Source organism: Sturnus vulgaris, chromosome 8 (genome assembly GCF_052056855.1).
Source record: "Sturnus vulgaris isolate bStuVul1 chromosome 8, bStuVul1.hap1, whole genome shotgun sequence".
NCBI classification, from domain to species: Eukaryota; Metazoa; Chordata; class Aves; order Passeriformes; family Sturnidae; genus Sturnus; species Sturnus vulgaris.
Window position 1 is genome coordinate 18,164,936 of NC_142250.1, and position 70,875 is coordinate 18,235,810.

A 70,875-nucleotide genomic window follows, 5' to 3' on the forward strand; every position below is an offset into this window, starting at 1 on the left:
TCTTGGGATCTGGAATATATCTCTCTCTCCTGTGAATCAATTTCCTTCTTAGTTTTCAAAAAAGTTCTTGTTGGGTAATTAGATGATTCTGGGACATTGTGCCAGTTTTTAAGATATGTCGCTGTTAGTCAGAGGAGACTGTTCTGATATCTGCCCTGCTGCACGAGACGGCTACAAAATTTCACATAATTATTTTTATGTCTGACTTCTTTCTGCCTGAAATTCAATAAACAGCACTTGTCTGCAGCAATGATATAGTTGCTACCTTGCAGCCCTCCATTGGGGGAAATGTCAGAAAAGTCTGTGTTTTAACAGAGCACCTTTTTGTTTAAACGGCTCTTGCATGCTGCTTCAGCAGGTATTGCTTTGAGATGGAGCAGAAGGAAATCAGGTATCATCTGCATCCCAAATGATCCCATTCCCCATGGTACAGAAGAAGATGGATTGGCTTGGTTATTCTGTGTGCTTCTCCTGCTGAACTGTTTCTTCATTATGAAAGCAGTTTCAGAAAGCAGTCCAGTGCTAGCATCTAGGTGATGGTTTGGAATATCCCATCAAAACAGGAATTTACAGAATCCTCTTTTTCTTTTTTAAAATTTTTTCTTTTCTTCCTCATCTCTCTTTTTCAATGTGTAGAATGGAGTAGCCACTTGGTGGCAAAGCTGAGGAAGTAAAACATGACTCTGTTCTTCAGATTTGTCTGGCACTTGTGAGAAACTCAGAGGATTATAAAGGCACACTGCCTTCTACCTGCAAGGTTGTATTTCTGTTTGTAGTTGTGTTCCTAAGTTCCTACAATCATAATGCTACTTGTGGTGCTGGTGGAAGATGTTTGATTCGTTGAACACAAGATGTATCAAATCATCAAAATAATCAAATCATCAAATGATCTTTGCCTTCACCATGAGGTAAATTGGGACAATGTGAATGTCCCTTCCAGGGTCGGTAGCAGATTTAGAGACAATACCAGATGAAAGTTTCAATGACAAGATCTCAGGGAGAGAGGCAACTATATATTTCTGCCTAATGAAGATTTTTATATTGTCCTAATGAGAACTGCACATGCTCAGCATTTAAATGAGGTAATATAGAATATGTCAGAAAAATAACAAAATGCCAAGGTAACTGCTAGCTAACTTCTTTTTCTACCTGTTGTTACCAATAAAAGTGATAAAATAATTATTTTTAATGTTTTTAGGATGTGTGATTTGTAGGGAGACATAATACCATTTTTCATATCAACCTGATCTATTGGTGGAGCAAACCCAGGAAGATTTCATCCATATGAGCCTTTTCTTCAGGTAATTCCTGAATATAACTAAAAGTATTTCAGCATGCAGGGCACTAGGTGTGCTGCCTAGAAGCTGATAATCTCCCCTTCTGGCACAGTATCAACAATATTATGCTGTGCTTTTTCCTCAATGAGCATTCTGACTGCATCAGCCCTTTTTACTTCTCACCCCAGGGAATATGGCTGCAGGCTCCTGGGAGAAGAGAACAATTCAAATAAGTAAGGCATCTCTCTTGCAACTGCACTTCAGTGGAGGTGAAGAGGAGATTCCTGACAACACTCAGCAAGGTCTCTCTTCCCTGTGTGTCTGGAAGTGTGTGGACAAATGAATTTCTTTATAATATGGTATTCTCTGCTGTTTTATGCTGTCAGAAATTCTAACTGCAGTTATTACTCGGCTCCTCTTGATTTTAAATATAAGACTGAATTCATTCCCCTTGCTCCTTGTTTCAGCAGATCTACTTTAAGTTAATGTTAAAATCAGTAGGAGTGACATTTACTTACTGCCCTTCCTGTCCTGTGCTCTCCCTGCATACTCTGAACTGACACACATCCTTGCTATTGAAGGAAATGAGCTTTTGTCCTGTTTAAAAACCAGGCCCTTTAAATTGATTGTACAATGATAGACATTTGCAGAACATGTGGTATAAAGTAGTAATTCCTGCTGCTGGAAAGCTTTGCAATTTAATCCAAAATAGTCATCCAGGATTTTTTCCACAATACTCTAATGTATCCCAGCTCTCTTTTTGTATGCATGCACATGTTTTACTTGTGGGCATGGAATTACTAGAATTCTATTTTTCCAAAATTTTGTAGTCTTGCAAGTGTGCTAATAAATACCCCAAGGAATTATAATGCTTATTCCCTTAAAATTTTCATTTGCTTCCTTGAATGTTTTTATGTGATGTTTCATTCAAAGTTTCTTGCTTGTACTCTCTTGGCTGTAAAATTAAAAAAGCAAGGTTAACCCAACCACTTGTGTAACTGTCAATTTCAATGTCTTTTTGCTTAAGCCAAAGAGCTTTTCATGCTCAGCATGGCAGATCCTCACCTCAGGTGTCATCCTTTTCCCTTGGACCTGAATGGGGCAAGAACTAAGACCTTGCTGGAAACCAGTACTTCAGAACGGCTTTTCTTTCTTGAATCCCTGGTTTATTGTATGGAATAGATTGCAGTTCAGTACACATAATGCATATGAGCTTAGTTGTTAGCTGGGATGCAAAGCAGCAACTCTTTTAGATAACTGTATTTAATCAAATGCAGTATATATGTATATGTTTAGGTGTTTGCTAGATCTGGCTGGTGTGTCAGCTAATATTTAAGTGATGCCAAATCTGAAGATTGTCAGTTGACTGATTGTTGTTTGGGTTTAGTTTGCTTTGTTGGTATGCTTTGTGGGTTTTGTTTGGTTTAAACACAGCTCATTTCTGTGATCTCAAGTACAATGCCAGTCCTACAGCCGGCCTCCACTGGTACAACTGAGACGACAATAAGTCAGAGGAGAGAGGGTGAGGTTAACAGTTGCTACAAAGAACAGGAACTACTTGGCTTTTTTCATCAGCCAAGTTACTTTAATATGGGTAGTCATAACGACCAGATTACCTTAGATGTAGGAGAGTTGTACCAGCCTTTTGGCCAAGGCTAAGTCCTGTCTTTAGCCCTGCATCTGGCTGGCCCTACTGCTCTGCACAACATCCGCATGGTTTATGTAGAACCTAAGGGCTGCGCTGTGCTGCCTTTGCCCACACCGGGCGGTGGCGCAGAGCCTGTGTCCCTCTGTGCTGCTTTGGGGGATGAGAGGGCAGCTCCTGCCGCCATACCCAGGGCCATACGTGCTCCTTGGTCCACTCTTGTTCAGCTCCAGGGGCAAGGCACACAGGCGTTTGGCTGAATTATCTGTTACTGGGAGCTTGCCCCAAGCTGTGTCCAGGTTCTCACTGAGGGGGAAACTTCTTTTTCCTCCTCCCTCTCCTGCCAGGTGAGGCGCTGGGCCCCTTCCTGCCGTTCGCTGCCCCTCGCTTTGCGCTGGTTCCCGGGGGGCAGTGCGGGCTTCGCCACCCCACGGCACCGCTCCCCCAGCTCCCCACGGAGCTCTCCATGGTGGCCGCCGGCCGTCGCCCGCGCGGGGTCGCTGGGGGCCGGGCCTTCCGCCGCACCGCCCCCTCAGCCCCAGCCCGGCGCCCGCCCGTCCCGGGGCGGGGGCGTTCCGGCCGTCTCGGCCGCCTCCCCCTGCTGTCCGGGCCGCGTCGGGAGGCGCCGGGCCGCATTCCCCGCCCCGCGCCGCCGCCCCGGGTCGGGCGAGAGTCTCGCCGTGGTCCCGGTCGGGGCCGGGAGCTCCGCGCGCTCCCGCGGTGCCCGGCGGGCGGCGGCGCGGTGCATGCCGGGCCCGGGGCGGACCGTCCCCGCGCTGCGCCAGGAGCCGCGAGCCGCGCCCGCCGCCATGTTCCGCCGGGCCGCCGCCGCCCGGCGCCTGTAGCCGCCCCCGCCCGCCCCGCCGCGCCCCGCCAGCCGCCGGCGGAGGGGCGGACGAAGGCGCTGCCGCGCCCAGCAGCCGCCGCCGGAGCCCGGCAGCGCCCAGCGATGTCCGCCAAGGAGGGGAGCAAGGTGCTGCTGCTGACGCCCCACGCCACCAGCGAACGCGCCGTCAAGGGTGAGCGTCCCGCTGTCCCGCAGAGGGAACATGGCTGCGCGGCGCGGCGGGGCCGCGACCCCCGCCCGAGTGCCGGGGCCCGCCTGGCCGCGGAGGGCGGCCCGGCCCTGGGGAGCGGTGCCCTCCATGTGCGGGCCGGGCTGCCCTGCCCGCAGGTGAGGACGGGAGGGCAGCTCGGCACCGTGCGGAGGCGTGGGATGCCCGCACGGGCGTGGGAGTAGCCGGGGTCGGCTCTGCTGGAGCGGGGAAACGGAGCCGGCGCGGGCGGGCCCGTGAGGGCGGCGGGGCCGCGGGTGGAAGCGGTGGCCGGGGCCTGCGGGCCTGGCGCGTCCCGCCCAGACGCGCTGCCCGGAGCGTGTGCGGGGCTGACCGGGGGCACCGCCGCCTCAGGAGCTCCGGCCCCTCCGCGGCCCGGCTCTGCGGGGCTTTTCCGCTGTCTGCGCAGGGAGAGCCCTGAAATTGCAGACGATGCCAGCGCCAGGAAGAGCGAGTGGGAAGGTGCTGCCGCCCGTTCTATTGGCTGCTGTTCTCAGGTTCCAGTTCTGATGGAGAAAATTCACCTTGATCTATTTCTTTGTGGCCTTCCTTGGTAATCTCATGGGGAAAAGTCAAACGTTATTCTTCTTAGGAGAAAAAGTGAAGCATTTTGTAGTAGCTACATCCATCTAAAACTAGGATGGTCTAGCAGCCAAAATGGTACAACATAGCTCTTTTCTTTGAACCACATGAAGTATATATTTTTAGTTTTTGTGAGGTGAATGATCCTTTGCAAGCAGAGCATCCTGAAATGTATATGTTAGACCTAAATTGATAGTTATGGGTAGAGCATAGGTGATGCTTCAAAGGATTCCTAGGTTGTGTTTACTCAAGTTGCATATCATTTTATTTTGATCCCAGTGGTTTTCATATGACACTGTGTTTGGTGCTGTCAGTGTAGACAATTGTTATGGCAGGCCTGGTGTATACAAGCAGTCTGCTTTTAAGATTGACATTCCTAGGAACAGAGGGTCTGACTGAGTTCAAAGGGATGCAGATCTGGTTGTTTAACTTTTTATGTAACGGGGAGCCTTGAGAAATGAAAAGGATGCATTTGTCCTCAGCAGGTATTAATTAAAACCTTGGAAACCCGTTGGCTGTTTTAGACATTGGCATGTTCTCTAGTAAACTGGAAAGCTTTACTTGCAGTAAGTTGTTACTCATTTTGAATTGCTTAACCTGTTGATTTGTTTGAAAAAAATTGCAAGGGTAAAAGTAGAAAATGTTAAAACCAGTCTATTGGAAACCTGTACTCCTTAGTGCTACTTTGATGTGTGGTGTTTAGACCTGCTGAGTTTTTGTACCTTTACTGCAATTTGTGGTAAGAAGTTCTTCAAACAATGTAGAAGAATTAATAGTAAGTGATCAGATACTTTAGAACGCAGTGGAAAACCTGCTGATTTCCAATCACTTCATGATCATTCAGCTTTAATTAAATGTTGAATGTGACCTACACATCTGGTTGTTTAATATTATAGTTAAGACTTGCTTCATCCTAAGCAGAGTTATTGCTTGAGTTTGCATTATTTCTTTGAATCTGGGTGCTAGGATGCAGAACTGTTATAAAGGTAATTGGTCTTGGATGGCTTCATCTGCCATAATTACAACCAGTTTATATAGCAGCATTTTTCTGTTGACCTGTCCTATCCATCCTTATCATGCTGAATCACTGGCTTCTGGAGGAAGCCTGGCCAGTTGTGCCAAGATGTCTGTGTTATTGATACAAAGGACAGGTTGGTTTGGTTTCTCCTCCCCCATTAGGTGCAGTGCAGTTGGAAATATTTTTTTAGACAGTGACCCCAGAAGTGCAAGATTGCAGGTTATGTCAGTCCTAAGTGGGAGTATCTCTGCAATTTGATGAAACCATGCTAAAATGTGACAACTGTGTCACATCCCTCTTCACAAACAGATGCATTGCCTCTCACATACCAAGAAACATTCACCATCCTCTTTCCTATTATACAATGAATAGGTCTTTTATAATATCTCAGATTCTTAAGAAAAGCCACAGAGAAAATGTAGTAATATTTTCTGGTGTATCTGTGCATTGGTTCATATTTCATGCTCTCTATGTACCTTTTCTTTTGGGGAGAAAATATGAATTCAGGATCTAAAGGTTGCTGTTATTTGCATTGTTTATCCTGATTTTATTTCAGTTTTATTTTCTTCCTCTGTATCACTGGAAGAGGGGGATAAAGAACAGAGTCCATTAAATTTCAGAGGCTGTGAGAAATTGAATTCTTTACCAGTTATAATATATGTTAGCGGAAATGGGCAAGAGATACTCACCCAAGAAGAAATGATTGAATTACTGTATCATCAGTAACTAATTTTTTCTAATAAACTGTCCCACTTCATATGTCCCCCTTCATATTTTGACCTGTATATTTAACAGTTGATGGGAAGTACAAATATGTAGAGAAATGTCTGAAAGGCTATCAGATGTATTGTGTCATATCAAATAGATATATATAAAATAAACATAATAATAGCTTTAAATATGTAGTCTAGCTGTGTTGTCTAGCATATCTTTCCAAGTATGAATTGTCTCATCAAAGGTCATTGATTACTTTTAAAGTGTATAAAAGGCTCACATTTTCTTTTACGTGGCTTAGTTAAATTGCCTATGTAATTTGTACTTACGGCGTTTTCTATAAATTAATGGTTAGCTATGGAACTGAAAAGCTGTCTAAAGTCAGCTTTTGGTTCCCAAAACTGTCTTGTGATGAAGCTTTTGTTACTGCTTTTCTTTTCCTTTTTTCCAAATAGGGATGAAAAAAATGTACCTGTTGTTCTGAGTCACTGTTTTCTGAGGCACCCTCTCCATCTTTGAAAGATACTTAGTGGTTTACTGTTTTGTGGAACAAAGCAGTTCCCTTTGTTATGTTCTGTCAAAATCTTTTTTTCTATAAACTGCTCTTGATACTGAAATCTTGTATCTGGTTCTTTGGGTTTGCCTTTCTTTTTTGGATGACAATTGACCGACTTCAGTCAGCTCACCTCACCTTTCAGCACATGTGACTTTCAAACTTTAAAATGATCAATGTATCTTTTCTCCTGAAACAACTGTTTCACCTCCTGCACTACTTTTCCCTGGTGGGGATGAAGAAGTGCTTGGAAGCTGACCGTGGCAGAGTGGTCCTGTGCATGGCAGAGATGAGCTTTCATTGCCTTTTCTTCAAGGACAGAGCATCGGGGCTTCTCTGACTCTCTTGTGGGTAATTCCACCCCGGAGTTGTACTTGGAAGTTCCTGTCCTCCAGCATTACACTTTATCCACTGGGGGTGTTGCTAGGCCTTGGGACGCAATCCACGGGACCTTGCCATGCTGACCTAATGCTAAATTTGGAGATGATGTCTGTTCTTCTGGAAATGGAAAGATTTCAGTATTCCTTTGTTTTGGATAAAAGTCATGGTACAATCTGATTGGCAGACATCATTTAGATATTAAATGGAAGCTTATTGAAACAACTCTTTAGAGAAATCTAAAGAAATGTACCTCATATCCTTGAACAAGCAGGCTCTTAAATTAAGGCTCTAAAAGCTACTTTTGAACAATTATACCCATGTAAGGAGAAAAGGAAGTAATTGCAGTATTTAAATTTATAATTCAGAGTCTAGTTTTAAAAAAAGGTAAAAGGTTAGAAGTTGACAGGCAGCATGAAGCCTATTTTTAAAATTTTGTAAGGCACTTATGCAGCTGGCCAGAAATTATTCTAAGATGATCCAGAAAAGCAGCAGTGTGAAGAGAGCATTAAAGGGTCATATTAAAAAAAAAAAAAAAAAAAAAAAAAAGAACTAAAAATCGCAATTTTGTTTTGTGGGAGAGACAATGGAATGAAACTGAATTCTGACAAGTAAGTGTTTGACTGGTCTCTTTTTGTTTCAGGGGATGTTTAGAGTGGATAAATCTTGAAATAACAACAATAAAATAAAAAAAAAACCCCACCAAAAAATGGAAACCTGCTTCAATTTTAGTAGGGCAAATTGGTAGTTGAGGGCTGGGAAGGTAAGGCCAGAGCAAAAAATGTGGCAGCTGCTCACGTGTGTGCTTATTGTTTGAGGAACTAAGGACTCTTTCACACATGAGGCACTTCTTATTGCTGAATGGATCAAAGAATTTTCTCATTGAAATGTAAGTGGTTTCAAAATATATCAACGAAAAAAATATTCCCAGAAAGTATCCCAGGATCAGAAGATATTTGTCTGATGGCTCTAAAGGAATTCTTTGGGGGTTTTGGGTACAAAATTGTGGGTTTATTTTCCATAGCCTGTGGCATAACTCATCTTCTGAATCTGAGAGATGAACCATGGCAGCATTTTTTTTTAAATTCTAGATTTAACTGGACAACTGTAGATCAATAAGTTTAATTTAAACAGATTCATAGCACTTGTAAGAAAGTGTGATCTGTATCCCCAGGAAATAAGAGTGTTAAAGAGGAGTTGGTACGGTTTTCATAGATGAAAATCAAGAGAAATTGTTAGAATATTTGGAAGAAGCCAGTGAGCTTGTTGATCCAGGCAAAACTATTCATCATGTTGCTTCACTGAAGTCTTTAAAGTAAGGAGAAGAAGAAATATCTTTTTCTGGATCAAAATTACTTAGGACAGAAAGGATAATAATAGGTGATGAACTCCCATGGTGGAGGGAGGTTAACATCTGTCACCTCTGCTCTTTAAATGTGTTGACAAGTTCTTTAGAAAACAGAGTGAATGGCAAATAGTAACACTTATACAGGACAGAAAACTTCCAGAGATGCTTCAGAAAGCTTGTAAAGAAGTTGTAGGAGATGCTCTTAAGAGAAAGATAGAGCAGACTCTACAAAGGACAGAACAATTCTTTCTTAAACTCAAGTTTCATTGATGTGCTATCCAAGCCAAGAGATGAGTGTGTGTGAGAGAGAACAGAGAACTTTCCTTAAACGTTGAAGGCAGTGATCTTGGGAAAGAACTATTAGGATCTGTATGGTTAATATTCTGAAAATGTTAATGCAGTGGCAGTCAACTGGTCTGATAAGAATTCAAGGAGTATTAGATGACTAGTTTAGAAAAGAGAGATTGCACCATCATGCCATTGTATGTATGTTGTGTTATATGTGCATCTTGAGCAACAGCACCTAATTTTGTTCCATCTTCCTGATTTTTTTCTTTATCAGAAGATCTGTTCAGAGGCACAGAGTGGCTTTTGGGCAAGGTAGAATGACAAAGATACAAAAATGACGAAGATAACTTTCTGATTTGGAAAAGGAGTGGTTGAAGAGGGGATAGAGTTAGATATTTCTTACCTTATGAAGGATATTTAGTGGAAAAGTTGAATAGGAAGCAACTGTAATTCTTGTCTCCCTGTGTAAAGGAGATATGCAGTACCAAACAAAATAGAAAATGTGAAATACCTTTTCATATAACAAATATTTTGAAATGTGGAATTCCTAGCAATAAGGTGCAGTGGAAACAAAAACTATAAAAATATCTATTCAGAATCTGGACAAAATAGTGGAAGACAGTTCTAGCAGTGGCCCTAAACATGGTGGTCAGGATGAAACTCCAGAGAAAATCCTTAAACCACCATGTTTCAGAACCAGAGTATGGAGGGAGAAAGATCTATGCATCTGTCATTGCCAGAAGTGCATTTAAGTACTAAGTAATATATTATCATAACACAGTGTGGCCATTTTAATGGCAGGAGTCTCTTTAAATATTTTTCAAACAAATAATTGTATTTTTCTCATGAGGAACTTCCAAAAACATCAACCAAGTTAATTGAAAACTACACAGTATACAAGATGAATGAATGCACCATGGCATACAAGATCTATCCACAGTTTCATGTGAAATTTAAAATTATATGAAACTTTTGACACTGCAAGTACATGATAAGTGAGAGTGAAATAAATAGTAATTTCAGTGCTGTTGTAGGATTTCAAGGTTTTCAGGGCCGTTTTTTCTTGCTTCTAGAATGCTGGCTAATATAGCAGGAATCTTGCATTCATAGAAACTTCAGGATAGTTTTGGTAATTTGCAGGAAACTGACTTTGCTGGATCTGCGCTTTCTTGCTTGAGGTAAATAGGGTAACTTGTGGTTTTTGTCAGTTTTTGATTGTAGCTTTCTGGCTCCAGTAGATGTGGCTGTGTATTTGTGCTTATCTAGTATTTTCAAGGTGGCTGGTCCACAGACCATCTGTGATGCCTTTATGCTGTTTCTTTTCAAATCTGTTCTGCCAATGCAGAAGAATAATTGAATATATTCTGTCCTCATAGCAGTTATGGGTGCTGCATCTTTTACTTCCGTAGAGATGTTGGTAGAGGTGTGAAAACTCCAGGGACAAACTGAAAGATGTAAGTAGGTGTTAGGCTTTGTGATTCTTCTGTGTGACAATACATAGACAGCAATGCATTTATAAAACCAAAAGACCACAAAAGGTGACTAAACGACAGAAAAAACACAGACCATTTTGCTATCATGGTAATAAACTGCTGAGAAGATGAAGGATGCTGGCCTTCCTTTTCACAGAGCACCATGCTTGTATTGCTACATGATGGTGCCACGCTTGGTGGAGACAGATATTATATATTCTGTTTCATATATCCCTATCACCAAAGCAACAAATTCTTTGCAAACAGAATGTCTGTGTTTAGTAACCTTAGTAATGTGAGGTGAGACTTTAGCTGTGAAATCAAAAACATTCTTGAAACAGAAAATCTGCTCTATTGAGCAGGTTTTTACAGCCGAGACTAAATTCATGAAACACACCATGCGCTTCTGATGATAGAGGAAAAATGGCTCATTTTCTTTCACTGTCAGAGAAAAAGAATTATTGTAGTTTTACAGTCATATGAACAGAAACAATTCTGCTTGTGAAAGTACAGTACCTTCTACAGTTGTTCCCTGATGCTTTCACTTAGATTAGTCTAGGGGCTTTGATCTCATCTTGTTTCATGAGCCTGTTTCAACAGGGTGTCTCTTGATACAAGCCAGATTTAACTGAGGTTTTACAATGGGCATATATATCAGTGTGATTTAAATTTACAGTATCTACATGTAAGATTTTATTAGCAGCTACTGTTGTATTTAGTTACTAGGCAATGTGAGATCTGCTTTGGGTCTGGAAGTAGCGTGTTTGTGTTAGTTGCCATTTGCACCTCTCAGCAGGGATTATTATATTGGTTAAAGTGTTACACTAATGTGGTTTTTTCTCTTTTGAACTTCTTACTACATCCTAGGACTTTATCCCTTCAGATTGGTGCTAACCTTTGAATCTCCACAGCATGCTTTATTATAAGTTATCAATGTACCCAGAGGCTTGTAGAAAGTCAGTGTAGAACTAGGCTTAGAGGTTTTGCTTTCTATATCTCTTATTAATACTGCAACATAAAGGAAAAGTTATGTTTTTCCTCTTTGTTAATGCATATTCAATAAGTAGTAAAAGGTCATTAAAATATTTTCATTAACAAGTCTCAAAAGCTATTCACTGTTTTTTCCTCAGCACTACTGTTTCCATTTTTTGATCAATATATTAAAATTGTATCATCTGTATGTATTTTTAGAGTGAAATTGATTAATTTTGACTGGTAAGCAATGGTTTGTTATAGAAAAATCTTGTCTGTGGTTGTAAATCATGATGTGTTACATTTGTTATTAACATCTAGACTTTTACTAATAAGATACTGCAGTGTGTATTACTTTAGGGATTCATCTCTAGGTACTTTTCTATTGTTTAGCTTGGCTGGGAAGGGGAGAGTCCTTTAATGCCCAGCACCATGTTATTTCCTTAGGGTAATTCCTCTTAATTACCATTTGTTATAGTCCCGAGAGCGCAGGTTGTGCACAAAGACTTTGAAACATGGATTATATTTGTGTCTTGGAACAAACACATCATGCTGCAATTCTTTTTCCTTAGGCTGTAACATTCTATGACTACTTCATCAGAGGTTTAATTAAACCCATTAGTTTGCAGAAATTGTCTACATGCTTCAAAAATCATCATCCTTAACCCATTTAAAACAGTTGTAGTATTTTTCAAAGGCATGCACTCTAATACAGTGTTAACTTTTGCTGGAACAAAAAGTATAAAATGGAAAGAAACAGTTTTTCTAGAAAGTGTTACTTTTTATTTACTGGGTGATACAGCTCCTGGCTAAAATCTTTGACCGTATTTTATTCTGCCTTCTCTGAAGATTATTCTGAAGAAATCTTGAGCAATGGGACAATTCATGTCTTCTGTGAAGAGGATTTTGTTAAACTCTGAGGAACTAGTTTTAAGAGTTCATTTTTTCATGAGGCAAATATAATTTTAGAGATGCTTAATTACTTCCCATACCACTGTTTTGGGTCATGGGCATTATGGATAACAAACCCCTGGGTATAGAGTTTTAAATCTGAGTTTTGATCAGTATAGTAATTTAAATAATTTGAGACAGATCTCTACACTGAAGTTAAATAGCTGTTTTTTTAGCCTCCCAGAGAATATAATTTGATGGACAAGCTTAAAGCTTTATTTTGTTAGTAGATATAAGAACTTTATTAAGAGAAGAAAATTTTATTTACCATGGACTTAAAACCCCTGAAATATCTGAACTGCCATAAGGAAGAGGTCTTCTTGAATTCTGCAGCCTCTGGTAGTAGTAGTAAGTCAGTAGTGATTTGCTCTTAAGAGAATGAAGAAGCTCAAGGGACCATTCTCTGCCACACCCTGCACCTACCCCAAAAAAACCTCCAAAAAGAACAAAGCAGTCATCTTTCACCTAAGTAGATCTGAACAATACTAGGATTAATGAAGCACAATTTTTACAAAACTGTCTTGAAGGTGACTGACTTTGGTTCTGGGGAGGTGTGTGAGATCTCTGATGCTATGGAAGGAATTAAAGCAGGAGAAATCTTCTTTGTGAGTTGTCTGGTCTCTCCTAAAAAGATGAGCTCAACTTTGAATTGCTGAAGGCGGTTGTGGGCCCCCAAATAATGTATTTAAAGAAGTGGGGGAAGAAAGCCTAAAATGAATTCATGTACAGATTGATATAAATTTCCAAATAATTTTTAAAATAACTTTAAGAGAATGTGAAGGTTGGAAAGTTCAGTTCAGAAAAGCAGTGATGTTAGAACTGGTGCTTGCATGGTGCTTTTAAAAATAAGATAAATTTATTTTGTCAGAATAATTAATTTCTCTTCTCAGATCCAGATTTATGTTTTTAAATAATAGTGCATGGAACAGAAGTGATTGTCTTTTGATATCTTAAATAAGTTTATTAACATTTGGACTACATGGAATTTTAACATTTCTTAGTGAAACTTGAACTGCTGATAGAGGAGGCTGAAGGAAAGGCATGTCATTTCCCTTTTGTTAATCAAATACCTTATGTCCACAAAGAGGTGTTGAATCCATTCTGCACTATGCAGAGGCACATTTTGCATCTTCTTCCTACCTAGAAGCTTTTATAAGAGGAATAGTAGACATATTTATTTTCTGGAATTATTTAATTTCAAAGAATATATGTATGATTTATGCATCAGGTATTTTATTGATATTGAGAGATCATTTTCCTTTACAAAGTCAGTTTTCACTCTTCCAGATATTGCACATATAAAACAGAGTTAGCAGACATAGTAATAGTTTCTACAACCTTGCATAGTATAGATGTTTATTTTTTAAATTCATACACAGATAGCACTATTCCAGATTTTAACAATGTCATAAAATTCCTTGGTGAAAAGACAAGTTTACTGCTTGGGATAGCAGCTATTCCATGATAGATCCCCATTCCTAGATGGACTCTATTTTTCAAATAGCAGTGTCATGACTACTGTTCCTTCTTTTGAAATTTTAGCTGTCCCTTTTCCACCAACGCATCGCTTGACATCTGAAGAAGTGTTTGACACAGATGGAAGACCAAGGGTTGACATTTTGAAGAACCACTTGATAAAGGAAGGTCGAGTGGATGAAGAAATTGCACTTAGAATCATCAATGAGGGTGCTGCAATATTACGGAGGGAAAAAACTATGATAGAAGTTGAAGCTCCAATTACAGGTAATAATTCTAGGTAATTTCATACATAATTAAATTTGAAAAAGCCAGATTTTTTTTAGTAGTAGAATTTGTCTTAAAATTGCTAAACCAGAATTTCTCTGTTAGTCTTACTGCATTTGCTTAACAGTATGCACATTTCTTTGCAAAATGAAGGCATTAAACCTATTGAAAAAGCTAATAAGATTGGTATTAAAATTGGGAACAAAGAAGGAAGTAGTTAAATGCTGTTGAAATACGAATTTCTAATTCCTTCTATATTATAAGTAGAAATAAAGACATCTACCTGAACTCAGAATAATTCTGAAATCTAAATATGTGAACAGAAGCTAATTATTGGGGTTTGGAACAGATACTGTGAACTGGGATTCTTAGCAAAAAATACACCTTTATATTGGTCTGTAAGTGAGACTGGTAACTGCATGTAAAACCACATTCTTGTGAGGGCAGTGCTATTGATAAAGATTGTTTTAGCATCTTTGTTGCTAGGGCCAGAGCCACTGGGATGCAAAACTGACTTTTAGGGTTTTCTTGAGTATTTTCATAGTTTGAACAGTTCTGTTTCTGTTTGACCTGGTGGAAGGTGGAATTTGTGTCCTTTAATACTTTTATTTATAAACCATCTAGACTCATAGAAAGTAGTTGTGATGCATGTCTGTTATTTATGATATTGAAAGTAGTTTAGCTTTTTATGTTCAAACCAGATTTTCTTTAATTTGAATGTGTTTTCTTCTAAATGGACTTAAATTAGTGTCTGAAAGCTTCTTTTAGGGCATCAGCTTGTTATTTGTTAGTATTGGTTAAATAAAAACTTTACATCAATACATCATTATTATTGTTGACATTTAAAAAAAAATGAATGTAATGGTGTAAACTACTAAGTGGCTTACTAAGCTCAGAGTCCTTTGAAGTTCCAGATAGACTCAGAATTAAAGTTGGTTTAGCATTTTTGTATTTCTGTCTATACAGATAATTGGTACCTTTTGACTGCAGATATATTGCCATGACAATTTTAACAGATGGACAATTCATGTTGTGGAAAGTCAAATGGAAAAGAGATCTCACCAAATTAATAGTCTTATGTTAGAGGTCCACGTAGAAACCTCACATTGACAACTTAAAAAGGCGAGAAGTTCTTTCAGTGTTTGAGTAGAAATCTTAAGGAAAGATACATAAAAGAATGCATATTCTACTTAGTCTCATATTTTGTAGGTTGTGATGACAAATGGTCTGCTCTAAGGGAATAACAACCGTTAAAACGTGGTGTGCCATATCCAGTATTTCTTTCCAAAATTATGACTGCTTTTTTCCCCTGAAGATTTTACTGATAAACTCTATGAAGTCAGATGTTATTTGTCAGTTGATCAGTGACATTTTGCATCAATGAAAGGCATAATCTCTCAAATTCCTGTTAATTGTTACCAGTGACACCTTATGCAGAATTGAGAAGGCAGCTCCTGACTTCCATTGAGCTGGGAACTCCTGTGGGAAAGAGGAGATAGATGTCTCTTCCATGCATTTTTAAATTTTTTAAAACTGTGAGATGGCCTGGGTTTGCTGTATGCTCCTTAAAGACTTCCCATCTGCTGCTGTCTTTGGCACTTCTGCCTTTGGTTGCTGACCACTAGTCTTGTCCCTTCTCATATTCTATACACACAGGAAAAATATACTGTTGAAATAATGAACATGGTTAATTGAAGGAGAAAAGTAACTGAACAACGAGAAGATACGATTTTATTAAAAAGTTTGTTAGTCTGACTCAGAAACAAAAGTACACTCCCTGCGTTTTCCAAGTTCACATGGGCTCAGCAAATTGTTGTGAAGCAGCAGGCATTTTCCAATACACATACCAAGGAGAATTTGCAAAGATACCTAAGGAGTTGGGGAGGATATGAAAGAGATGCTGGCAGCTTTCAAGACCCCAGTGCTCAGTGCATTAAATGTGGTGGAAAAATACCCCTCAGTCTCCTGGACTCAGAGTTATCATCAGTATTGTCACAGGTAGTGAAGACAGCATCTTAATGCAAAGCAAAGAGGTTACCTTCAAAAATTTCTGTTACTCCTGCTTTATACCTGCCTTTCTTCTTAATTAGAAGTGCTTTGTGGCTGTTAACTGTAACTTGGTAACTTTTCCGTTAGATTTTTTATAAATTAATTCGAACAAAATTTTTGCTTGCAGTGTGTGGTGATATTCATGGCCAGTTCTTTGATCTAATGAAGCTGTTTGAAGTGGGAGGATCACCTGCTAACACAAGATACCTCTTCCTCGGTGACTATGTAGACAGAGGTTATTTTAGTATAGAGGTAACTGAATATATTAATCTCTTCTGTCCTAATTTTTTTATAAGCACACTTTCACTTAGGTTTTCAAATGAAATTTTAGGTCTTCTTTAACATTTGAATGTGTTCTTCCTTGCTATGCCTTCTCCTGTGATTAAGACATGTTTACAGGAGGATGTTGACCAGTTGTTTGGACTGTCCTGTTGAAATCGCCAGACTTACTCATTTTTCTCCTCTTTCTTTAGCTAGTTTTCTAAAATCCTCTTTCATTATTATACATACTGCTGCTTGTCTGGTAATATGTTTGTATGTTTGTGGAGAGCAGGTGAATCATGGCTGCAAGGTCTTTCAATTATTTGTAATATTATTATCTGTTTAATGTTATTATTATAAAATAAACTAATTTAATTTTGAAAATAAAATGCTTTTTAAAATAATTATTAATATTTTTCTTTACAAAAACTCTTAGAGCAAATACGGATATTCCCTAAGGATGACCTGTGTTTCTGCCATTAGTTTTTCAGTTAATTTGAATTCAAATAATTTTTACATTTTCAGCATGATTCTTAAGCGTGCTACATTTCAAAGATGCTCACTCACATCGATTAGTTTCAGAGCATGGTTTTTAAGTTAAGTGTTCTTCTGGAACCAGCCTGGGAAGTGCCTCAGCTTGGGATCCCTTCATAGATACCAAATCTAATGGAATGGCATACCATTTGAAATAATGTATTGCAAGTCACAGTGTATGTTCTTTCATTTCTGTATTAAAATGTTGCACTTCTAATAATGTGTGGGTATGTGCTGTGAAAGGCATGAGCAAATCATTTTGGAGTTGTTAGAGATGGTAGATGAATAGGAAATGTGGCAAAGGAGATTGCCTCAAAGTCATTTTTAAGGAAAAATTTCAACAGACATTCCCTATTTATTCATTTGATCTTCTTTGCCTGTTCTTGATGATCACAAGTAATGTAATTGTCCTTGAAAAAGGCATTTACATATCAACTCTGTATGTTAATATATCAGGACCTGGTATGAAAGCTTTTCAACCATTACACTTAAAACAACTTTTGAACAAAGATTGGTTCTGCATATTTTTACTAAGAAGATAAAAATTCAATAATTAGTTTAGCTTAACTACACAATAAAAGTCTTTGATGTGTTTCTCAATGTTTGCAGTGTTTTTTTAAAGTGTCCATTTGTTTTCTTTCTTCCTTTTGTGTACTCTGCCATTCTATGCAAAATAACTTTGAGGAATGGTAGCTTCAGGGTACTGGTATTGATAAAAAACAAGATAATAACAGCTTTCGGGTGACTTCAGTGAAGTACAAAACTTGTGGGGTTTTGAGATTTCTGTGCTCAGTTAAAAATAGAAGAATCAGATTTGAAATTTATGAAACACATTTCAGGCCTTCAGGACTGCTGGGTGGTAACAGACTCTAAACTGAAATAATTGTGCAATAATTGTGTAAACTTGTGTAAAATAAAGAGCAATAAAAGCTCTTATCTTTTTGAGGGTTTGCTGCTGATTTTCCTGTAATAATGATAGATGGGAATTACTATAATTTTTTGCTGCCTATGCACTGAAAAAGCAATCAGCTTCCCTAGTGTTTAGGGAAAGGATGATTTTCTATGTCCATTTGTAGTTTAAAACTTGTATCCAAATGATGCATCTAACCTTAAGGGAAATTATTTTGTGAGGGGTTTTTTTTCCAGTCTGTTAATAAATGTCTACTTTTCTTCTTCTGCCAGTGTTTAGAATCATATATTATACTAGATTTTAGGCAGAAACACATACAGTATTTGTCTTGATGAAAGTGTTCTACACTTTAATTCTTCTGAGTTTATTTTATTATTGCATATCCAGCAAATATAAATATTTTTTCAGTATTCTGTGTGGCTATTATTAGGAAAAGTAATAGGCAATTTGCATAACTTATGTCAGAACTGGACTTGGGGAAGTAGTGCTATTTTAAAATGGCACATTAAGCAGTACCTGCTTTTTGAAACTGTTAACATCCTTGCTCAGTGTTTCTCAGTAATAATTTTTGAAGTTCATATAAACTAGTGTATTTTACTGTTTATCTTGTTTTCTCAACAGTGTGTGCTGTACTTGTGGGTCCTGAAAATTCTTTACCCAAGCACATTGTTTCTTTTGAGAGGCAACCATGAATGCAGACACCTAACAGAGTATTTTACCTTTAAGCAAGAATGTAAGTACTGTTAAGGAATGTAAAATTAGTTACTGCCAACCTGTTGATCTATAGTCTGTCATTGTGCTTGAGAGATGTTTGTCCCTTGCTTTAATTAAGGCCTTGTAAACATCTAGAGGCCTCATTGGCTTCTGTAGAATTGCTTGCAGTTCAGTGTGGCCTTGGAGTGCAAGAAGAGAGCTGGCTGTAAATATACATTATGGAGTAACTTTTGATGTAACAATCTTGGTTTTAAAGTCCTGGAGAAGAAGAAATTTTTCTGTAGTCAGGAGTGCAGAGTAACTTCCTGAGCTGTGTTGTGAAACCAGCAAAAAGTCCCTACTGTGGGGTAATTTTTGCATTTGGAGGATTGATTTCAGCTATAATAGTAAGATAACTCCTGGGTGCTGTAAGCTGCCTCTCCATTTGAAGGCTTGTACAAGTATTGATCCTGTGATAAACGGATCATTTGGCCTGATAAAGCCTTCTTTGATGTAGGTAAAAATGATGTAATCTACAATCAATTCTTAGCTTTTCACTGTAAATGAGAATTCACATATTTCTTAGGAGTATTTTATACTGAAATATGCTGTATAATTTTATAAAAATACTAAACAATTCAATGATTTTTTTTTAAACAAAAATAGTTTCTTCACACTTTCAATAAGAGAGTAAGTGAAAACAGTTTATAGTTCTGGAAGAAAATATGTCTAAGAAATATGCTTGCAGTTGAGGTGTTTGGAAATGCTCATTTAAACCCCCAAATACTCGTTGTGTTGAGGTTTTCAAAGCATTCACTTTGATACATGTTTTTATAACCATGATCCACTAGATTACTTCATCCATAGATTATTGTTTTTTTAATTATTTCTATTTTCTTTCCTGCAGGTAAAATAAAGTACTCTGAAAGAGTCTATGATGCTTGTATGGAAGCTTTTGATTGTCTCCCTCTTGCTGCTCTCTTAAATCAACAGTTTCTTTGTGTTCATGGTGGACTTTCACCAGAAATTAATACACTAGATGACATTAGGAGAGTGAGTATTTTGTGTATTTGAAAATAAGCGGAAATAAGAGATATTTCTATGGTGCTGTACAAAGTCATCTTTACGAAGTTGTCAGTATATTTTCTGTTCTTGTCTCTTGTTGAAGTGTAAATCAGGAACTGAAATGTAGGCTAAGCAGTATCATAATTAAAATCTCATGGATTATCTAGTGCATTTTCCATTAGTAGGCTTCATTGGGACAGCTGGGACTGTTACAAAATACACACAAAAAAGAGCCCTCAAAATCCCCACGTGGTTTTTTGAGACAGGTGCTACATGTGAAGAGTTTAATATCCAATCAAAATAGTACATTGTATTTCTTTCTAGATAAGAGCTAGTGTTCTCATAGTTTCCAGGAGAAAACTTATTAAAATTAGGTGTAGTCTTAAAATTGTTTACTATATCTAATATAATATTTCAGTTATTATATTGAAATTTTTTACTGCCTTAAATAGGTGGATTTTAGTTTTGAGAAAGTGAGATATTGCAGTATTTAACAGAAATTCAGATTGCTATATAAAATGGAAAATATGATAGGCATTTGAGTAACAGTTGAGGAGTACTTCTCACTGTGGTGAATGTGCTGAGTATATTAATAAGTAGAATTTAAAAGTTTCTTTTTTAAATTATGCAATGGAAACAATAAATAGTGGTGTGCAATTTAAAGGGCCAAAGATTGTGATGACATGAGGTATCTGTTTCTAATAGTGTGGTTTCTACTTGCATGGATGACTTGTCAGGTGGAGATTGTATCAGATGGGAATTTTCAAAGTCCATTCCTTTCCTTTTTGCATACTCCTTCTAGACTTCTTTAAGTTGACTTAGCTGACATCTTGAGTGCTGCACTTGGAAGTCAAAGCCATTCCTGTTTTGATTAGGAACAGCTAAAATGTAGATGATTTCAGCTTAAAATATACATAGGTGGTTCTAAGAAAGCTTTGGGATTATAGGTAAGGATGGAAGAAAACTTGGTTTATCCATATATGGAAGAAGGTACATGGGGGCCTGTTTGTAAAGAGATCTGAATGTTGGAGAGAAAGTAAAAGCATGCTCCTAAATTACTTTTATAGTATATAAAAGTATGTATTGCAGCCTATTTTGTCTTTTTATCTTCATTAATTACATTTCTCATTTTCTTAGCATTTTCTCCTTTATTTGTGCTTCGTTTTTCTTTTTTCCCCTCTCCCTTTCCTCAAAGTTATAGGCTGTCCAGTGGAATCTCATTTTTGAGTTCACTGTGTTTATTTATTAGGGATTTTTTGTAATGATTGGACCATTTCAGAGCCTCAAATGTCAGTTTATTTCACTTACAGATATTACACTGCGAAGCAGAGTGATGTGAGAGGAGAAGAAAATGTTAGAGAGGAAGTGTATTTATTAGATCAGTGATGTAAGTGGGAGAATGTACTGGGGCACATTGCACTGCCAGAGCAAATACTGATATGTACAGAAATCCAAATGCATTGTGTAGAGAAAGGGAAGTAAGAAAGCAAAGAGACTAAACAGTGCCATTCTCACAAAGCCTTAACACTTCTCCCTATACAGATAAAAAGAAGCATGGTCAAGGCTTTTTGGAAAGTAACGTAAAGAAAACATTTTCTGGAAAAACACTTTGGAAAGCCACTGTCATAACAGGATTGTGATTCATTTTTCTGTTAGTCTCAGTCTTGCAGCTAATCAGGTTTCAAAGTGTCAAGTAAATTTAACTAGAACATAATTCCATTGTCTTGGCCTGTACTTTCAGATGTGCTTCTGTAATATTCAAGGCCACATTAGGGTGAAATGTTTACATGCATATATGAAAATCTGCATTGTATTTTGTTCTGATGAAAGCCATGTTTATAAATGTAAGGCAGTGTTAATAGAATTGTTGCTTGGGCCTTTTTTGTTTTTGAAGAATCATCTGGTAACCTGAAAAAGGTGCTAGTCATGGATTGGCAGCAACTTCAATAGCTGCATTAGAGCTTGGAGTGCACTGGTAATTTAAATGTATTTAAATTACAGGGTGATGTGAAATGCTCATTTTATATCTAGGAAAAAAATCATACACTTGTGGTACAAGTGTGGTGTGTGAAGTTACTTCTGTAAGCAATCAAGACAATTGTATAATATTCCAGGCCTTGTGGTTTATTAGCAGAAGTTCTTACTAAGGAGAGATCTTTGCTGCAAGGACGTAATTATCTGGCATAAAAGGGAAATCACAGCTCTATAAATAGTGCAGGAATCACCTAAGAAAAATTCTGTGCAGGGCACAATTTCTTCTGGATGAAGTCTTTCATCAGTACTGACATGTAGGAAGGTGATTAAACTATACAATTTAAATTATTATATTTGCTGTCATAAATCTACTTCCAGAAGAGGACAACTATCATACTAGGCATGACAGTGAATCCTAACCACAAAGGTTGTTCTAGGTGCTTCCTATTTCTGCCAAAATGGAAGTTTGTGAAACTTGTGGTAATCTGATTTTTATTTTCCGAATATCAATTCCACAGGTGTTCTGATTGTCTTGGTAAAGAGTGTCTCTTTAAGACATGCCCATCAATTTAGAGATGGTGTTTAGTTGATTTCCTTTATGCTGCCAAGATTTCTACTGAAACAAAATACCAGGAATTGTGATTTTTAAACCTGGCATTTTAGAAAGAAGGAAGTATCCAGGTGAGATTATGGGGGCTCTAAAAAAGAGAGACAAAGAAATTTTTTCTCCATTTACAACAGATGGTCAGTCTTTTGTTTAGCTCTTGGTGATACTAAGACTTGGTCAGCAAATTGCCTTGAAATATATGGCAACACAACTGGGAATCTGTCTTTGTAATACTTGGATTCCTTTCTGTGGCCTGCTGAAATTTCATTTTGTTCAGTAATATGTAAAATGGCTGCCACTCTTCACTGGCCTTCATGTTATTTTTTAGGTTTTATTAGGTGATAGTTCTCAAGAAAATTAGGACAGATTAATTAAAACTGGTGTCTGTGTGTGAAACTTTTGTGAAGGTCTTTTGCCTCAAAAGTAAAAGTGTTTTAATATGCTGTACCTTAATCTGCCTCTCAGGTTTTGGTACTTCAGAATTGGAACATCCATGTGGAGATATAATGCATGTCACTTTAGTTGTCCTGACTGCATAGTACCTAGAAAGTAATTTAGATTTAAATGTTTTACAGTATATTAAAAAATATACTACCTAGTCTTGTTTCAACACCAGGTCTGTTGATTCTTATTCTTAAAAATTGTCTTTCTTGGTTACCTTAGTCATATTTAGAAAAATGTTGAGCCAGTTTGTATTGAGATTCTGTTTTGCTGCAGTCAAAGCACATTCAGAAATAGTTAAATCAGTAACAAGTGTTTTGAATTTGCTCATGTCCTTTAACTTTCTTGCTGTGCCAATAATAGAGAAGTCCTTAAATTGATTATTCTGACTTGATACATGAGATCTGGGTTGAATAGTTTGAAGTGGCATTTCCTTGAATTTTGAGCTATCTTGAGAACCATGCCAGTTAGTAGAGTGTCTAGTGAAGAAACTGATTTGGTGTGCATGTAAGTAAGTATATGTAGTATATGTATAAGTGTATGTAAGTCTATTTATTTTTTACAAACTGACATTACTTCAGGAAATAGCTGCATTATTGTTTCAATGCTATGAGAAATTAGTCTGGGAGAGGTGTGTTAATTGCAGGCAACCAAAACTTTTGTTTATAATGTCTCTATCCATTTGGCCAAAGTCATAAGGAAAATCCTTGAAGACTAAAGAAAAATCCTTAGAAATGTTTTCTAGACTTTTAGCCTTCTGTATTGCAGGAAACATCAATCAACAGTTGAAACTTCCTTGTGTGAATGCCTCTGTTAGCTTCTGGACCCAAATTTATTGCTGGAGGTTTAGAAACTTGATGGTTTAATCTACAGAAATTCAGGTACTTGCAGAAGTTGATGGACTGACTTCTTCAATCTGGAAGAAATACTCCATACCAGGTTTATCATCCAGTGTGGGAAATGTTAAACCACAGGATTTTTAATATTGAATAAATTCCAACAACAACTTCAGTTAATACCTGCCTTACCATTATCTGGCAGGAATTTGTAAAGATCTGGACCTCTCCACTTATGTTACAGGTGGCAGCCTCGGGAGCTCTGATTTTCCAGGGCATGAGAGAGCTTGGCACTACTGCTGGTTCCATATTTGAATGGATTCCTATGGACCGTTAGACTCAAATTCACCAGGTGCTCACCAAACCTCCCTTCGAGCCTGTCCTGAAGAGTTAAGTGTTCTCTAGTACCATCAAAGTCATCTTCTTTGGTATGGGAAGTGAAGTGAGATAAATGCACTGTCCATCAAAGAACCGTTCCTACATTTCTTGGATAAAATCATCTTGTGAACAAACTCCAGCTACATAAAGACCAAATAAACTTTATATTGAACCTGGGATATCTACTTTCATTTCTGGGACATCAGAGATTGATTGCCTGTAACTTACTTAAGCAGAGTATTTTCCTTTTACCTTAACAAATCCACTTTGCTCCTTAACTTCTGCCCCTTTAGACTGTGGTTACTAGGAAAGTTGCAGGCTGTAAAAATAGGTGTTTCAAGTGAAAATCACTAAAGAAGCAGCAAGAGAGAAAACGCAGACATCTCCCAAAATTCTTATGGCCTATTACATCAGGGATAGAGCTGAAAAATAAAGCTTATATGGAAAAAATCTTAGACAGCTGGGCCAGTCACATCTTCATTACATTGTTAAATGATCCACTATGGAGACGGGTGTTTCAGGGTGGTTTTTTTTTTTTTTTGTTGGTTTGGATTTTTAGAGTTGTTTTGTAATATATATTTAGTCTCTTCTAGTTGGTGCTAATTATTCATGCTTTTCTTTTATAATTCCTGTTTTCTGTACTGTTTCTCTTTTCTAATTCCTGGTAGTGTCTCCAGATTGGTAGATGTGGCATGTGCATGAAAAAGGACCATTTTGTTTCTTGTCTGTATCTTGACCTTGTATTACACATATCCATCAGTCTGGAAGTTATCTCCCTTCCTTTTACAACTAATAAATCTTATTGCTTTTAACAGGTTTGGTTCTTTTGGCATGCCTGTGCCTTTTTTCATGAGGAGGAGAGGAAAAACTTTACAGAAACTACTTCTCTTTGATATGGTTGGGATTTATTCTAAAAATGCTTGGTATTGATGGATATGTTGGTTAGCAAATGTTTAAAACTTAATAATTTAATATCTAAAGAGTATTTGTGCTGTTGCCTTTTTTTTCTAAACAGTTAGATAGATTCAAAGAGCCTCCAGCATTTGGACCAATGTGTGACTTATTGTGGTCAGATCCTTCAGAAGATTTTGGAAGTGAAAATTCACCAGAGCATTTCAGTCATAATACAGTCAGAGGATGCTCATACTTTTATAGGTGAGAGTATGCTATGATCTAGTTCGGTGTTTTAGTACTGACTCTTCCTGAATATTTTAAGAAAATATCTTTTATTCATAATTGTTTTCATTTCACAGCTATCCAGCAGTTTGTGAATTTTTGCAAAATAATAATTTGTTGTCAATCATTAGAGCACATGAAGCACAAGATGCAGGGTGAGTACTTTCTATCTTTCAAGGAAATAGTCACAATGTAGAATTAAAGTCAATTACTTACTTGCTGTAAGATGTAATATAATTTGTTTGGTTTTGCAGTTATAGAATGTACAGGAAAAGTCAAACTACAGGGTTCCCATCTTTAATAACAATTTTTTCAGCACCTAATTACCTGGATGTCTACAATAATAAAGGTAAGAACTTGTTATTAGTAATTGTATGTTATAATAAATTGTCTAACTAGATAATCTAGTATCAACAGCTTTTTGCCAGTTACGAAACTAAAGGACAAAAAAAATTAAAAAAAATGTATTAGTGAAAATTATAAAAAAGAGCCATAAATGACAACCTCCTGTAAGAGAAGTCCCTTGAAGCATAAGTGTGGTCAGAGGTTTCCTTTGTGAAAGTTGTTGCTATTTAGTACTTGTGATTAAATCTACTGGTGTTATCCAGTCAGGCAAGGTTTCCCTGTGCTATGAGTTTTCACTCCTCTGATGTCTTTATTGGGCAAGGAAGGTGGTTTGCATTGTGTATTGTGGCATCTAAATGTCTAAATTGTGATTATAATTCCCATTATCGCCACATATGGGAAAACAAGAAAGAGATCAAAGTACTGATCACCACTGGAAATATTAAGAATCCATTTTTGTCCATCCTCTGCTAAGATAGAGTTGAACAGGAGAAGCATGTTTAATGGTGTGGAGAAAGATGTACCAAGTCAGAATTACAGAGAAAAGCTTAGCTGTGAATTAGTATTATTCATAGATGAGAATAAAATTCAACAATGGAAATTAAAAATAAAGCCTGCTGACATTCAAGCATGATATTAAAGTAAGACATTTCAAGTATGTGATGAATGAATGATTTCCAGATTTTCAAATAGTGTTCCTTTGAAACCAACACCTTTTTTCTATTAAATACATTGCATTTTCTTCCACCCACCTACAAAGAACCACCCCCAGCCCATTCCACTTCTGTAGGGTGAATAAATGTACACAGGAAAGATGTTGTTACTTCCACTGATTACAAAGTAAGGGGGAAGTAAAAATATCTTCAACTGGCTTTTAAAGTTTTTTCACTATCTCTATGGATACTGTGTTCATAGAACCCTTTTTCACATGAGCTATTCCCAGTCTGATGCAAGTGTAAGTATAGAAAAATGTGGTCAACTGCTTGTTTAGCTTTAGAATGCTTCTGTTTTTCTGTCTTTTCTTTCTGTTTTCTCTTTTCCCTCATCTTCTAGATGTCTTTGATTTTACTTCAGGCTTATAGCATGGGAACACACATATGAAGACACATAGGAAGAATAAAACCTGAATTTGCATATACTGAATATCCTGCTGTTCTGAGTTAGTTTTGTTATAATTACTGAAATTATACGTTTTCAGGACTTTTAAAAATCCTTGTTGATTGTACACCTGAAATAGGGTAGTACAGACCTATATTGACATGTAACAGTATCTTAATGTGAAACATCCACAGTAAAAATCCAAAGTGCTCCTCCCTTGGTTACCTAAGTACTGTGAAAGACAGAGAATGGAATACCTCTGGGATTATTTAACCTAAAGTATAAATAGACCTAAGCCAAGCCTGTGACTTTACATTTGTAGTACTTCCAAGTTTCAAACATTCTTTTCAAAATGTCTGAATTTCATTTTAGCTGCTGTATTAAAATATGAAAACAATGTGATGAATATTCGTCAGTTCAATTGTTCTCCTCATCCTTACTGGCTACCAAATTTTATGGATGTTTTCACCTGGTCTTTGCCATTTGTTGGAGAAAAAGGTTAGTAGATGTTATGCATCAACTATTATCTCTATTTTTCCCAGACTGATGTTGGGAGGATTTTTGTTTTTTTAAATATATTTACCAATGAGAGATGGATTGCATTATTTTTGTGTTGTTTTCTTGACTTGTTTACGTCAAGGCAGTTAGAACTGCATCTAATATAGCTAAGATGTTAACAGAAATTATAATTTCCATTGAGCGTGTCCATCTGCATTGTTAAGTAGTATCTTCGAACTGCATTTGAAGTTAATATTTAAGTTGTTCATATTCTACAAAATGCTAAGTTATATGTGTTATTAATCTCATGTAGATATAGGTATGAATTCATATTGAGATATTAGTGTAAAATGTTAACTTTTCTATATAGATATAACAGATTGACCTTCACTAAAGATAAGTTTTCAGTTATAATTTTTCTTGAAAAAAGATAATTTAGCACAGATCCTCCTTTTTTTTTTTTTTTTCTTTTCTCTCTAGAGATGATAACTCTGAATCTAGGACACTGGGGCCCCAAGTAGTCCTCAGTTGACAAGCAACGAGGTTAGAGGCTATTTGGGTCTGTTTAAAATCCTTCCATGACAGAAACTGCTCTTTTCATAAAAAGAGATCTGGAGAGCTCTTTAAATTTCTTTGAAAATTTCTTTGAAAATTTTTTTTTAATTTAGTTTAAATTTAATTCAAATAAAACAAATTTAAATAAATTTTAGGTTCCCTGCAGTTATATATTTAAGGACATAAAAACCTAGGATTCAAGCTTTGCTTGTGTTATCTTTAGTAAGTAGTTAAATGCAAATAGTTTGGACACTTCTTAATGTGGTTAACCCAGTCAACAATTTTTTATGTTTAAATGAAGGGACCTAACATTTGAAAGAAGATTTTGTTTATATCTCTCTTGTCTGATGATGCAACAGATAATGTTTCCAACAGCAAAGAGTTTTGATATTGTGTATTTTGCTTTTGTTGTGTTGCTGGTAATGACATCCAGCAGCTTATTTAACAGTGTTTGAGTGTTTCATTGCCCTGCTCAATGCTTCAGACTGCTGGAGTCATGGCCCTTGTAGGGAGCCTTGCCTTTGCACAAATGCATGCTTCCACTTTTGATGAAGGATTTAGTGTCAATATTGTCTGGTCTGCATTCATCTGATCAAAACCATAATTTGCTTGGGTTTTTCTTTTACAGTAGAGAGTAACTCTTTCCCGAGAATGAGGAATACAACCATAGCAGATAACACAGGGGTTGTATGAATTAGTCATGAATAAATGTAGGCAGCAATTTACAGGGTTTTAAACCAATTGCCTTTTGGATAGGCTTCTGAATACTCTATGTAGAGGAAGGTTTGAATATTTTAAGAAAGAGGCTGATATATTGAAAGATTGAGTGGCAGAATAAGAATATTCCTGGAGAAAAAAAATACACAAACTTGTATCAAAAAGCTTGTATCCAATATGTTGATATATTTAAGAGGAGTTTGAAAAGACAAACTCCTATATTTATATTCTAATATTTTTCTGCTAGAGTACTTCTGCTACATGCCTGCAGGTGTCAGGAATAGAACAGCTTGAATTTGAGCAGTCAAAATTTTTCTTATTTAGGTAAAGTTTGCATAAAAACTAGTTCAAATAATTAACTTTTGATGTAAAACGACTAATTTGCAAGAAAAATCTTTTTGTGTAAAAACTCCTCATAAGAGAGGAGCGTTGTTCCTGTTGTTTGTTTGTTTAGTGTTTAGATGTATAATTTATAGCTGCTTATTTTTCTGAGCTTTTTAAATTCTGGGACAGCTCACATCAAGAAAAGCACTTATTTTGAAATGGGTTACTGAGCAATGGTTGTGGTGTGAGAAGATCATTCACTAAAGTTGCTGGTGACTAGCTATATCTTGTGTGCTGGAAATAATTTAAATTCTACACAGAATGAATTAAGGTTTGTTTTTTCCTATACAGTAACAGAAATGTTGGTGAATGTTTTGAGCATTTGCTCTGATGATGAGCTGATGACAGAGGGAGAAGATCAATTTGACGGTAGGGTTTACTTTAAGATACGTAAATGCTCCTAATGGTAACCGCTTGTAAGCAGTTGTTAACTTAGACTGTGTTGTGTAATATTGCCTGGCATTTGAATGAAATTGCCTTCAAATTTTTCTGTAGAAAACAATGCCTTTGGTGGGGCAGAGAGGGGAATTGTGTTTCTGTTTGTGATCAAGAAGCAATAATAGTAACCTTTGCGAATTGTCATGTGATTTTTATTTATAACAAACTTTTTGCAAATACTCATATCTAATTTCGATATAAAACACACTTTTAGTGGGAAATTCTCCAAATGTCATGGCACTTAAAATTTGAAACAGAATAACTTGCTTTGCTACTGTTTAGAATAAATGTATTATAATACACTAAATTTCTTAATTATTGCCCTTCAATAACAGTTGATGCAGGAGAACATCAGATAAAATATTTTTTAATGGCAAAGTATTATAAATAAAGTCTGAAATGCAAGTTTAAGTCTGTGCTTGAGTTTGAAGGACAGCTTGTATATGTATGTTGTATTATGTGTATTTCTGTAATGAATTATAACATCTTTCTGTCTCTTAAACTGTGATACAGTAGATTGTTAAGAGTGGTTTGTAGCATGATGATTAGGAAGCAACATTGACATGAAGACCTAGCATATCACACTTTGTTTTGTTGGGCTTTTTACAGAAGTGCTTAATGTCACACCTAAACATTTTTTAGACTTGCTTCATTTCATCCAATAACAGAACTGATCTGGTGAATTGTTGTTGATGGGAGAGGAGGAAGAAAACTTGCAGCAGCCTTTGAGGAACATGAAAGGATCATTTATAAAGACATTGGAGACACAACCCCTTTCTTAGCATTTGATAACTGCTGTGTTCAAATTTGACAGCAGAATAGTGTTGTGCTAAGCAGCTGTGTGTTTTCCATTGGAGTGCATTGCTTCTGAGCCACTTCAGCTTTGCTGCTATTTAGATGATGGCCAGAAATGTGAAAACGTAGAAGAAGTCTCAAAAGTGATCCTGCCAACAGTCAATTCCTGGTTTTTATTCAAGTAAATCTACTAAACTGGACATAAAGCAATTGCACCCAGCAGGGTTAGTGGTAGTCTAAGTGTTAGGATTTATGTTTGCCAGAGTAGTTGCAGATGTCAGTTGATTGCATATACCCTGTCTGTAGTTTTCTAATTTGAATTATTTTATTCTTCTGTCTCCTTTAACAATTTCTTTGCTTGATGCATCTGTTATGCCACCTAGGTACTGTCTATGCTTTATCTTTCTGTGGTTGGATTTTGTTTTGAACTGTTGACTTCGAAGCTTTCACTTGTTATTCGTCAAATTTTAAATATTCTCAACGATTCCACTTCTTGTTTGATGAATGCATTTTCAAGTGTTGCAATTTTCCATTTTATTTTTTTTCACATTTCTTCTCCATTCCTTCTTTATTACCACTGCCAAGTTAAATATCTTTTTTTTTGTCTCACTCACCTTTATCTTCATCGTTCACTTCCTTTTTTTCTGGACTCTCCATCTGAAGAGCGACTCATATATGGCAATAAAAAAGGTACAGACCAGACAGAGTAGGAATGTTTTGAAATATGACTTCACAGAACCTGACAATATAAAGTATTAAGGAGAAAATACCTTTCTGTGGAGAGTTTTTATGTAGGATTTTTTGATTATTAACCATTTTAATGGGAATTTTATAAATACTTGTGTATTTTGTTATGAGAAGTCATACTTCAAGACATCTGTCTTTCTGTGCATGAATTTTTTTACTCCTTTCTTCATTCCTTTTTTTGTAGAATTTCATTCTTTTACCCACTTCTAAAATTTTATCTTTGGTCCTGCATGTGTAGGGAGCTTTCCGTTGTCTGTCTTGCTCTTTAATACTTTCCTCATGAGCTGTTTTTTTAAGGTTGTGCATGGAATGTGTTTATAAAATGTTCCAAAACCTGGTTTGTGTAGTACATTTCGTCTTCTTAACTGAGATGTAAAAAAAAGTACTTTTTGATTCTCTGTGTTATTTTGAAGATGGTCGGATGCAAATTGTAAAAAGAAGCCTACTTACTAACTTAAATTCATGGTCTGTCACTTGTTTTTCAGAAATCACAGGGTAGATAGTTCTGTACAGAGAAATTATTCTCAATACTACTTGCCTAATAATATTTTTTCTCTCTGTATTAGTTTGTTGGTTCCAGAGAATATTTCTAATACTTGGAGATGCATTAGATTATAGACATACTTCCAAAAGTTATGTTTGGGGCATAACATGTCAGCGTTTCACAATTTGTTTCTTGTGCAGGCATTGGGAATGGGAAATGGGGAAGTTCTTTGTCATATCTCCTATAATTTAGGGTGTAATTAAGACATTCTTCTGCAAGCAAATGCCATTCTCTAAATAATCATGATTCAACAGCCACATTAGTGCAGTGCTGCAGCCTGGAGTAATGCCTTTGGCTTTTTGCCTTGGCTGTGTTGCTTCTAGAGGGCCAGGGCAATGAGAGATCATCTTAAAAAAAGAAAAACAAAAATGAAAAATCCCAACAGACAAACAAAACCCCCTCAAACAAACCAAACACCCCAAAGCAACCTTTCTCATTTTAAAGCACAGGGACTAGCACTGCCTGAAGTCTTTCCAGTTGGCACGTTACAGCTTGGCATCAGTGAAGCCTGCAAATTGGTGTAGGTAGAAGGAAAACTGAGGAACTTAAAGAGAAATATTTGACATCCCCATTAGCCCAGATCTTTTCAAACTCTAAAAGAGTCTCCTTATTACAGATTCTCAAGTGACTATTCAGTAGTGTTCAAAGAGACAAAATAAAAATTTCTAGAACTGGAAAAATTAAAAGTTGATATTTAAAGGAAATTATTTTCAGTAAAAATGGAATATTTCACACTATCTTATTCCAGGTTTTTCCTGTTTTGTCACTTTTTGTTTCTACCTGCTTTGTCACGTTTTTAGTTCGATGTCTGTTAAAATTGTCTAAAAAAACTTAACTCAGCAGTTCCTGGCTTTTTTGTTTTGTTTATGAGGACTGGCAGGTATTTGTCATACCCCATGACTCTGTCATTGTGTCTTTCAAAAGCTGTCTCTTCCCGCATTTTTTCTTTGTCATTGCACCTTTTCTGTCTTATGTGGTTTTGTTGTTGTTGTTTGCCCTTACATGCTTTATCTTTGTATTTTATTTGGTTTGGTGTTCAGGGTGGAAAGTCTAACCACTCTTGTGCCACAGAAGGCCTTATGTCCTTTCAGCTGTGGTCTGAGAAGTGTGACTGTTGTTCCTGGGTGTCTGTTCCCTCACTGGGAAGCCCCATGCTAGTGAGCAGGGATGGAAAACAGCTTCTTCCACAGCTCCCCTTTTGAATGCAAGTAGGCGAATTTTGGACATGTGGCTCTTCCCTGCTCATTTCTGTGGTCCTCTCTTCTACATTCTTGCAATTTAGTTGGCAATTTCTTATTGTGTACCTTTCTCCCAAGACTGAACAACACTGTACATGGAAGTTCTGGAACACCTAACAGACCTGTCTGAGCTTGTTCGCTCTTGGTACCCTGTGGTTCAATTCACAGTATGACTGGCTTACTCTTACCTTGATGTGACTAATGCTCTCCTCCAATGGCTGAGGAGAAGTAAGGATTTTGGTTTTGATACCTCCTCATCTGCCTCTACTATTTTAATAAAATTGAGAAGTTGGCAAAGAGAAAGTAAGATGAGGGGAAGGATGGCTTTTATACATTGAAACAAACCAGAAACACTTAAGTGTTGGAGAACAGTGTTTCCATTTTCATGTCAAGGCAGGCAAAAGTGGCTCTTCTTCTCAATCACAAGCCTCCTTTCAGAGTTTTGTCTTTACTTTTGTCTGTCACAAGTGGTATCACTCTGCCCTGTGGAATGTGCAATATTTACTCCAGATCTTTGGTATTTGTAATTTCTGCAAATGATGCAAACCTGAGATGATGTGGAACACAGACTTAAGTGGTAAGAAAGGTACCACTGCAGCTTTTTGCTTGTTTATTTTCTGGAGAGTTTTCATGGAGTTGTGTTTTTGGTAGCTGACATAAAAACAAGGAAACCACTGTTTTCTCTTGAACAGCTGTGTAACAATTAGAAAATCTTCATTTTTTGTGGCTTTAGTATCTCTGGCTTATATACTGGGCTGCTTGCCTACATCTTGATATACACACGTGTCAGTACTAAGAATTTAAAGTGTAAAATTTAGGCAAATGAGTTATGATAGTTTCTACACCGTAGTGGTGGTAGTTCAGATGCTTACTGGTTTGGGAAATCATTGTGAACAAGCTAACTTTTTTGTGTGTGTTTAGTGGACACAGAAGTGTTGGTGGTTTTGCTGGCATTCTGAAGCTCTAATTTGATAACGTTGTGCCCTTAAGTATTTGGGTACTGACTTCCTGTGAAGAGTACTGAACTTAAACAGTTGTGTTATATTTGATGCACTTTAAAACAGTGACCTTCTAAGTACTCATGAGCTTGAGACTCTTTATTCTTTCTATTGAAAGTAGGTACAGCTGCTGCTCGGAAAGAAATAATCAGAAACAAAATTCGGGCAATTGGCAAGATGGCAAGAGTCTTCTCTGTTCTCAGGTACTTGAATGATTTCAGCTTTCCTAAACCCCTCTTACATATGCAAGGTAAACATCTCTGTTTCAGGATAATGAATGCCAGAGAATTTCCAGGAAGATCACTGTGCATCAGAATCTTGTTTGACACATTGGTGTACCCTCTTGCTGTTGGAATTTTTGGTTAAAGAATATTTTTGAGTTATTTTTGAGACATGTTTCAAGAAATCAGAGAACATGATCTTTAGCTTACTTGTTGTTTGTCTAGCTGTTAACTAAGAGTGTTGGAAAGACAATACCAGATAGAAAGATGAAATCGAGGGTGTAATGGAGGAGGTCAGGACTGAGTCTGAAAATTTCTGACATACCAGGAACTTGAGGAGTAGAGGGGTTTTATTTCCACTTTTGGCTTCTTTTCAGCTATTTAAAAAATACCCATCCTCTTTAAATGTAGGAATTTCATCATCCTATTTACCCAAAATATCTGTTTTTCCACAGAACACAGTTGCTCAAGTAGGGATAATTTTTTGAAGTTATTTTCCAAAGCAGAGACATTTAAAACAAAATTGGGGATTATTTTATGATAGTGAGATATGTTCAGTACCTCCTGAGGCATTCAGTGCTCATTTCAAAGCTAATGAACCTGCATATGAATAACTGCTCAGAATTTGGTTCAGAAATAGCCAGCATTTATAACTCCTAGGCGGAAGAAAGACTGGCCTGGAATAGAATTATTTTCGCCTTTTAAATTGTTGGAATTTGAATTTACATTCAGTCTTGACATGCCTAAAACACAGCAAAACTAGGCTCTCCCTTTCTCCATCCATTATTTTACTTCAATGTAGGTTTTCATGCACAGATATTTAAGGTTTTGTTACTGTTTTCTTTCACACAGGGAGGAGAGTGAAAGTGTGCTGACACTCAAGGGTTTGACTCCCACTGGAATGTTACCTAGTGGAGTGTTGGCTGGAGGACGGCAGACCCTGCAAAGTGGTAATGATGTTATGCAACTTGCTGTGCCTCAGATGGACTGGGGCACATCTCACTCTTTTGCTAACACCACACATAATGCATGCAGGGAATTTCTTATGCTTTTCAGTTCTTGTCTTAGCGGCTGATACGAGCATAGTGTTATGTGTTAATCAGGCAATGTGAAATGGATACTTAACCAGGGTATAAAACTAAAAGCCAATTAGTTCAGCAGTGTCAGGCTGTGTTTTTCAGATTCTGAGCCTCCTTAGTTTATGATTTTTCAGGTGGGGTGACCTTATAGATCTCATATTAAGGCATTTAATCATTACAGATACAAAAATGGCAGTGTAATTTTGCATCATTACTTGTGTGCTCTCCATTAAAATGGTTTTATTATAGCTGTGTTAGTATTTTCATTGACAATGTCAAATACTTGTTGATATTAATATTAACAAACAGCTACAGACTGCATAGTTCCATATTGCACTCCATTGACAGATTGGAATGTGCTACGTTTTGTACCCTGGTAATTAATGCCAAAGTTTGTTCTCTATGTTGTTTGTCAAATGTTCTATGTATAATTGACCTCCCTGAATTGTCCTTGTAACATGCTGTTTCCTTCCTCTGCAGATGTAGCTGCTTTCTTAGATCTGTCTGTCTCTCTCTAGGTATAGATGTATGTCTGTATAAGTGTTAAAATTAAACCACTATCCCAGACACTTGTCTGTCTCTTGATGTAGAAGCAATGTTGTAGCACCTTGTTTTTGAGGTTTGCTGCATTTGCTGCTGCACATTGTCTGTGCATTTTGAACAATAATGTACTTGAAAAATATTCCATCATTTGTTATAAAATCAGTTGAGAATAAAGGGATTGAATTTAAAACTTGTAAATAAATCAAAATAAAAGGGTGTTATTAAGTGTGCATATATTTTTTTTTGCATGAAAATAAAAAGAACTCTATACAAAATATACCTGTAATCTGGCTCATTGAATATTTTATAAAAGGTTTTTATTCTTTTTTTTTAGTTTGTTGAATCATTGGATCATATTTTTCACAAGGCCCATAATGATTACCTAGCATTAGGGAGGATGCTATGAGCTTGTACCAAGCATATTAAAAGAGTGAAGTCCATGTTTTCTGTTCACAGTGGTGAATAGCTAAAAAACACCAGTCTGAAACTGGACTTCATATCAGCAGCACTCTTAACATATTTAAGGACTTTTTATTGGCCACCTTCAGGCTTTACTAGGAAATAAATATAAAACTATAGTATGGGAATACTGAATTTTATAACTATTGAAAGATTGTGATATGTGAATACCATTTTTACACAATCTATTTTCCAAGAGTAGCTGCTTTTCTCATTTCATGATTTAGACTGTTTATTTGAATTCCATATATTTTCTATGTAGTTTTTTAAAAGCCTTTCTCTACATTTTCTATTAAACTATCAAAGCTGTTTTTAATAGCTTTGAAAGACAAATGTTACATTTTAAATCATTTTTCAGTGGACATATAATGTCTACAAGTAATTTTATATGTCCAGTGTATGTATGTGATTGTTTTGTGAGTGTCTATAACAAGAAATGGTGTGTGTTTCCTAATCCATTCAACTATTCCAAAAGCATATGTTCTAACTTTAATTTTCATTGTTTAATAAGAAATTTTATTATGCTTAAAAAATGAGTCTGCATTCCTCTCACTCATTTAACAAATTTTTATCCATGTTGCATTACAAATACCAGAGAGGATCAAACTGACTAGAAAATTTTTTTCACATAAAGCATAGGACTTTCTACCATTACTGAAAATGGGGGGCATTTGGAAAGTATGCAAAATCCATTCAGGATTTTTGTGGGTGTGGGCTTTTTCTTGACTAGAACTTTTGATGGCAGTATTATTCCCTGATGCACAACATTAATATACCTCATTTTTTTAGTCATGTTGATTGTTCTAAATAAATCATGCCAACTGTTAGTTCTTAAACTGAAGTAATTTCTTTTTACTGATAAGACTGATGTTACTCTTTTAGTCTTAAAAGAGTAGTTCTCAAATTATAATGCTCAATTGCAAAGGTGGCAGTAAACCAAAAATAAAATAAAACTTCATTAACTGACCGTTTTCTAAACCATTGTAGTAAGAATTTATATTCTTGACAAAATTACGGCCACTGACAGTATAGCAGGATTTCTTACTACAGATATTTAATTACTCTTTGAAGTATTTTGTACTATCAGTACACTGTCAATATCAATTTGTACTATCAGTATACTATTAATAATTTAAACTAATCTAGGCTTGCAAAAATAAAATAATATAATATTAATTGAAGTATTTTTTAAATTCTGTTATATTGTTGCTTAAAAATACACAGAATTTACCAGTATGGCCTAGGTTTTCCTGGTTTCAGTCTTAAAAATGCTCATTTTCTAAATGGCACATTGATTGCTGTTAAATCTATGAGCAGCTCTGAAAGTTATAAGAAATTGGAGTGTATATCTCCATTTCTCACAAGAGCTGGGCTGAAATTATTTTATCAGGGCAAGTAGATACACACACATATGCAATTTTTGCATATATACCTGTGATAGTCTTAATGTCAGTAACATTTTCCATACTGGGTCTTTGCAAATGCTGCTCTTCTGTCAGAACTTGGTTGAGCCCAGCTGCTGTGTTTGTGAGCTGCTGGCCCTCCTCCTCCTCCTCCTCCTCCTCCTCCTTGGAGCAGAGGTGCCTGGTGGCTTTGCCTGGTGGCTTTGCCATCCTGCCTGGCAGCACCAGGACAGATCCTCACTGCAGCACAGAGCAGCCCAGGGGGGAATGGCAAATGCAGACTGCAGCCAAGGGCTTAAACAAAGACAACTCAATTCAAAAGCATAATTCTGGGATAAAATGCAAGCCTACATCCTATGGGAGATGCCACTGCATGATTTTTTTTCATGAATATATGGATATGCCTTTAAAAAATTAATCATAGCTTACTTTTGGATAGTTTTAATGTTTTAGGATAGAAACAGACTTTGGGAAATCATGGCCTTTGTATATTTCTAGATTTTTTAACGTAAATTTGGTTTTTATTATTTTTGTTGCTTGCATTATATAATATATATTATAAAGATCATATTAAGTACTGTTATTTAAAGTAACATTTCCTAGTGACTTATTTTGTGAATTGAATTCAATGCCATTAGCTTCTGAATTGAGCCAACATCTGCTAAAAACGGACAAAATACATAGAGCTTTATTCAGCAACATACTAAACACAAGTCTAAATTAAAAATTTGAAGTACTGCCATGGACATCAATTGCCCCTGCTATTAGTCAGAAAGCAGTTAAGATAGTTTTTGTGTATATATTGAAAATCTGCAAGGATTTTCTATCACATCCATCCATTAAATAAAACAAGGGGAGAGCTGAAATTAAGGATGTAAATGCCATTAAAACCTATTGCTTAAAATCAGCTCTCAGTTGGGAATTTTCAGAGCGAAGACTTCAGAATTACCTGTTAATATGATCCAGTATTTATTTGAGGTTTATCAAAGTCTACAAAGAATAAAGTTTTCATTTAGATATACCTGCAAAAAAGAATCCAACAAAATTATTTTCCAAATTGAGTCTCTACAGGTTTTTTAAGTGCTTGTATTTTCCAGTCAGTTTGTTCTTTTATGTCAAGTTGAAAATTATCTTTTTCTTAACTATGATGAATATTCCAAGGTCTTTTTGGAATAGTAGTTCTACAAGTAGCATGAACTAGGAGTAAATTTTGAAATTTGTATTTATGACCAAGCTACATAATTTGCAGAGATAAATCAGTATTCGTGATCTTTTCAGGAAAAGATTGAAAACAAAGACTCCACAGGTAACAGGAAGTGGTGGAAAGAGGTGGTTTTTTTATATAGTTTCATATTTGTATGGCAAATTGATTAGAGTTTGAAAGTATGTATTTGGTGACTTTCTAAAACAATTCTTAAAGTAATTTGTTTTTAGAAATAGAGAAAGTTTCTTTCCCTTAAGGTAAACATAAATAACCATCCATTCAAGTGGCTTTTTGATTTAATTCTGGAATTGTCCTTGTCTCTGTAGATTTAAGTGCAGAACTGTTTTAACATTTTTTTCATTTTTTGTTCCATGGAAAGTGCAGTATGTGAAATTAAAAATGCTGCATTTTCCTTAAGTATTTAATATTATTTTATGAGATAAAATAGTATTTATTGGATACTTCCTTAATGCAAGTATCCAATTTTTGTAGACTATCTCAGTGAAAATTAGAATCTTATGCAACAGTGAGCTTAAAACATAGTGTAGGCAATTCATACATAACATAGTGTAGGCATAGTGTAGGTGATTGGTTTTGTTGGATAGGAAATGAGAAGTAATAAATTTAAATCTCTTTAAAGAATTTTATTCTCATCTAATGCCCTATTTTCTTATAGAGCTATTTTCCCCAGCACTTGCTTGAATACTCTGCCATGATTTTTGTTGTTAACAGTATGTATGAAGCACTACACAAGTAGGTTTACCACTATATAAGCTACTTTTTGTCAGTATTCCTGAAATTGTGATATTAGAGGCATGGCAAATAATAGAGGAGGTAAAAAGTTGTTACCATGATTGACTTAGCTACAGTTCAGGTTGTAATAATAATAACCTTATGTTAAAACTTTGCTATCTAGAGCTAAAACTGTAAGGAAAGATCTTACACATCAGAAATCAAAGCAGTTGTCATAGTTATTTAGTTAGAAAAGCAGCCAGATGTTCTTTATATTCACATGAATTCACCCACTAAGACTACGTTAACTCCAGACCTCTTTCTGCTGTAGACTTTGTTGATTCAACTAAACAAATTACAAGACTTTATAAATATGACTTTCTAGATTTGTTTTCTTTGGCTTAAATTTCATGATTCAGTTCTCAAAGATGCCCATTTTAGCTTAAAATATTGTGAGAAATTGAAGTAGTAGTTAAACTTCAGGGAGCTAAAGAGAAAAATAATTTTTATTATTATTAGAATGCTGGTAGTGTTGTTTTTATAGTGTCCTTCCTGGTAATTTATTGAATATCACTAATGCATTTTAATCTTCAGAAATAGTCTCAAATAGATCTTTAGTATTTTTTTAAACCATACCACAACTTCAACATCAGTTGAAGTTTTCTGTTGCTGTCTTAAAAAAAAACCAAAACAAAAATCACAACCAAAAGTTACAGAAATGTAGTTAATAACACCAGTTCAGTAGTGTTACTTTGACAGGCTTTTAGTTGATAAACTCTATTAGTTAAAATCTAGGAAAAGTTTCACTTAGACTTGAAAATAATCCCCCAAAAACTTAATTGTCATTTGAAGGAATTGTAATCGAATCTGGCGTAGCATACTATATTAAATTGATCATTGCCTTTTCTGCTGTGCGATATTACACTCTTCATCTTTCTCATTCATTTTGCATGCATCTGCTCACTTCTGTACAGCCACTGTAGAGGCAATTGAGGCTGAAAAAGGTATGATCAGAGTCTTTGCCCTTGGCAGAGATCTGTGGTGTCTGGGAGGGAATTCAAAAGTACTCTGTGTGGGTGTGTTTTATTTTCAACTTGCACAAGCAGAGATGAATCAACTGCATTGATTCATCTATTTTACATGTAACATTCATTTCTGGCTTTAGGATGATGATTATCTTTAATATTTTAGGGAAATTCTTGGGGGTTTTTAGTCTCCTTTTTTTTTTTTTTTTTTTTTTTACAGAATATGCTGTAGGTTTTTGTATAGTAGCATGTTGTGATATGTGATGTTGTCTTGAAGTTCTTAAAAATAGAAGTGTTTAGTGTTTTTTTTCTGCATTCAACTGAAGGTTTTGTTTGATTGTGGGGAGGGGATGTTCTATGTGGAAGGAGGGTTGTTTATGCATGCCTTTTCTCATAAAATATATATTTAATGGCTTTGAACTTTTTTTTAAACTTTCTGTGATACCTGGTAGTGCAAGATGTATAACTTTTTTCTATAGATTTTGAATATAATTTATTGTTCAACTTTATTTCTAGTATTTATGAACATATTAAATGCAATGGATTATTAGTGCTTCTGTGCTAAATAAGTTGCATACAGGCCCTATGTTAGTGGTATTGAGCAAAATGCCATCAAATTATTTGGCTCAGAGTATTCAACTTCAGATTGTTTCTTTTCAGAGAGACTTTAGTTTGTTCTTGCTCAGAATTCAATGAAGTGAATGACAAACAGCATAGCATTGAGAGAGCTGCCTTTGGGGTTTTTCAGATTTAGTTGCAAAGCACCATTTAATGACTGTATTCTTTGTTTTTTTAATTAAGGAAGTCAGATCTCCAAAAATATAAACAAGTGCCATATTCTGTTCTCACACACACCTGCAAGAGGTCCTGTTGTTGTGAGTGGAAAGCTGTACTTAAATCTCCAAAGAATTATTTCATCCCAAAGACTTCAGTCTTACTATGTGGTCAGCCATTTGTAGGTGTAAATTCAACTACAGACCTCATTCATCAAAATAATCAGTAGAAAAATAATACCTATTTTCTATACTTACTTTAAATACATCTGTATTTAAATGATGCCATTGTTGAACCACAGTGCTAACTCGGTGATTGTGGTTGTGTCCATTTCCATCATCCACATGATTAGCACAGTGTGAACCACATCCTGCAGTTTTGCCTGCATGAAAACTGCAGGATCAGGCCATGGGTGCGTGTGCAGGATGTAAATCTGCCACTTCTTTTGTAACCCTTTGCTGCTTTGCCTCCACTGCACTTGCTGTGCTGCTTAGATCTTACTGACATTGCCCTGAAGAGAAGGGGGATGTTAAGATTAGCCTGATGAGCTGGGCAGCAAAAGCACAGCAGTGATAGCTGGCCCCACCAGGGACAAGCAGAAGCAATCAAGTGGGCTTAAATCCCTTGATTCCTACTTGCAGAATATTTGCCATACTTTGTTCTCTTTGTAATGAACTGAAATCATAATTGCTGTGAACGTGTCAGGAAAGCAGGTTAGAGAATCTTTTAGCAATACAGTTGCAGGGCCATAAGTTTCTTTGGCTGATTTTTATCTTTTTTTTAATCATCATTTGTTAGAAAAAGTATATGCTTTCAACTTATTTTTCCATTACTGACATATCAAATTTGCATTTTGTTAAGCAATACGAGGATTCTCTCCGCAACATAAAATCTGCAGTTTTGAAGAAGCAAAAGGTTTGGATAGGATCAATGAGAGAATGCCACCAAGAAAAGATACTCTTCAGCAAGATGGTATTAATACCATAAACACAGCCAATGCCAATGGAAACAATGGAACTGGCAACAACAATGCACAGTGACCACATCAGCTTCTGGTTTACTCACTCATGTCCTGCCTGAGAATTCCTAGATTACTGCTTTTTGATGTGACAACAAATGAAATAGGGGGATCACTTCAAGTGATTACTTACCACGAGGTGGAAAACCATCTGACTTGATTGATCCCACTGAAAGAGATCATCATGCTTTTGAGACAACAGCCCCTCTGTTACACGGTGACCCAGCCTGCTGGGAGCGTGTGCCTCACCCTTTTCACACCAACGTCCATCACTGGCTGCTGCAGCTTTGGAAGAGATCTAGGGAAAGGATTGGACTGTTCTCACTAAAGCACACCTAGACTAGCATCTTATGCTTACGTTGTCAACACTTTTAAGTTTACAAATGGGATTTTTCTTTCAGTAGAGGCAGTTTGTTTGTTTGTTTGTTTGTTTGTTTTTTAAAATCAGACATTCAGATACAACCCTAAGAGCTAACTATTTATTAATGGACATTGGTTTCATGATATGTCTTTAAAATTATAGATTAGAATGGTCTTAAAATATCTGAGGCTGCAAAAAACTGTATTTTAAATAACAGAAAAAATGCCAAAAAATTTCAGTTGGTCATTCTGTAAAATGCTGACCTCAGGTTTACTCCTTTAGATGTTGCTAATTCTATATTGTATTCACTGTATTTTTTAGTTACAGCTTATCAGAAGATTTCTATGTAGGAATGTTTATTACTTGAACACAGATTTAAAAAAAAAATATTTAATTTAGAAACTTTTTTGCCCAGCTTTTTCAAGACTTTTCCCCACCTTGAATTTAAATAAAAAATTATATATACTAATTTTAAAAGTAAGAAAAATATGGAAGTATTAATTTTAAGGTACTTTTAATTGAACTTTGTACATTGTTTAAGTAAATTTTGATTCATATCAAGTCTGTAAAGCTTGGCATTGTATTTTGTGTATGCATGTTTTCATTTTGCAAATATTTAATATATAGACCTATGATGTACATCTATAGGTTACCTAGATGTTATGGGTACTTTTAGTTTATCGTGAGTATTACGGTTGCATAAATAGCTAATAATCACTGGGCTGAATAGCTGCAAGCTTTTTATTATTTTTCAATCTGTAAAGGAAACTGAACCTGTATTGGACATACTTTTTGTTTAAGCAAAGCAGCGCGTAAGCAATTGCTCTGTTCAACTGCTAAGGCATTAGTGAAAGTGTAAACTTGAGACTGCATGTATTTTGGTATCTACAGGACTGCTTGGTTAAAATAAAAGTTGAAGCCCTGTGCTAATTTGTTCACAAATAATGGACTGTACTGATTGCCAGTGTACTTTGTTATATATTTTGACATTTGCTACATGTCCTTCTCATCCCCTGGAACACGACTTGAAACTTATGTCACTAGACTTCATCTCTCTTTTTTTTTGTTTTGTTTTGTTTTTGTTTTGTTTTTTTAGGTTTGGTTGGTTTTTTCTTGGTTTAGTTGCCATAACCTACAATCTGTACATACCCCTAAGTTGGAAATTTTATGCATGTTCTGAACTATTCAAGTATTTTATAAACGGTAGCACACAATAAATTTTGTGCATGGGCTGCGGCTCCTATCACTGTGTATTGGTTTTATTTGGCATACATAGGTCTAATCTGACCTCGCAAATTGTTTAGAAATAGTCTTCAATATTTAAGCCATTCAAAAAAATAGCATAAAAGGTCAGATTTAGCTTGCAGAGAACAAATTGAATGTAAATACTAAGTAATTTAAATTTTATTCCTGCTGCCTTTTTTTTGCTTTTGAGTTCTCTCTCAGAAATATTTTGTGTGTGGTAAACCAGACATTCACTTTTGGTTTGTATAGGCTTGTCAGACCAGGGTTAGTGGATTCTAGAAAAGACTCTTATGCATAGCTGTGTTTCATATGTTGGTTTGAACTAAACATTCGACTACTGAAGTGTTTTGGGGCTGCTTTTTTGTGCAGAGGGAGAAAATCGTTTGTTTTGGCACTCTGTACAGACACACGGATTAGCCTTTTGGCATATTCTTTTTAAACTAAGGACCAACTGCTGAACAGGATGAGAATTAAGATAAGTGACACGCTGTTGGTAAGGGGAGTTTTAATATTCAATTTTACTTTATTGCAGATGCATTTTAATTGGAAATTCTTCTAAGAGTTTAAGTCCAGAAGATCAAGTTAAAAATGGTAAGTTTTTTGGCTTTTTTTATGAAGCACTCTCATCCCTGCGAGCTGTACAATCTGCGTGCAGTGTCATTAGAGCAGGACAAAAACCTATTATGAAGTACAGCTGAAATTTATGATGAACATGGTGATGGTACCTTTCTCCTTTAAGTGCTAATGGAAAATGTCACCTCACAAGAAAATATTTGTCCTGATTTGATACTCAGATCTTGGTTGTTATGAGGATTTCGAGTAGCTGGAATTGTGCATATGAAGAAAATACAGATAGAATCTGTGTGGAAAGACCTCACTGTAATTGGAGAGAAGTGGTTCTGATACTTGCAGGCAGTAAGTGCCCAGCAGCAAGGATGTTCACTTCTGTGAGGATTCCCTTGCAGTGTCTGTTCTGCTGCTGTGAGGACTCCCTTGCATTATCCCTTGGCTGTAGTTTTTGCCAGATATGAAGGCAGATCTGCAGTAAAGGAAAATACACTGGGTAGTGTCTTTGGCCTGATTTCTCATGCTGTTTCTCCTGTCACCCTTTAGGCAAGTAGTCAGGTAACAGGGTTATGTCTGGGGGTGTTCCTCTGTAAAGTAGGCACTCATTTTTTGCTACTGTGTTTCTGTAAGGTGGAGTCTGGAGCTGTCTCTAATTCTTATATTGTTTGGGAGAAGAAATTATTTCCTTACTCCCAGAAAACTGTAAGTAGTTTACATTACTTGTTTTATGCTTTCAGCATTTTAAGGAGGGGAAGAAAAAAAGAAGTCACCTGTATGTCCTTAGTCTGTTCTTGGGTAGGGAGGGGAGAAAGCTTGGCTTTGACAGCCAAAGGAGACAGGAAGCAAAAGGTGTGAGAGGTTTGGCAGGTTCCTGGTTTGAGCTGGAGTGGTCAGTGCCTCCCTGCCCTGCTCTGGGTTCAGCAGACGTGTGTGTGTCACTTCTTCCCTGAGCTGAGGGGTGGGACCATCATCTGTGCTGTGCTTACCTGGAGGGCACCATCAGCGAAGATTCAGAGGTGGGCTGGGGTCTCTGACTGCCCCAAGGAGTGTAGCTGTGTGTTGGTGGAACTGAGAAGCAGAAGTACAGGCCGAGCTGGGTCAGGTTTTGGGGAGTTGTTTACCAGCAGGGCTTTGTGCTGTCAGGGAATGTGCTGCCAGTTGCTGAGCCAAACAGAGATAAGCAGCCTAGTTCACAACCTACCTGTATCCACTTCAATGAAAAACACCTTCACCTCCCAAAATTATAATATGAAAACAGCTTTCCTTTCAAAACTTACTAAATTCAATAGTGAAATGGAAAAATTGCTCTAGTCTTATGACTTGAATTGTGAAGATTGGCCTTTGCAAAAAGCCAGAGGGTTGGGATTGAGGCTGTTTTTCTCTTGGAAAGGGAGGTCTCTTCTGGTGCGAGTCTGAATGCTTTTGGAGGGAAGACTCTCATAACAGCTTGCTTTTTTTCTGAGGTTTAATATGAAAGCACTATTATGTAAGTTAGGTAGAAAAAGAAAGCTTTTTCAGAGGCAGGATAAACAGTATCTGTTCAGTCTTTCTTGCCTATTTTTATGTAATTTCATTGTCAATCATTCCGTTATTGCTACCCATTTAACAATTCTTTGTTGCTAAGCATGTCATGAAAGTATTTTTGCCATAAAACAGGTAAATGTTTTACATTCATACAGAATAGAACATAGAAACCTATTTAATCTGTTAGTTTTCTTGTGATAGTATGTATGAGCCAGATTTAATCAATATTTTGCTATGAATGACAAGTGAATTGGTTGGGATTTTCAGTCACATTAAAAGATACATATGCACGAATATGCTTTACTTACTAAGTGTTAAGGTCCTTCACTTGTAAGGAAGTTTGTTCAAGAACAAATAAAGGAGAGCCAAAGCTTATAGAATCTTGGTCAAGCTTGGAAAGCTCCTGACAGTTAGATACCTATATACACACATGTATATCTATCTCAGTGGATACCTGCACAAAAGATGACCAAAGTAATGCAGAGTAAAATGTCTTCTAGTCTCTCCAAAACGAACTGTGTTTCTCAGTATCAGAAGAAGTTTATAGTCTAAGTCACATATAGTAAGCTCAGCAGTTTAGCTATTTCAGGAAAGTTGTTGAGTGCTGGAGATTCAGTGGGCTGGAACAGTTGATTCCCACAGAGAAGCATCCATGAATCCAGTAGAGGGAAAGTGGTTTTGTCTGGGTCAAAAAGACTAAGGCTTAGGGTCTAATAGACAAGATATATCTTTTATTATACAATAAAGAATATTATGTGCTGTAAATTAAGGCATTGTAAGTGCAAAAAGCTTACTGAATCATCAAGAAGGCGTATTTGATTATGCAACCTTTAAAATTATTCTTTTACAAGGATAGTTAGTATCTGCTTAAAGCACGTTTCATGTCCTTCAGTTTGTTTTAAAAAAACCAACAAACCAAAAAACCAGAAAATCCTCTTCTATTGCCCAACAATTGCCAGCAGCAACTTCCGGTAATCACCACTTGTATCACTTGCTATCATTGTAGCCAGTGTCTTCTGATACATCTGTGTGAACATCTGTTTAATTTGCACAAGGTCAATCTATGCAAAGACAAAAAAAAAGCAGAAAACTCAACCATAGTGTATGATTTAAATCCTAGATAGTCAGCCCACATCTCCTCCCTTGTGAACTAGAGAGCACATGCCAAGGGTGAGATATGCAATGATTGTGCAGTCAACGAGCCAGCTGGTCCCTCCAAGGATAGAGGAGCAGCTCCCAAAGCAGAGTGCAGCAGTTGTTCCATGTTTTGTTAAGACTGTGCTGTGCTAACTCTCAACAGGTGAACTTCTCACCTGGAAGTGCTCAGTTACTGCTAAGCAGACTGGCAGTAACAGTTAAAAAGGAAAGCAAACAGTTACTACTATCTAGACAGAGTTAATTAAATTACTGTGTGAAAGTTGGCTTTAAAACTAATTAACACATTAAGCCCCATGAAAGCTTTATGCAGTACATGATTTTACACCTGTGAAAGGAGGACTGAGTGACAAACTGGTTTGGGTAGATGGCTTTCTGCTGCACGTGACTGGTACACAGAAGAAAATTTCTTACCTCACTGCGAGTGACTACAATTCTGATGAGGGTAGAATCATCTGTGCCAGCTCCTTTCATAGAATAATAAAGTCTTTCTGCAAAAAAGGCTGGGCGATTTAAAGCACATTGCACTGCAATAAAATATATTGTTAGGATTAGTTCCAGTAATGTATGCTGTATAGTGATACTTGGCAGGATTTTTGCTGTACACAGAGGTTGTTCTTAATGAAGATCCAGTTACTGTGAATAATGGGACCTGTTTATAGAGCTAAGCTTATTTTCAAGTTGACTAAGTAAGTTATTCCTTCACACAAAAACTCATGGTTAGTAGCTTAGTAGCAGTTAACTTCTTTGGAAGTGCTTTTCAAAACTCTGAAATATTAATTCTCAAACAGGTAATTAAAAAACCAGTTCTTCTCCATGGATAGCTGGTATTGGGACACAAGGTATTTTACTCATATTCCATTGCTAGAATCTCACTAAGAAAAGCACCAATGCAGAAGGTTCTCTAGTAGTTCTGTAACTCTTGTAGTTACAGAATAGATCTTGTTTCAGGTAGATTATTCACACTCAGAGACAAGGCATTATTCTTCTACCTGATTCTCAGACCTGAATTTTTCCTATTAAACTCTTGAGTACAATATACTCTGGGAAGTTTCTTATCCATTATGGCTACAGGATTGCTGTCATTTGGGCAAGCACTGATGTCTCCAGATTTACTACTAAATATTACTGATTTTCACTATCAGTTAATTATGCTGAATTGTGTTGAACTACTTTGTTATAAAGAGTCAGTAGGAAAAAGTGAATTCAAAACAACATCTTCTATTTTGCTAAGCTTGTCCTTAGCCACAGCTGAGCTTTCTGGAGTGGGGAAGGGGGTGGAAAGGGAACTGTGCCTTCAGTAGGTTCATGCTGGCTCTGAGGTTATCTGTGTGGGTGGCTCAGCTGTCTCTGCTGAAAAGCTGCACACACAGTCATGGCTCTGTGACACTGGTACCCCCTTTTACAGAACTCTGAATTATACAGCTACAAACACTAACCAGTGACCCTTGTTCTGTGTACTTGCCTGCCTTCCCAGAGAAGTGACAAGTAGTTTCTATGTGACTTTTTCTTATTTGGAATTGACTTCTTCATGACGGATGCTTATTTTCTTCATTTAAGTGCAAGATGAATCATGTGAATAATTGAAGCTACTTTATTCTAGAAGAGTCTCTAATTATGTCATCATTTGCCATATGGCCAGTGCTGAATTGGATTTTTCTTTGGTTACATTTAGGTTTAATTCCTAAAGGATAAGGGGGGAGGGAAGAACATATAACTTACCAATAGTCTTCAAACCACGTTCCACATTTCCAGAAAATTCTCGGTCAATGCTGCTTAATAAATCACGATTAGCAATCTACAAATAAATGAGATTAATATGTGGATGATGAAATGCAGTAGCAACTGGAACCTTAACTTAAAATACATTGACCAGACTTATTTGAAATCAGTGAAGAGCTCCTACCCTGGAGTATGCCTCAACTGTTGCTTTCAGTTGGGGAAAACTTCTGCTTGCCAGAACCATATTAAAGCAAGATTCATCAGTCCCAAGTCTTCCTTCACCTGCTTGGTACAGACGCTGAGCATCTTCTTGAGCTTTTTGATAATCCACAGTTTGATTCTCATCACGATTACCCTTAATGCAAAAACAGATTTCAAATGAAATTTCACAGAGAAAGCTATGATTTAACTGCTTGCAGTGTATACAGACCCCAAGCATGTATCTTCAAAGTTTGAAGCAGAAATAGTTTGAAATACATCACATTGCTTTAAAACCTCTCTTTTTAATATTCTTTATAGGAAACAAATACAAAAGTGGCTCAGAACCCTATCTTTAGGACATGCTTTAAACTGATACACTGACTCAGATAACTTCACCCCTACAAACCATCTCGTAGTTCTAATTAAGTACTGTACTTAATTCTCTATTTTACTTAATAATGTAAGCTTTCTCTTGATTTGTTTGTTTCTAGGCTTCAAGTTGCAAAGACTCTTCCCAAACGAACTAATGAATTATCTTACTGAATATGCACACCTGAAATATCTCAGGTTTCCCTCCTATTTAATTAGTTGCCTATTTCAAGTAAGAATGTCTCCAGAAAGCACTTACTACACTTGTGTCAGTAGGGCTTCTATGACATTTTATGTGCTTTGGTGGTTGTTTTGGCATTTTGCTGCCCAGTGCATGGATGGATACTGCTAAACATACTGGCTGAGTAGGCTGAATACATTCTCTCCAATACTGTTGTATCTATAGAGGTTAATATACTACTTAAATGATGTGGTTGTCAGTTATTGTAAACTACTGGATTTATCAAAATAAAAACTAGCAGCATGAGCTTCTCCAGGCTTGCTTTCTTGTGGATTTTGACTTTTAACCAAATATCTAGAGTATAGCTGATCTCTCACAAAGGAAGAAGCCAATGAGATAGTGAAGTGTAAAAGAAATTCTTAACAGAAATCAGCAAATGGAGAAAATTTGCCAGAGAAATGTGGGAAGTTGCATTAGTTACATATTTCTTCCTAAATGTGAGTAATTTCAAGTTACTATTCTTCAAAACAAAATGAGCCCTAGTAAATGATATGGGATAAACCAGCTCCAGTGGTCATGTGAGTTCAACAGCAGCACCCCCTAATTCTGGTGATGTAAAGGGAAGGCAGGCTGTGGAGTGGGGGCAGGGGGGAGGTTTTGCCCTGTGGCAGGTCTTACCTTGTTTTAGGGATTCTCACAGGCATTCTACATACCACAGAGGCTTTCCAATCAGCTTTACAGTTTATATGCAAAAAATAAAAAGCATCTTGCTCTAACAGCAGTGTAGAGCACTGTTTTAGGAAACCGCTTGGTTGCATCTGCACAATATTTCCACGTAAGTTCTGGTATTAATTGAGGGTGCTAAATTACATCACATAATTCATCATGGATTTATAGATAAGAAGTATCTCTTGAGGAGGGACTGAAGTGTCATATTTTAGGGGATAAATTAATGACCATGGGCTAATTGCTTAAAAACCTCTTAGCCTCTTGCTAAGCACACAGGCTATTTGTGGAGCCATTATGAATAAACACATCAGACTGTACACTGTTACCTTACTTTAAAAAAAAAAATTAAAGCTCACTTGGCACATAGATATAAGTAATCGTTCAAAGTGTCCTGAAGTGTCTGATCTGATGTCTTGTTCAATGTCCCTTCCAAATTCTGATTTATAGCAGTTCACTATTTCGCGAATTTCCTGGTTTGTCCTTGTGCAAAGGATCTCAATCAACACGCTCTCCTGAGTGCCTGCTCCCTGTAGGCAGAGAAAACAAAGGCATAATCACAGAGCACTACCTATGCAGTTTTCTTCAACACTGAAATAAGGCAGTCATCAGGCATTTCAAAACTTAACACAATCTAGATTGTAAGAACAGTATCCCTGCAGTGTGAATGTACCAAGTGTACTGTATACTTAAAATGGAATGAAGATTCCTCAAACATACCATTCTGCATCAATTCAGAGAAACACCCCAAAACCATACTTCCACATCAGTGACACTGGCCAAAGTTAAATGGAAAATGGTTAAGGAAGGAAATTCTTTGGCAACCTTAATCTGGAAATTTACCGAAGGAAGGAAGAGCCTTATGGTAATCATTAAAGGGACACTTGTAAATTCTGTTTTGGTCAGTACACAAGTGTATTCCCTACCCAAATGTGGCTGCTTCCACAATGTGGAACTCTTTATAGATGCTTCCCTCCCCCCAGAATAAAAATTAATTGTGGTTTCTGTGTACAGGAGGATCTTACTGGCATGAACATCTCAAATCAGGGAAGGATTAGATAGGAGAAGAGATGTATATGAGACTTCAAGGTAATCTTATATTATGAATTTTTCAAAATGTTTGAGTGGCTATTCCCCATTAAAAGCAGATGTTCATTTCAGCTCCATGTTCTCCAGAAAGTGTACATTCGTAAATGGGTTGAGTTACTCATTTCCACTATCAGCCACCTGCTAGCTGCTGCAGCTCAAACAAGACATTCCAGTAAACTGAATGTACCAGTTTACCTGAGTTAGGAGGTTAAACCAACTAGCTCACCTAGTCTCTAAATGCTGTCAAAATATTTCAACAGATACATCCATCACCTGACTTTAAGAAATTATTTTTTCATTTTCTTTTTTGGGGAAAAAAGGCATAATCCAAAAATACCTTTCAGTAACAAAGGTTTGTTCCTAGTAAGAAAAGGCATGTACCTTTAGTTTAAACAGTGGTTACGGTTTTAACAGCACCCTGGCCCTTTCTAGGTTCTAGCAAAAATTAAGGCCAAGTGAGAGAGAACAAGGTTCTGTCCTGCAGCATTTCCTCCTCTACTGAATGGACATCTGGCTGAATTGGCTAATCCTGCAGAAATAGTCTGGAACTGGGGGACGCAGCAGAAAAGAATTTTAAGCCCTGAAAGTCCAGGATTTGTTTGACACTAGCAGATTTTTCAACAATGCTGGGACCAGGTATTCTTAGATGAGTATTTTAAGATAATTTTAAACTGTTTCCTTCACAGGAATACCGTACCTTCATCGCATGACGTAAACTCCAGGCATCATAGTAGGTACTAGGCATGAAGAGGGCTAGAATCAATTCTTCCACATTACCACTTAACTCAGACTTCAGATCTTTAATTAAATCCTGTTCAATTAGAAGCAGAAAAAGGGCTTTGCAGAGTGTTAGGCATACATAAATTATATACTGAAGAAAGATCAAACTAGAACTTACTTTTATTTCTTATTTCTACCTTTCTACCTTTGTGCTGTTTTTCCTGTAAAGCTTTGTTTTATTTCTTACTAAGAACTTCCCTCTGTCCAAATCTTTGACAGCTCAGCTCTTCTCCATCATCTCCTCACTAATCCACAGCTACAAAATTTCACTCTAGGTTGCAAAAATGATAGGGAAGAAATTAAATTAACCTGGAATTTTATTTACTATCCAATCTTCAATCATTTCTCAGTTTCTTGGGAAGAAGAAGATTTCAGTGCTGGTTTGTGTGCAAAAAAGTGGTAGTTTCAGTCACTAACACAAAGGCAGTTTAAGCTTGATTATTTTCTGTCAAGCATTAGAGAAGCTTCTTGTGTGGTCAGGGACAGAGACAGCCTCCAGCCTTCCCCCACCCCTCCTTCTGCCAGGTGTCAGGACAGCCCTATGTCAAATACCAGATGTCTCCCAATACATATGGAATATAACCAAAAGAAGTGCATTTAAAAAATGCCCAAATCATTCCCCAGGACTAAAATGCAACCAGGCAATTAAAGCAGCAGCTGAAAGTTTGGTTTGTTTCCCAATTCAAAGAGCTAGTGAACGTACCTTGCCATACATAGTCTTGAAAGCTGCCTTGATTTTTTGCCTTTGATCATTGGAGCGGTTAGCAACAACGTTTATGATGGCCTGCTCATCGGTTCCTTGGAAACAGAAGGGCAATGTCATGTAAGAATGCAATATAGTCCCTCCAAAACTGTGCATTTTATACTGTTGCATTTGGGCATAATTACATAATAAGAGGCTGCTATTTAAGTCCATCAAATGTTCTAAGTAACTTCTTCTACTAAATAGCCCAGGCTATCTTGAAAATGTAACTTTTGAAAAGCTTGTTGGGGGGAAATACAGTTAAATAAACACTGAAGAAAACAAAACAGCATTAAGAAATTAGATCAACAGGAACTAAAGCTTCTATTGCTTCCTTACCAAAACCCTTCATAGCTTTACGGAGAATTTCTGCATCCCTTCCAGCATCGAAGTTTGGAGCAGCTTGAATTGTACCCTGGGTATACTGAACCACTGCAGCAGGCTGAAAGTAAGAGTCACATATAACTAGATATCTACACAATAAAAATTCAAATTAAAATCACAACTCTGCAATCAGTTCTGTCACAAACTCTGTCAATTTGTTGTCTATTTCTTCCTCTAACACAGAATCAGGGCAGTATTACTCTGAGGGTAGATGGAAACCCTTGATACAGAACACAATCTAAACCTTTGGAAATCAGCTGTAAAAACATTAAAACTACAGAAGCCACATAAGAATAATTATAGAAGAGAAAACGGCACATACCGGACCAGGCATTGGGGATGGTACTTGTCCACCAGGAAATCCTAGAGAAAATAAAGAACAAGGTAGGAGAAATTAATTAGGTTTCCTCTCATTATGGAAATACCATCTAATCTGAATATAAAGCCAGACCTACCACTGCACACAACCTGTTTCCTAATGATACTTACCACAATCAGTAACTGAATTTCTTCCCTTGGGGATAAAGGGAAGAAGCAATGACAGATGCATTTTGGTACATACACTAGCAAGGAAATTCTAAAAATACTAAACTTAGTGCTGTGGGAACTGGAAGGATCTCTCCTTATGAAATTCTGCTATTTTCGACAGAAGCCAAGATAGCCCAAACAAATGAAGAATGTGCTCCATGTTCTCTTTAAAAGCTGTTATATACACTTTAAAATGCCCAGCATGTAAACAATAAATATTCAGAATTCATTACTGCAAAAAATATTAAAGGAATCTCATTTTGTGATCAAAAACACTGGTAATACAAAAGCTAAAATTATTTTTTGGTACTGGAATTTTATTTTTATTCATAATATGTATGCACATTCCTTTTCATTTTGATAGCAACTTAGTACCAGAGTTAACAGAGAAATCATAAAACAAAAAGGTTTTGCTGCTTTGAATTTCTTTAAAACACAACTGATACATTCCAGGACAAAAATAATCTCTGTAGTAACTGACCACTCAAAAAATTACAAACACTGCACTGCTTTTAAGCAAATGTGTGCATTCTCCTTTCCTCTTTCTCCAGTGTGTCAGGAATCACTGTAAACACACAGATCTGAGAAATGCAATTGAGATTAACAGAACTGCTAGATACTCATTGAATGTGGACTCTGGATTTCACAGTTCTCCTCAGATACTTTCAGCTTGAAAAAGGGTAAGCACCTAAACCACAGCATCATGACCATTATTCAGGGACAGCCATCCCTTTTGGATGTAGCACCTACAGAGCTGGTTCTCATCTGCCCTCCGGTGGCCTGGTCAAAAAAGGTGGCAGGAGGTGCACAGCATACAAATCTCAACAGCTACAAGTAACAAAGGTAAGGGCTTAATTTGTTACTACCTATCCTGGGGTCTCTTGGTTATCCTTGGATGCTTTAAGTTTCCTATATATAACATACCTGGAATTTGTGCTGGTCCACCTCCAGCATAGCTTTGGGCAGGAGGCTGCTGTGGATAGCCACCAAAGCCAGGCCCAGTGGCAGGCACGCCAAAGCCAGGGCCTGGAGGAGCCAGGGGAAAAAAAAAAAAAAAGTCAGACTTTAGCATACTCAGTATTTTGTATTTGACTTCTTGACAAAACAGGAGCCAGGTTATTGAGCAGAGCTATGTAAGAGACCACTTTCTCTATGTCTGTGCAGTGACCCAGAACCACCAAGGCTCTGCCATCAGCATGCAGGTATTTACTGCTGGATGGCAACCTGGCTGCCTGCCTGCTGCTGCCTGAACAAAGCTGCTTTTCTCTACTATTTCTAACGAGCACAGGGAATGGTTACACTGGAAATCACTCCTGACTGGTACTCTAACAAAGGATCTTACCTCCAGGATAAGGTGGCATTCCTCCAGCCTGGGCAGGGTACCCTGAAGCAGGGTAGCCCCCTGGGGCAGGATATCCTGCTGCCCCTGGAAACCCAGCATTTGGTGGTGCTGCAGGATAGGTCCCTCCTCCTGATGGAGGGAATCCTCCAGGAACAGCAGGATAGGTGTACTGACCAGCTGGTGGATAGGCAGACTCCTGTCCTGTCGGCTGAAACACAAAAATGGGATGTCTGTATGCCTGTTAACAGCACATTAGAGTAAACACTCCCAAGCTGCCAAAATGTCCACATGTTTAATAGCAACGTGAATTATATAATTAGCTGTAGGGCTTGAAGCAGCAGAATTCCTGAAGCCTGGATGGGGTCTTCCTGGTTGGGTGTTCTGATGCATCTCCTATGTTGACACAGAATCAGAGAGTGCTGCAGGGTGGAAGTCACCTCTGGATGGCCCATGATCCCATCCACCCTCAAAGCACGGCCAGCTTTGGAGGTGGGTGAGCTCATGCAAGGCCTGATACTCAAGTTTTCAGTACATACATGGAATAGCAAATTCTCTGGGCCCCCGTTCCAGTGTTTGACTACTCTTCCAGAGAAAAATGTTTACCTCAAACCAAATTGCAAATGCAACCTGTATTTGTTAGCTGCCCTTTCACTGAACCTCTGACAAGAGTTGACTCCAATGTCTCTATTGTTCCTTCTCACCCAGCAGAAGACTGAACAGATCTGTGCTTAGCCTGCTCTTCCAGGCAAGCAGCCTTCCCTGGACATGCTCCTCTTTGTCTATGTCTTTGTTGTGCTGGGAGGCCACAACCAGACACAGTATTGCAGAGGTGCTCTTGCTAAAGCCTGGCATGTCATTAGCCTTCCTCCCTGAGGACTCAGCCACTGGAACTTCTGGTCCTTTACTGGAAAGCTGCTCTTTCTATTCCACACAAGGAGGAGGTGAGCTCAGCTCAGCTTGCTCTCTATGAAGCATTAGGAGTTCCCTTTTAACTTCCTGCTAAAAGACTTTTAAGAGCATAGTAACATTGAAACTTCTGCCTCTCTTGCATAAACAGTATTTCCAAATGTTAGAGGGTAAAAACTTTTGGGTTTTTTTTTTCCCCATTTCCTTTGGAATCCAGGTTATAAAGCATGGACATTCAATGACTAAATGTGGATCACTGAGTCAGACTGAACACCTATTACAGCAGGTTTTAAATAAAAAGAACAAAGTCCAACAGTTACATATTTGTTTTGCTACATGTGTGATTTACCAGCCATAGCACAAAGATTGCTATTAGCATTAAGATATATTAGAAATATTTACTTGAATGATCTGGATCTCTAAGGGAAAGGCCTGTAAAGTAGAAGTCATTATACATGAGCTTAGAAATCAGGCATTCAAAATCAGCTTCATAATGAAGCATAATGGATGGACCCATTACTCACTTGCTGGGAATCATCTTTACTGACTAGCTTTAGAAATACAAATCACACATTATGTACAGTACACATTCATTCTTGACCCCAGAAAACAGAAATAAAGTGCAGAGCAGCAAAGCCTAGCTCAAATGTTCTCTTCAGGTTTGGCTGCCCCAAGATTTCTACCCCCAAATTCCTGTTCCCAGGCTATATAATATTCTTTTCCCCACAGGTACAGTCTAACATTTCTCTGCCTGACTCAACAAAAAGATTTATAAATCCAAAATTAAGATCCTCAACAGCTCTGCTCAGAGTACTACCAGTGCTGCAGAAAAAATGCTTTTTGAATTGGTTATCACATTGAGCATCATCAATGAGACCAAGAAATCATTGATAACAAGTCCAAAAGGTCTTTAATTCATTGAAGCTGGCTATTTTTTAGATGCTAGCTAAGAAAAAAATTATTTTTAACTAGATCTAAAAATACAACTATAGGGTAAAATAAAATCATGAAGGCTCAGAAGAACCTTGAGAGAAGGAAAGAAATTCTGGAGTTAATAGTCTTGTTTCTAACATGTTTGTCTTTAATTTGACTGACTTTAGTGTTTCAGAAGAAGTAAGGGTAGATTGTAAAGCAAAATCATCAGAGAATTTATTGCATGTGTTTATACGTATATATTTATATCTTGCACATATTTATAGCTTTCCAGTATCTTAAAGGCATTCAGGCTGAAATCCATGCTTAAGTCTGGCTCTGTACTAACAGAATACAGGTAAAATTCCCACAATTACAGCATGACAAGTGCCATGATCAGTGCCATAGAAGCACAGAGCTGAATCTAGCTTTGAAAAATATTGCAGGCATATAAAAGACTGCAGTATCAGCCATACCTGATACATTTCAGCCTTCCATTAAGTTTCCTTCAAATTTTTAGTCCATTGAGTTGTGAGCTGAAGGTGGAACAGTCCAGTGGATAGGGCAGTAAAGATACAGTGTCCTCCCCTCAGAAAAATATTTGCTTGGTGTTACATGAAAGCTGGGCTATTTGAGTGAAGTGTTCCAAGCTCTTCCTGATAGCTGTGCCACTGAAGCTTGTTCAACATCTCTGGAAATCCTGGGATAAGGCTATGTGACTATTTGGTACAAATTGGTTCAGAGATTACCTCTAACCCTACATGTAAAGGGCCTCCTATTTACAGAAAAAAACTTAAAAAAAAAAGAAAAAGACTTGTTGAGATGGGACAGCTGTATTTAAAAAAAACAAACTCAGGAGAAAAAGATAAAACAAGACCAAAGACCTTCCTGGAACAATGGGCGTCATTAAAAAAACTAAGTTTCCTCCTTGGAGTTGTTGTGTGACAGCTGTAAAGTCATCCTCAGAGATATACAGATGAAAACAAAGACTACAACCACTAAAGAACAGAGTACATGAACTGACAGCTACTATTTACAGATATATGGAGCACAATAAGGAGCGGCATTCACAGAATACAGGAGCATTAGGAATGCAACACATTCAAGAGCCATACTTACAGGATAACCTGGGAAAGCAGGGTAGCCATCAGAAGGGGGATAACCTGGGTATGACATTCTGGGGAAGGGAAACAAAAAAGGTATTTTCACCATGAAGCATTATATATGAGATTGTAGTAGGTATTTGCATGCTAATTACCTGTTAAATCACTTGAATAATCTGCTGTTAACCCGCAAAACTTTTCCCTCTTTTTCTCTCCTACATCTGAATCAGAATTCATAAGGGAAGCATCTTCAACTTCGTAATTAACTATCACTCTTATTTAGGGTCAGACAGACATTTAAGCATGGTAAGAGGCTCAAGCCTCCAGAAAGCTCTGAAATACTGGATACGCTTTGAGGTGCCAGCAGGAGGGAGCTGAACCCTTTGCCAGGACAGAAACCGTGCAGGTTTCTGGACTGTACCAAGCTCTTGTATCCATCGTCCTGCACTGCTGTGCTCACAGGGGCAGTTCCTGGGAGAAGAACAGTACCCTAGGTATTCCACGTAAAATGGTAATTTGGTAAGAACAGGTGCAATCCCTCAGCATTACTTCATTTGTGGAGCAAATTTCTATTTCCTGACAGTAACTGTTTATTTTAGTCACATTTTTAACGGAGGGACCTGGGGAGAGGTAGAGCTCATCCCATCCTGCATGTTGCCAATCAGTTGGGCAGGGAGATTCGAGACCATCAGCCAGGTTATGAAACTTTTAATGACAGGGGAAAAAATGGACTTTAAATTTGGCATAAGCATCCCGAGTTGAACGGCAGCTCTGACATAACTACTTTTATAACCACGACAACAACAGATTTTTTCGTCAGGCTGTCGTTTGTCCTCGCTGTCCCCGGCCGGGCACGGGGCGGGTTAAACCGGGGGCCGGGTGTGAGTCAGCTGCGGCACTGAACCACGGTGAAACATCAGCGGGCGCGCCGCGCTCCGTGTGCTGGGCGGGAGCTCAGCCGGTAAACACGGAGGAAGAAGTGTTCCCGCTGCGGCTGCTCCGCCTCAGCTCCAGCGGGACCCCCGGCCGGGACCCCCGGCCCGGCCCCGCGGGGCACCGGGAGGGCGCACGGCCCGAGCCCTCCCCGCGCCCCCGCCGGCACCACCCCCGCCCGCCGCCTCTAAGGGCCCCGCCCGCCGCTGCCCCGCTCCGCTCCGGGCAGGGGCATCGCCCAAGGCTCCTCTCGCTCCCCCAGCCGCGGGCTTCCGAATCCTCCGGCGGATCCTGCGGCGAGGTGGAGCTGCGGACGGAGACAAGTATCCCGGTGTCCCGGTACCTACTTCTCCCGAGACTACCCGAGCTCGATCTCGCTCCGCAGCGCCAGGGCAGCCCCGCCGGGGTGCGGCTCCCCGGGACAAACGGCACTCGCTCGGCCGGACACCTGCCGAGCCCCGAGCCGGGGCGGCCGCAGCTCCAGGAGCGCTGCGCGGGGCTCCGTCCAGTACGGCCGCACCCGGGGCTGGGGCCGAGCCCCCCGAGTGATGCGTGAGCGGGGCCGGGGCTGCGGCCGAGCCCCCGGGCGGTGCGAGCGGGGCTGGGGCGAGGGGCACGCGAATCGCGGCCGGTCAGCTCCTCCCTCCCCCGCAAGCCGCCTCGCCTCACCTGAGGGGAACTTGCGGAGCCTCCGGCCTCTCTCCGCAGCCACACCGCAAAATGGAGCCTGGGCGGCCGGCGGTGCCCGCCCCGCCCCCGGCACCGAGCCCGCCCCGCCCGGCCCACGGACCGCGCTCCCCGCGGGCAGGGGCACCGCACCCGGGGCCGGCAGTGACGGCCGGGCCAACACTGAGCCCTTTGCTGTCCGTGCGGGCTCGCCCGTGTCGCCGAAGGAAAGCTGGGAGGTGCCCGGTTGTCCCTCGGGACGGACGAGAGGTAAGCTCACGGGCTCGAGTGTCACCAACGCAGAGCCACTGGCCAGTGGAGCTGTGTCACACTGGAAGCTATCCCGGAGATGCTCTCCCACGGGAGTCCTTTGCCACCCGCTAGGAGAGGGAGAGGAAAGTCCACACTGCAGTTTCCCAATAGCACCAGTGCAATGGGGTTCAGCCCTAATGCGTGTAGTTTTAAGTCAAGTCTGTAATCCAGTAACACATGAGTCTTTAGATCAAGATCGTTGTTCAGTAGCTGCCAGGGACTCCATCAAGTCACCCAGGCCACCAGAACTGCATGTAACAGGGAAAGAATATAAAAAACCTGCATGGAGCTGGACGAGCTGCTCCTTTTGCTGTAGTTACTGAAGACCAGGATCTAGGTCCCAAAAGGACATAAAGGTAAGATTGACTGACTACTACATGCATTTTTCCACAAAGAAATCTTAATTATAGTTATTTGTATGTAATTGTGGGGAGTGCGCTTACTGCTTTGTTTCTGTCTGTTGTAATGTTTATTCATATTATACTTTGAATAGACATTGCACACACGTAGTCCTTTCTTTACTTGATGTTAATTATTCATAAGACATTCTGACAAACAAGATACAATTTATGCAAGATTCACCTATGATATTATGCACCAGCTACTTGAGGTTATTAACAAATCCCCTTTTTTGTTTATAGCAAACATGTTAGCAGTTTAGAGACCATTCCAATGCAAACGGCTTTGGCTCTTTCTTGTTACCTGGTGCAGCACTTCAGCTCGAGATGAAATAACAACCACTGTTCTATTTGTCCATAAAACAGCTTGAAGTGCAGGCAGCAGAAAATAGGTGGGTAATAATTTACCATGCTTGCTTGCTTCAAATGAAGAACACCTAAAGCCACATGAATCTAATACATTACCTATCCAGGAAAATTGGGCTTGTTCTCTCTTGTTTGCCCAGAACACATCAGGAGTGGCGTTAAGAATTTAATCCTCACAGCATTCTTCAGCTGACACTCTGAGTGCATGTCTACTTTATTTCGCCTGTTAAGCACATTTCTTTCAGGACAGGTATATATTTTAATCCTTGTTTCCATGAGAACCAAGTACATTTATAAAATACACAATTATTTTTTTTTTCATTTAGTGGACTGTTTTGATTTGAGATTCTCAAGAAAATAAGTTTTTTTTAAAACAAATTCCTTTTTGTGTAAAAGGAAGAGAATATTTTAACAAAATTACATGTGTCTGAAGAATCTGTTAAATGCATTTAATTTTTATGTATCAACGAGAATGTTTGGAATTACTTTTTTAAAGCATGCAATGGAACCATTGTGGTCATCTAATTTCACTCTGTATTTAGAGAAATCTCTTGGCTTGTTATTACACCTAGAGCCCACATATTTTGGAAAGCTTCTAAACCCCATGCAGAGTCAAGGCAGCTTCTCGATATTAGAAAATTCAAGTTTAGTGGCAAGACAAACTTTTGTTCTTCTCTTTTGTAATATTCTTGCATCTGATCCTGAGACATGGTACTGGACAGAATTCTGGTCTGGAGTGACTTGGCTCCACTGCATAGTGGTGCTGAGTGCTGTCAAAAGAGCTGAAACAAAACTTTTTTCCATAGGAAATTTTTGATGATGTACGTGGCTAAAGCATTGCTGCTTCTCTGTTCTTTGTATCCTGACTGGAACATTATTTCCCACTTAACTTTTGTTGTTCTACTCCAGCCCATATAGTTAAATTCAAAACAAAGCCTTTCCCCAGGTTTGTTCTAAGAACTGATCAGCTTTGAACGATAGGTCAAAGTGTAACAAGCCCACAGGATACTGCAATGGTCCAAGTCTACACAATGTACTAAAAATACTTCTCCTGTTAGACAGCCTTGTGACTGCAGTTATTAAAATGCAGTCCCAGTAGGCTTTGAGTGAACCCTTCCCTGTGTGCAGGGAGCAGAGCGAGCTCAGCTCACTCCAGGAGGAGCCCTGTGTTTGGTGAGCTGCTCTAGGGAGTCACTGCCCCGTGAGTCACGGTAGTGCTCCACCCGCCGTGCTCTGGAGCATCGGGGTTTCACACAACTCTTACAACTGAGGTGCCAGCCAGTGTCTAGCTCTATTGTGAGGAAAGCCAATTGAAGCTTCACCTTTACTCAAAGCACAGAACAGTAGCTTGTTCTGCTTAACTGCTCTGGAAGGGTTGTGTGTCTAAGCTTTTCTTATCAGCCTTTCAAGCCTTAGGATTAAACCCATGAATTTCAGGTCCAGGTGGCAGATGTCCACAGGTTCACAAGTTTACACCCCAAACCACTGCCTCCTCTTGTAGATATAGAAGGAGAGATTACAGATAACCTTGCCCCTGACAAGTCACAGTTGTACTAATTACCAAAAAAGAGGAATAGCCTTGCCTTTAAAGGGTTACAGCTGTGACTAATAAAGGTAAGTGTGGCAAAAGGGGTGGGTTGGCTAGTCAGGGAGGGGTTTGGAGGCAGAGGAGCCCAGAGGAAGGAAGGCTCCAGAGACACCCAAGGAAGAGTTGCTGCTATAAAAGATCTGCTACGTGGTCAGGCTGGATCAGATGGAGTTAGCACCTGCTGTTGGAGCCTGCAGTCATAGCTGAGCTAGGTAAAGCCTGTGTTCAGATTCTGCAAGCCAACACTTGCAGGCATAGTCTAGCAGGAAATAGCCAGCAGTCAGATCTGCAGTTGGACCCTGCAGTAGGAGCTTGCTGTAGTCAGTCAGGATGGCAAAGCTGTAAAGAATAATAAACCAGGACCCTTTTCACTTGTTGAATGAGAGTCTGTCTTAGCTCATTTCTACCCCTAACCAGAGGTCTGCTGCAACATCCTCTTTGCAGCAGGTTTAAGTGTTCTGCTGAGAAACTGAAGTGGCTCAACTAAAAAAGGGAAATTTAGTGACCTTCATCCCAGTACATGGAAATAATCACCAAATAAAGTTGCTATTCTGGCAACAAGGATTTAAATTTCAAATTGCAGGTAACAGAAAATGGTTTGCTATTCCCAACAGTATAGAACTTTTTTCTGCTGAGTCTCATCAGTTGAAGAATAATGGACTGTTACCATCTCCTGAATTTTTATGAAGGCATTTCATAAATATAAGTTACAAATAAGATAGTTTATCCTGTAAGTATTAATTTTGGTAAGAAACACAGTGTACTTTCATGTGCTTGCGTGTTCAGAGTTGTGAATGAGCAGTCTTACTGTGCTGGGAAGATGTCAGAGTGAAGCATAATTACTGTGTGTTAATTAAACTGCAGCTTGTCCAAAGTCACCATGCTCACTGCAAAATCCATAAAGTTTCATTGCCTCTGTACTGCCCACAGGTGCTTGGCTAAAACTCCTCCCTTGTTGAAGCTGTCTGAGAAAGGCCCAAGACAACAAGATGGATGGATCCAAGTTATACCAAAAGAGAACAAGAGAATCAGTTGTAACACTGAACTCTGAATATTATAATGTAGATTGAGGAAAGTAACTGTTCAAGAACTTTATGCTGAGGTAAAAAACCCAAGCCAGGATTAAAAAAAAAATCTAAAGATGTTAAACATTTAAACATTCTTAATAATTTACATAATTTGGGCCATTAAATACTTGAGTGCTGGGAGCTGGTAGAAGAGTTGTTTGAACAAGGTATTTTAAAGCCTAATTTTACCAGGAAAATATGCACACTGCCACAACTAAATATAATACAGTAATGTCCAGGAATTTATACTCATTCAGAAAAATCATCTAGGAAAAGAAAATGCTGAATCATCACAGAGGCTGGAAGTTTTTTATTGTTTTTATAGATATGACTAAATATAGGATACAGGAGAATGCCAGAGAATTATCTATCTTGACTGTGTAAAACTAACAAACTAACTTTGCCAATTATTTGTCATTATACTCATTCTGAAGAAACAAACAAAACACAAAAAACCCTAAAAACCCAAACAAACAACAGCAGCCAAAAAACTCACCAAAAAAAAAAAAGGAAAAAGTTCCCTAGTAAGTTCATGCAGTTTACAAATCAATGCAGAGTTAAAGCTTGAAATCTTTGGTGATGTTTCTTGACTCTCAAGCTTTTCTATTGACCTTCAAGTCTTTAGACAGATTCCTGCAGAGTGGAACAATTCTAATACAATGCCTTTAGTAACTTCTGCCAACATTTTACAGCTCTAGAGGATTGCCTTCTAGATAACAGCATAGCTCAGGCTTTACAATTATGCAAAATGATGCATTACACTTATGTTTGCAGTGCTGTCCTTCATAAGTGGTCACTGAAATTTGAAATCAGACATTCAAAACTCCAGAGTCAAAGTAAAGATCACCATGTGTCCTTTCACAAAGACAGAATGGATGGAATCAGTTTCTAAAAAGGAAACTTTTCCTACTCCACTTCCAAGCATTTGGCAATGTCCTCTCTCACAAAGGCCTAAACTCATGGACTTTGGTTGCTTCAGACACCTCAGCTTTGCAGTGACTCTTTCTACCTAGGAAGACATAACCTCAGTCCCTTATCTCATATCTTCGTTAGTCTGCAGGTACTTGCAAGACTGGCAAATTCCACAATGCCACAATTGTTCTTGGAACTTTGCATTTTGTCCACACCAGCTTATAAAACAACATAGAATTTTAACACTCTAAAAGCTGAATAGCTTTCTTTGTTTCCTCCTAACAGGGAATGGCAAAGAGTTTCTTGCAAAGGTGAGATCAGGGAAAGAATATTTTGCTTCCCCCCCTCTGCAACTTCTTTGCAGTAATCGAGAGACTTATCCAACTTTGTTGCTTCCTCTTTTCCTCCATTCATGTCAAAACTTTCTTCAAAAAACACCTTGAGCTGAAAATTTCAAAACATTAAATGGCTGAATTTAAGAATATTAAGTTTAAAGAAGAGAAAGGAAAGCAAAACACTTTTTTTCAGACTAATAAAAAAACCGGAGTTGAGTTCTAATACTTACTTAATGCTCACAAGTAACATTTTCAATGAGATGAGGATCTTTGCTGAACCTTGCAATTAGAATTTAGCATTGAGTCACTGGGGGAACTCTCTAGATTGGAACAACAAATACAGGATCTATAGATTTGTAATTTGAGTCTTGTTCTTGGATTTAGCTGGCAAATTACCAGAATTATTTTGGAGAATACTCTCCTTGCCTACTTCAATTTCAAATCCATTCACCAAACTAGATAGAGTCATTAGTAAGGTGGGAGTTTTGCTATAGAGGAGGGATGCTTTAACTTTGTTAAAGCAGAGTATCCCCTCAGCACAACTGAACTGTAAGACAGCCTTCTGAAGGTAATATTATTGGCAGAGACCTGCGAAGTTACAGCTGATATTTGTGTTGGCTTTCTTCCAGATGGAACACAGTTAACATGAAAACATGTCTTGGGAAGAAAATGACATTTCTCTTCACATTATTTTAGCAGCAGTACAGCATTATGGAATAGAAAATTCCTGTTTGGCAACACCCAACATTTAACTTCAAATCTCTTCCTTTCCCAAACAATCAGAAAATAATTATATGCATAGAAGTGATACCATAAACTAAATTTACTGTCCCTTAGTCTGTCAGCACCCTGCTGAAGGGATATACACAGCACCACTAATAAACCAGAGACCATTCTGCAGTCCTTCATGGTAAAGCATATTATATGCAACACGAATCCCCACACTTTCAGTGTGCTTTAACAGCTGGAAAAAAACCTGCAAAGAACTGGACTTAACTCACATCCACTCTTTCTTTCTTGATGACATTTTACCCTCCCTCCTCTTTCAGAAATGGATTCATTACACAATAAATGAGAAAGTTTTTTTCTGGACAGAAGCCATTGTTGCCACTGCAATGGAACTTTTATTCCAAATACATTCTTACAATAAAGCTGTATTTTGTTATACAAGTACACAAACCCAGGAGACAAAAGATTCTCATATTCCATTTTAAAATACCAGGCCCAACTGAACTGCAGCCATTCCCATTAATTTCCTAAAACATGTTGGGGATTTTTCAGAGCAATGGAAAATAACGATGTAAACCAAGTCATGTTTGTAATTAAATTACAGTCCAAGGAAATTTCTAACACCACAGAAAAGCGTATCTGCACATTCTTCGGGCTCCTTAAAGTGTAGGGTGGCAAAAGTTTCTTTATAAACTCAGAAGTTTTTCATTGAGAGCAATCTGTGACTGTGTGAGATTTGCCAAGTAGGTTACCATCAGTAGGTCCTGAAAGGGAGGGGAAAAAAAACAGTGATCAGAAATATTAACAAATCATAGCTCATTAGAGAGCTGAGTTTTTAACATCTGTAAAGCATTTTACAATCAGCTACAAGAAACATTGGTAGTCCTGAAAGTCCTACCCTGAAGAATGCTTCCCTTGCAGGAAGCTTTGGTATTCCTGGAATACGAAATACTGCTTGTGAAATTTTAACTCTGAGTTCACCCATGTTAACCAGACAAGTCAAAGGGTATAAAGAAAATTAAAAATTAGTTCTGGTCTTCCAGACTCTGAGTGAACAACACATTCAAAAACTTAAGTTTTCTAAAAATCTGTTACAAAAATCAAGTAGCATGCTAAAACCTTACTTGTAGTAAGTGTTATGCAAAGAGACAGAACTCCAGCTCAGACAAAAGAATCTGGTAAGTTACCAGTTATTGCTGAAATAAAAATTATTTAAGTTTGGTAATTCATATTGTCCAAGCAATATGAAAGAAGAATTTGTACTGGTTTTCAGATAACTTGCAAAATTCCTAAGTCCTTAAAAATTAATACTTTTTATCTGCAGTTGCTTGCAAGATTATGGTGAGCTTCTTTATCTACCTCAGCCATTAAAACACCAAATTACTGACAATAAAAAAGCTGTATTTGCTATTAACGTGTTTGTATGAAAAGACAGATCACAGACAAATCTGCGTCTGTATGACAAATTTGCAAAATTGCTAGCAAAGCACAGAAAAAATAATTATGATCTTACATTGATATTGCTGTTCAGCATGGTCTCAAAGTCCTCGGGTGAAATCTTTGGCACCTGGTTAATAAGATCCATCAGGAAGCGCCCAACAGTGTTGTCAGCAGCCACTTTGCCAGACTAAGCATAAGGAACACAAACTTCAGCATAAGTGGAACTCAAAGTTTATGGCCCAGAAAGAGAAATAACAAAGAGAAAACCAAGATGCACAAGTTAACATCAAACTTTTTTGTGGCTGATGAAAAGCTGGTCTTACCAACACATCCTCAGCATACTGCAGCACCATGGTCAGGGTATCCTGGATCCTGGCTGAGGCTGACCCCACCTGCTGTAAGTCACTGGACAAGCCAATCACTCGGTTGGGGCTAAAGCAGGTCTTCATTATAAGATCCACTGAAAGCAAAAGGAGGATCAGTGAAAAAAACTGACTGCCACAGAAACCAGTTTAAACCCTTAACTTGTTAAAGATTTTTTAGGTCAGCTTCAGCAAGTCACTCTGATTACCAGTAAAATTCCCAGAATGGCCGTTTTACCAGGGTAAAAGAAGCATTTGAACATTGTCACAACAATGGTTATAAACCAAAATAGGAAGAAAGCATTCACCTCCTATCCGCTCTGTGTCATAATAAACATATTTCACTGTTAAGGGTGTGAACATCACGCCCATGGTTTTACCAGGGACTCCCATTGGGGCACTAGAAAAAGAAAAGAAAACAACAAAACAGTTTCAGCATGGACATACATAAGGGAGGAAGGAAGCAATTTCCATCTCAATGATCTCTGTTAGCACTAAAGCGTGAACATGAGTATGTTACTCATTCTCACCAAAATCAGCAATTTTAAGACCCAAGGATAACTGAGGACAGGAAATCAGTTCTGTCTTGCTATTAATTGCTCTTTTTCATCCAAGAATACTCCTAGCTGGTTTGACGTCAGCATGAACGCATGAAGAACTATCATCTTAGCCAAAGTTACTTCTTGCTATTAGAGAAGGTGCTCTTCTATCCTGAAACACTTCATGCTTTAAGAAACTACTGAAACAACAAGCAGTATGACAAAATTCAAGTACAAAGCACTGTCAACACCTTTATTATACCTATTATTCAAAGTACTTGAAGTCCATTTACACTTTGAGTAAGATGTCATGGAACAGCTCCCGTTTTAAAGATGAACAGTCAAGAAGCAAAGGTCTTTCTCTACGAAGAAAAGGGTTTTTTCCTTACAGAGCAGAGCTCTTCAGCCAATACTGGGAAGAATTCAGTCAGGTGGAAGAGTTTAATTTCTCAATATTTAATCTCCGTTGTTAATTGCTAAGAATGATGGGGTTAAGGGGAAGACAGACCCATCAAGAAGATGCTGTTTGAATTGTTCTAACTACACTAATCCTCCGACTTGTATAAATGCACTGCTGAGCAATAAAGCCCCACGGCTACAGCCTAGCATTCAGTCGGTGTGATGGAAGTTAGTGACATTACTGCTAGCTGTGTGAACCCTGTGAAATGTCCCAAAGATGTTCTAAGAACTGTTAATTAAGCCACAATTCCCCACCCCAATGAGGCTCCAGTTAATGAAGTCTTTCAGCCTACACAGAGTGGTCAAGACATTGCAATAAGAAGTAAGCTATGATCCCTGGCTCACCACTATGTTTAACTACTGCACAATATTGTCCAAAAAAGGACAGTGCACCCCACTACATTTCTTGTTACCCTGAAGAGGCATCTCTCAGTAATTCAGATTGCCCCCCCTCCCAGAAATGCAGCCTCCCAGAATACCTGACATAGGCTTTAATGCTCATGCGTGAATTCTGGAGACTTGTGTCCACAGTGAGGTGGATTGGATTGTGTGCTTCCCGGCTGTAATACTCGTGGATCAGGACTGAGTGCTCCGTGATGTCATGACCTGTTGCATACCTTCAAAAGAACACATGTTTAAGAGCCATTCTTCCAACATTCAAGTGCCCAATGTTTTATATTATTGGTATTTAAGAGGTTTGGATCCTAAAAACGATTTCCAAACACTGAGCTGTAGCTAAACGTAAGTGTTTTACCTAAAGATTTTTAGTTTATGGCCACTTGTCCCTAAAATTGTAGGAATCACAGGCTGAGCACACTCATGCCCAAAATATGCACAGGGCCAGTGTTGTAATACCAGCCATAAAACATCAGTAAATTGACATCAGACACCAAATATTCAGTTATCTGTCACTGTTCTAGACCAGCTTTTTCCATCTATGTAAGTCAAAGCATACCAAACAAACTTGGATGAATTTTGTCTTCCACAAATCACACATCCCTCTGCAGGAGGTCTAACTCGTTAATCTAGCTCCTTTAATTGCTCTACAATTAGCATCTCACATCCTCAGGGAAACTCCTGCCACTGGAACTGCACTCTGCTGTGCCATTAGAAGGCTGTTGAGGAAGCTTGCTCCACAGGAAGAAAATGAAGTCATTTTGTAGGATCAGAGGGGCATGAAAAGGGTGATAAACACACTGTGCCGCACACTCAGACACAGACTCTGTTCCCATCACACTGTACTGATCTTGCTTCACATCCCACACACAGGTACTTCCAGCAGAGAACTAAGTACTCAGTCTGGTATCAGAGATTCCTCCTGACGCCTTTGGTACATTAAAAGCCTCTTTTGTATTCCCCCTTCTTTCTAACCAGTCAACTTCCATGGTACAGATTGTATTACAGGTAGTAAGTTCTTCTACCAAAGCTGTGCACACATTCTCTAATGGATCACTCCTCTGTGATACCTTGCTAGACATAAACAAAACCAAATCCTGTAAAGTCTCCAATAGTGTCTCTTCTTTTTATGAACTGCAGGAGCTTTACCACTGACTGTGTAACAAGAGCTGCAAGATCTGGCTGTCACAGGCATTAGTGCTTCCGTTTCTCCACAGTGAATTCTGTATTTAAGTAGTTTAAGGAATCCACAGAACTACTTGCATGTTCTTGCAGAAGGAGAACTTACCAGCCCAAGATGATCTCGCTAGGAGACACCTTCTTGTGCAACTCATACATGTTTTTGGCAAATTCCATATCCACAGCCACCTGAGAAACGAGAGAGTGCCGACACAGCTGTTACGGGGTGCTTAGCCCGGAGAGTAACACGGGCACAGGCCGCCACCAGCGGCAGCGCGGGGGTCGCGCCCGCCGAGAGAGCCCCGCTCCGCCCGGGCCGCCTCCGTACCTCATCCTCGGACTCGTTGTGCGGGACGGAGAAGCAGTTGGTGACCTCCACCGAGTGCTTGTCCACGGTCCCTGCGGGAGGGAGAGGGAGGAAGGGGCTCAGGGGGGTGCCGCGGGGAGGGCGGGCGCTCCCCCTGAGGCTGCGGCGGGCAGGGCCGGGCGGCGGCTCTTACCCAGCAGCGTCCCGATGACCCGCGCCGCGCCCTCGTTGCGCCGCTCGAAGCTGTCCACGATGGAGGCGAGCACAACCGGGTGCAGCCGCACCACGCGGCCGCCGGGGAAGGGGCCCGAGAGCGCGGCTGACAGTGGCGCGGCCGGTGGCGGGGCCGGCGCGGCGGGAGGGGTCGGCGCGGCCGCGGGGGGAGCGCTCCCCGCCGGCGCGGTGGGAGCCGCCGTCGGGCTCTGCGGTGGGGCGGCCGCGGGAGGAGCCGCGCCGGGAGCTGTGGCCGCCATTTTCCAAGAGGGAGACGCTGGGTCCTCTGTACCGTCAGTAATTGGCTGACCCGAACGTCTGTCATGCAGCGCTGCCTCTCTATTGGCGAGACGGTCGAGCTGAGGCCATCTGTTAGCCAATCCGAGGCGTGGCGATGAGGAGAGACGCTCTGATTGGAGGAAGCGCGCGTCTTCTGTGACTGAACCTTACTCTTATTCCCACCCTCCCGGGGACAGAAAGTTTCTCAATTGGGCTCTCGCATTCCCCGCCTCCCCGCTGTCCGCTCTCCTATTGGCCAGCAGCGCCCTCTCCGCCCGTCTTTGAGGCCGTTTATTGGCTGCGGAGATGCCGCTCAGCGCTACGTAGGGAGGCAGCGGGGCCGCGCCCGGTGTGCCGGGCTGCGCGCTCCCGTGGCGGGGCCGGGTGAGCGCCCTCGTGCGGGCGGGCTGGGCACGGCAGGGCCGCTGCCGCGGGGCTCAGGGCGCCGTGGGGGCGCAGGCGGCCGGGGCTGCCTCAGGCTGTCAGGTGATGGAGCTGCAAACGCGGCGCCCGGGAACGTGCTCCAGTAGTGCTGGGCTATCCAGCCCCTGGGGTCTTGGCCCTGTGAAACGGGCAAGTGCTGTTAGTCTTTATTACCTCCAAAGAAGAATAAGTGTTTGTCAAGTGTTCTGTAGAGAGGAAATGCTGGTTACGCCTGTCCAAGGTTTAGTGACTACCCAACAGATTCACTTCATCACGGGATGACACTTGCCCGATACTTGTAGTGGCCCGTGTGTATGGCTGAGGTGCGACACCCCATGGCAGCCCGCAGCTTCCTCCTGAGGGGAGGCGGAGGGGCGGGCACCCACGTCTGTGGTGACAC

At 38.7% G+C, this 70,875-nt stretch overlaps 3 protein-coding genes across 9 annotated transcripts; 1 reads left to right on the forward strand and 2 right to left on the reverse strand.

Annotated features, from left to right (window-relative positions):
- The first annotated feature begins 3,789 nt into the window (after nt 1-3,789).
- PPP3CB (protein phosphatase 3 catalytic subunit beta) lies at nt 3,790-49,123 on the forward strand. Of its 7 annotated transcripts, XR_001403356.2 has the most exons (15): nt 3,790-3,941; nt 13,796-13,996; nt 16,173-16,297; nt 18,372-18,483; nt 19,351-19,496; nt 24,760-24,899; nt 24,998-25,075; nt 25,175-25,269; nt 26,736-26,861; nt 28,809-28,886; nt 33,396-33,480; nt 34,351-34,448; nt 43,874-43,932; nt 44,539-44,610; nt 49,002-49,123. XR_001403356.2 is itself a non-coding variant. In XM_014879927.2 (14 exons), exons 1-13 carry the CDS (start codon nt 3,872-3,874, stop codon nt 43,882-43,884), a joined length of 1,365 nt encoding a protein of 454 aa, XP_014735413.1. In that variant the 5' UTR covers nt 3,790-3,871; the 3' UTR covers nt 43,885-43,932; nt 49,002-49,106. The 7 variants fall into 7 exon arrangements, 6 of the variants coding, with proteins under 6 accessions (XP_014735413.1, XP_014735410.1, XP_014735411.1 ...); XM_014879927.2 differs by lacking the exon at nt 44,539-44,610 and having other exon boundaries at nt 49,002-49,106; XM_014879924.2 differs by lacking the exons at nt 43,874-43,932; nt 44,539-44,610; nt 49,002-49,123 and adding exons at nt 39,893-39,922; nt 41,579-43,339 and having other exon boundaries at nt 33,399-33,480.
- Nucleotides 46,142-59,269, reverse strand: ANXA7 (annexin A7). Its single transcript, XM_014879928.2, has 13 exons — nt 59,175-59,269; nt 57,589-57,646; nt 54,652-54,859; nt 54,234-54,335; nt 53,104-53,144; nt 52,737-52,839; nt 52,359-52,453; nt 51,573-51,686; nt 50,146-50,316; nt 48,494-48,664; nt 48,310-48,385; nt 47,002-47,114; nt 46,142-46,493 (listed from the first exon to the last, which is right to left on the reverse strand). The coding sequence occupies exons 2-13, from the start codon at nt 57,643-57,645 to the stop codon at nt 46,371-46,373; spliced, it is 1,374 nt and encodes a 457-aa protein (XP_014735414.2). The 5' UTR covers nt 57,646; nt 59,175-59,269; the 3' UTR covers nt 46,142-46,370.
- Nucleotides 59,270-63,197: 3,928 nt separating this feature from the next.
- EIF3F (eukaryotic translation initiation factor 3 subunit F) lies at nt 63,198-70,071 on the reverse strand. The gene is made up of 8 exons (XM_014879930.2): nt 69,754-70,071; nt 69,582-69,652; nt 69,363-69,442; nt 68,158-68,295; nt 66,989-67,080; nt 66,642-66,778; nt 66,392-66,505; nt 63,198-65,642 (listed from the first exon to the last, which is right to left on the reverse strand). The coding sequence occupies exons 1-8, from the start codon at nt 70,031-70,033 to the stop codon at nt 65,565-65,567; spliced, it is 990 nt and encodes a 329-aa protein (XP_014735416.1). The 5' UTR covers nt 70,034-70,071; the 3' UTR covers nt 63,198-65,564.
- Between the last annotated feature and the right edge of the window lie 804 nt (nt 70,072-70,875).

What these genes read in the sequence shown, in the direction of transcription:
- PPP3CB (XM_014879923.2), top strand. Translation starts at nt 3,872, where the DNA reads ATGTCCGCCAAGGAGGGGAGCAAGGTGCTGCTGCTGACGCCCCACGCC. An exon ending in CACTAGATGACATTAGGAGA is followed by an intron (nt 19,497 to 24,759) that starts GTGAGTATTTTG and finishes TTTTCTAAACAG; the next exon opens with TTAGATAGATTCAAAGAGCC. An exon ending in GGATGTCTACAATAATAAAG is followed by an intron (nt 25,270 to 26,735) that starts GTAAGAACTTGT and finishes ATTTCATTTTAG; the next exon opens with CTGCTGTATTAAAATATGAA.
- ANXA7 (XM_014879928.2), bottom strand. Translation starts at nt 57,645, where the DNA reads ATGTCATACCCAGGTTATCCCCCTTCTGATGGCTACCCTGCTTTCCCA. An exon ending in ACGTGGTTTGAAGACTATTG is followed by an intron (nt 47,115 to 48,309) that starts GTAAGTTATATG and finishes ATTTTATTGCAG; the next exon opens with TGCAATGTGCTTTAAATCGC. An exon ending in TTGTAGTCACTCGCAGTGAG is followed by an intron (nt 46,494 to 47,001) that starts GTAAGAAATTTT and finishes GTCTTTGCATAG; the next exon opens with ATTGACCTTGTGCAAATTAA.
- EIF3F (XM_014879930.2), bottom strand. Translation starts at nt 70,033, where the DNA reads ATGGCGGCCACAGCTCCCGGCGCGGCTCCTCCCGCGGCCGCCCCACCG. An exon ending in AGCATTAAAGCCTATGTCAG is followed by an intron (nt 67,081 to 68,157) that starts GTATTCTGGGAG and finishes TTCTTTTTCTAG; the next exon opens with TGCCCCAATGGGAGTCCCTG. An exon ending in TGACACAGAGCGGATAGGAG is followed by an intron (nt 66,779 to 66,988) that starts GTGAATGCTTTC and finishes TTTTGCTTTCAG; the next exon opens with TGGATCTTATAATGAAGACC.